We start from the raw sequence: 62967 nt of genomic DNA, 5'->3' as shown, positions 1-62967 counted from the left end.
CTCATCTTACGTTGTCCCAACCTTCACCAATCGTATGCTTGCATTCAAAAAATAGATAAAATTCTCCAACGGGCCTAAAAGGTCCAAGTTGCCAACACGCGGCATTTTTGATCAAATAAATGATTCAAAAATCCAAAAAAACTAATAAATTAAAATAGGTGAGATTTGGGATACCTACCCTTCATCTACCTTCCATCACTCCACCTCCAAACCCGCAAACACCCTAAGCCCATTCAAGCCCACAAACCTTTACCTCTTTCCTAAAGTAATTTCTCCCCTTCTCCTCAACCCAAAATCGATCCCATGTCACCTAAAGTCTAAAATAAACCCACCCTCAAAAATCAAAAAACAAACTCCATCAAAGTCAAAATAACTTACAACCCATCCTTAACACATGCCCAATACATTAAAAGACCAGACACCACTATCCATACCGCATTCATTATCCAACCCACAATCCTAACCCATCAACCACTACCCACATCAACCAATCACAATCTTCACACCAAAAGTTGGATTGCCAATAGTAGTTCTTTTATTTATAACAAGAACAAATATTAGTCAAAGAGTGTAAACTTTGGCGTCATGTTAGAAGGAAAATCATTTTCCTTCGGTGAATTTTATGATTTTTCATAAATTTTACTATTTTCATCGATTTGGATCTCATTAGTATGATATCACATTCTGAATGCAAAGGTGGTAGTAACGAGAAATTTTGGAGGTCTGAAATTCATGAGAGGCATTCGCGTTGTATTTTCCTGTAGTAGGGAGAATTCTAAGTTATCGAACTTGTAGCCAACTTAAATCGTACGTGTAATTTAAATTGAAAATTACTCAACGAAATAAAATTCAAAATCAAGTTGAAAACAAAAATCAATCTACCTATAAATTCAATTCAAATTCAAATCCATCGAATTATCTTTATTGTTGATTCAACAAATTCAAAACTCAAAATATTATTTAATCGACCAAACCAAATTGAAATGAAATCTTAAGTGGACAATTTAAATTTAAAATCAAATGCAAAATTCAAATTAAAAGTACAGAAGAACATCAAATTTCAGGTCGACAAAACCCAATCAAAATTTAATTCAAAATCAAAATTAAATTAAATTGACCAATCACAACTCATCGAAGGAAAAAGTATCGTGGTGCGAGTAACATGGAATCACCACCATCATTATCCTAAAAAGAAAGCATAAACGTGTAAGAAAAAAAAAAGAAAATTTATTTATTTTTTAATATAAAGTTAGTGGGCGTTTTGATAGGACTCATTGGCTACTTCTGACTCTTGCAGGGAGTTAGAAGTTTGTTTATATGAGCAACTCCTTCGATTATTACTCCGCGCAATAGCATTGGTGATTTTGTCTTTGTGAAGAAGTCACTATGCCTATTTGTCAAAACCCATCTTGCGGATAGTCAAAGGGTCTGTTTGGATTGACTTCTCTAAGTACTTTTCGCTCAGGCAGAGAGAATGAATGATTACTCCATCGCTTGGACATTCCATACTTTGAAAGATCAATTTCCCACTAGAGTCAAAATAGTACTTTATAAGAAGTACCAAAATTGGTACTTTTCAATTTTTATTTTTTGGAGAGTGTTTTTTTGTCAAATTTCCCGTACGATCCCAATTTTACCCTTACGTAAGGGTATGTTTGATTATCCCTAAAAAATTATAAGGAATTCAATTTCCAGGGAAAAAATTTTTACTCTTTTATTGCAGATTTTTCCGTGACAATCGATTGTCCATCACCAACATAAGTCCTCCATTTATTGGATTTTGAAATTCCCCCTGACCACAAGGAAAATGATTTTCAATTTAACATTTAAGAAAGGCAGTGTATTCTTATTTTTCATTAGTACTTTCTTATGTGTTTGGATTAAAAAATATTTATAAAATTAATTTTGATAAAAGTACGTCAACCATCACTTCTCATAATGTTCAGCACGCAATTCCCGCCAACTTTAAATATTATTTTCAAATATGAGAGGAGACGACTGATGGCGCTGACACTTTTTCCTTCCCTCCCTCTTTATTACTCTCAACAATTGCAGCGCAGCGCGTTCCCAACCTTCTCTTCTCCCCAACGTTTTCTTCGAATTAAGTCTGTTCGTTGTTGCAAACCTTATGTCATCTTCGTCTTCCCGATTTCCCTCTCTACCGATTGCAGCGGAAAAAACTCCCTACAATCATCTTCTCCCCCAGCCTCATCTAAGATTTGAAGGTCTCTCTCTAGCGATTGCAGCTGCAAATAGTTCTCCTTCAGCAATCGATTCCATCGACGAACATACCAAGATTAGTCTCTTTCCTTCTCTCCCTATCACTGATTTTTTTACTCTTTGATTAGGTTTTTGTTAAGGTCTCTGAGTCTATTTTCGCTATAAATTTGGTTTGTATTTCTTCAATTTCAACCAACCATTCGATTTAGACTTGGATGGATGTTTTTAAACCTAAAGTTTTCAGAATCGAAAGGGAATTAACACAAATTTCTTGATAAAACTGATGTGCGTGTGATGGGGTATTACATCTGTGAAATTGTTTAAAAATATGTTCTCTACTTGTTTGGAGCAGAAATTGTTTAAAAAAGGCAGATTTAAATCTGTCAATCTCTCCTCTATTACCTTTCTTTCTTTATCTTCTCTTTTTTTTATGTTTCAATATGTTTTTATTGGTGACTATGATGGTGTTTTGTGATTATTATGGTTAATATAATGAGTGTTTGTGATTTATTTACTACAATGGTGTTCTAAGTTATGTTAAAAATGTTGATCAAGCTGTAATGTAATAGATTAGTTACAGTGCTGCTATAGTTGACAGTAACACTTCTACTATATATTCAAATCGATAATCAAGCTCTAATAAGAGATCAGTGACATTACTGCTATAGTTGATAGTTACACTTCTATGCTATGTAAATTGATAATCAGACTCTAATGTACGATATTAGTGACTACTGACCCATGTTATAGGCTTTTTAGTTATCTTTATCAGTGTCGGTAAGGGATGGGAGACCACTACATATGTACTTTAGTATTTCTATTTAGTGCACTTCTATTCAATTCTATTGAGTTTAATATAGCTTCTATTATGCATTATATAGTGCTTTAATGTATGGGGCTTGAGAAACTTACTTTACTTCTTGAGCAACATTCCTACTGAACATTGAAAGATTTTATGCATTAAACGAATTGATTTTATTTATGCTCTATTTTGTCCTCAAAATGGTTAGAACCCGAGGAAGAAGATATTCAAACCCCGATGTACCTGGACCAAGTACCGAAGAACATGGGGAAGAATCAATTCCTGGAGGTCCAGTGGATGCTTCACTACTACGAACTTTTAGGACGCACAAAGCGTTCTTTATTTGGCAATCGCAAGTAAGTTCTTCATTAACTTTTCAATTAATTGATATAATTAGTTGTCAGGCAATTTGTTTTTCTTATGTTCGTCATGTAATCATTTGTAGGCAAGCGATGCCCTCACTATCTTTAATCATTCGAAGAAGTTGGATGATTGGGACTTCGAGATTGAGACACCGACTTTTCAACAAAAAGTTCAAGATTCGGGTCTTTTAAACCTTGCTAGGTTCAAATATCATTCTTTGAATAAGACGCTATTGACTGCCTTTATTGAGAGATGGCAGCCCGAAACCAATACCTTTCATCTCCCATTCGGTGAGATGACTGTTACTCTAGATGACGTAGACCAAATATTAGGTATTCCAATTACTGGTCAGTCAATCTTTTTGAGACCATTATTGGGTGAAGCGGCTAGACATTTAGTGGTTGAGACTTTGGATCTTCAACTAGAAGAGGTGGCGATTGAAATGCACCTTAATAGGGGCCACACGGTTTCTATGAATTGGTTGATTCAGAATTTTAAAGGGTACAGTTACACTGCAACCCAACAAGAATTAGATAGTGTGGTTAGAGGATATCTGTTATATGTTTTAGGATGCACAATCTTTGCTGATAAAACTGGGAAGACAGTATTTGCAAAATACCTTACATTATTACGGGACGTTCAAAAAGTCAAGGATTTCTCTTGGGGGACAGCTTTACTTGCAATTTTGTATAGACAACTAGGGTGCGCATCAAGAAAAGATGTGACACAGATAGCGGGATATCTTCCATTGCTGCAGGTATGCGTAGATTATATCTTGTTTTATTATTAATTTGATGTATTATTAATAACAAGTTTGTATTTTCATTTGCAGGCATGGATTTATGAGCATTTCCCACTATTCCAAGTGGGTTTGAATAATGATTGGAAGGTTGGTGACCCCCGTATAAAACGGTGGAAACCAACTTCTATAAATGTTGTTTCTACCGACGAACTTCAACGCCTACGTGAGACTATAGATGATATGATCAAGGAAGAGGTAAGCATTTTATAATTTTATCTATATAATAAGCTTGTAATTATGTTTAATCTAATTTATATGTTTGACAGGTGATCTGGGACCCATACAGGGAGGACAGACAATGCAATCCAATTAACCCAGTCACGTTCTACAATGGTTGTCTGAGGGCGGACAACGTCGTTGAACCTTACCACCCGGTGAGGTGTCTTCGACAGTTTGGCTATGTCCAAACTATCCCTCCCTACCCGATACGGCCGACCTACGAACAAAGGGGCCTCAATGTACTCGCGTATCGGGTAGAGTACAAATTTAGGGAGGAACACTGGAAGAATTGGCTCAAGCATGTCTTCAAATTCAAAACTTTGGGAGCAAATGTAATTTCTCCGTGGGATGCAGAATCGACTTACCAACAATGGTTCACAAACATTTCCCATACGATTGTCCAGAACCCGGACAATCGCATTGGACTTGTACATCGACAACATCAATCTTCCAGAACGTCGGTCCCCGAGGACGTGGCTAAAATGGTAATTTCATAGTCTATAGATATATATCTAATTTTACATATTTCAATCAAACTTGTGTCTTATTATTTACTCATTTTTGCAATATTAATTAGTACATATGTATGTGGGTTAGGTTGAGATGAGAAACAAAGCGTTGGGTTCTACTAAAGGAATCCATTTCCTTAGGGCCCAACCAAGAAGCGGAGACATTGTTGTTGCGCCAAAGGGAAGTGTACAAAATTCTACATCCACAACAACGGTCTCCATCTCCTCCAGTACCAGACGATGAAGTCCATTATGCAATGAACGAAAGAGCCCGAAAAGGAAAGGGGCCTGCCCAACCGAGTAGGAAAACTAAGAGGAGTTAGTTAGATTTGTTCTATTTTGCTTAATTTGTATTTTTATATGAATACAATGTCAGAAGGAATGACTCTTCTAACATTGTATAAAATACAATATGTTCTCATGTGACAATGATGCTTTTGGGGACATAGAATTTAGTACTTGTATTTCCAATGGATCCTCTATGAGACATAGGATGCACAATTTTATTGTAATAAGGTGTACATGCGAATCGTAGTGATATAATGCAGTTGTATTTGTTTTGTGTACCGAATGTGAAGATAAATGATGAGTTTCAATTATGATATGTATACATTGGTACTAAATTAAACCTTTTAATACTTACAGGTAATGTGGAAGAGGATGAGGGCGATCGTGACGTCAATATTAGTCAAAGAAAAATTGAAGGTGAGTCACTTTGATTGTTTAATAATCACAATATGATTTAAAAGTATTTTATAAATGTATAACTTTTCTTACGTGGTCCTTGTGATATGGAAAGTGAAACGAAAAATCCGAAAAGTTTGGGCATCACGACGACCCGGGAGTACCTCAGAGAACGACACATCAATACGAAGGAAAACATCCCAACGAAAAAAGGTGTCATTTCAAACTCAGGCTACAACGTTGGGCAGAGTTAAAAGAAATAGACGAAACACCAATAGATAAGTAATTGAGTCGTCGTCAGGTACACAAATATAAAATTCAATTTACTATGCCTTGTTGAATTATGAAAGATGGAGTCATTCAAATACTCATTGCTTCATATATTAAAGAAACATATAACTATCGTCTTTTAATTATAATATTCTTGCCATATTGTGTGTAGATTCAGATGTTTGAGATGTGTATAACTAGCAGACAAAACACAAAACTAAGGTATTGTTCTGACATTGCACCGTAACTCTATTGTTTTTATATAATCAATGTCAGTAGAGAAGATTAAAAGAATGATTTTTCTTAGACTCATATACTCAATCACTCATTGGGTGTAGCAACAATGACTTTGTTGGGAACTTAGATTTCTGATTTTTTTCCTGTGTGGGTTTGTGAGAATTTTGGGATTTTGGTTGTGTGTGTTGAGATCTGTATTTTGTTGTAATTTATTGAAGATTACTTTTAGATTTTTAGTAGAGGAGAAGAAAAATTGAAGAATACCCATTTCTTAATACTTGCTATCAATTAATTGTATCTTAACTATTACTTTCTTTTCTTACAACTGTGGTTGCTCTAATTTAGTCATTTGTTCATGTTTTAAAAACCATTGAAAATAAGATTTAGTCATTTGACAAATTCGAAATTCTCATGTGACATTAAGAGGCACTCCATTTAAATCAAATAAAGATAATTTGTTTCACTCATAGACATAGGTATTATTACTATACAAAGTGGATTTTGGATCCAATGTTGAAAATCATGCGTCTGACATTGAAGAATTTACTTCTGATCTAATGTCAGAAGGTGCCTTCTGACATTGAAGAATTTACTTCTGATCTAATGTCAGAAGGTGCCTTCTGAAATTGAAAATTTTACTTCTGATCTAATGTCAGAAGGTGCCTTCTGACATTGAAGAATTTACTTCTGATCTAATGTCAGAAGGTGTCTTTTGACATTGTCTATAGTACTTTTGATCTAATGTCAGAAGGTGCATTCTGACATTAAAGAATTTACTTTTGATATAATGTCAGAAGGTGTCTTTTGACATTGTCTATAGTACTTTTGATCTAATGTCAGAAGGTGCATTCTGACATTAAAGAATTTACTTTTGATATAATGTCAGAAGGCACCTTCTGACATTGTCTAAAATGCTTCTGATCTAATGTCAGAAGGAACCTTTTGACATTTTCTATAGTACTTCTGATCTAATGTCAGAAGGTGCCTTCTGACATTGTCTATAATACGTCTGATATAATGTCAGAAGGTGCCTTCTGACATTGAAGATTTACTTCTGATCTAATGTCAAGAGGCACCTTTTGACATTGTCTATAGTACTTCTGATCTAATGTCAAAAGGCGACTTATAAACTTTTTAAAATTAAAAAATTATATATATAATATATATATATAGGATCCCGTTCAGGCCAACAGTTTGGCAAACATTTGGCAAACACTTTTTCAAAACATGGGTTAGAGGTCTTGAAATGGGCTGATTTTTGGTGAGGATGATCTCTACGGTGAGGAGATCATCCTCACCAAAAATCAGCTCATTCCAAAACTTCTAGCCCCAGTTTACAAGTTGAAAAATCGTGAACCGTCCATTTTTTATAAATCATTTTTGATGGGGTTAGAAATTTTGGAATGGGCTGATTTTTGGTGATGATGATCTCCGCACCGTAGAGATCATCCTCACAAAAATCCCCATTCTAAGACCTCTAACTCATGTTTTGAAAAATGTGTTTGCCAAACTGTTGGCCATTGAACGCTACCCATATCTTATATATATACGTATGATCTAATATCTAATATCGAAAGGCTCTTTCATACATTGACTAAAATACATGACTTGATAATAACATAAAATAGTGTTATTTGCCAATTGTTAGAACTCACTCATCTTATTAATTAATAAAGTTATTTTTATAAGTGAACTGACTCATCTTCTTTAATTGTTTGATGCAGATTTGTACTATGTGGATGCTCAACTTTAATTTTTATATATAACTATTGTTTATACTTCTACGTGGGAAACAACATGAGTGGATTCATGCACGTATAGTTGTTTATATTTGCTACAATGTACTTATAATACATTTCTTTTGTATGCTTGACTATAATACTTCTGATTGGCTAAATATTTGTTATATAGATGTGTTATGTATATACCATTCTGGGTTTGATTATACAGATTAACATGAGTGGATTCATGCACATATACTTGTTTATATTTACTACAATGTGCTTATACTACATTTCTTTTGTATGCTTGACTATAATACTTCTGATCGGTTAAATGTTTGTTATACGGATGTGTTATGTACCATTCTGGGTTCGATTATACAGGTATTATGTTTATCAGGAAAATTTCATATGTCCATATTTAAGAGGAGATGCTGCTGAAATTTTTATAGAATCAAAAGTATTTTATAGGATTATAGATTATAAAATTCAAAAATTATAATTATAAATTTATTATATATATATATACATAACATATGATCTAATGTCGAAAGTCTCCTTCGTACATTGACAAAATACATGACTTGATAACTACATGAAATTGTGTTATTTGCCACTTGTTAGAACTCACTCATCTTATTAATTAATAAAGTTATTTTATAAGTGAACTGACTCATCTTCTTTTATTGTTTGATGCAGATTTGTACTATGTGGATGCTCAACTTCAATTTGCATATATAACTATTGTTTATACTTCTACGTGGGATCAAACATGAGTGGATTCATGCACACATACTTGTTTATATTGCTACAATATGCTTATACTACATTTCCTTTGTATTCTTGAGACCATGGGAAAGAGTTCTTTAGTGCTTTTGATAATATTTATTAATTGTACTTTATAATGATTACTGCCTTTAATGAAGAAAAAATATGTAACTTTTTTCATATATGACAATATTTTTGGGTATAATGGGAATGGAAAACATTCTTTGCATATACCTTTAGGGATTACAGGCATATATATATATATGGCGTTTAGTTTTACATGGTTAGAAGTTTCGGAATGCGCTGATTTTTGGTGAGGATGATCTCTATGGTGAGGAGATCATCCTCACCAAAAATCAACTCATTCAAAACTTCTAACCCCATCAAAATTGATTTACAAAAAATGGACGATACAATTTTTCAACGTGTAAACATGGGGCTAAACATTTCATGGGCTGATTTTTGGAGGATGATCTTCTAATCATAGAGATCATTCTCACCAAAAATCAGCTCATTCCAAAATTCTAACCCATGTAGGACAAAAAAGTTTGTTAAGTGTGTGGTAAAACTTATGCTGAACATTCCCATATATATATATATATATATATTCATGTGGCATATTCACTTACACAGTTTTAAATTGTACAAGGATTCAAACCTGGTTTGAAAGATTTATTTTTAAAGACTCTAAACTAATGTAACATTAGTTTTATGTTATGCATCATCTTTAAGTAACTTATCTTGAAGTTAATCCAAATAAAATAAAAAGAAAGGAACTCATGTCTCTTTTTCAAATTTGACAATAAAAGTTTGCAGTTGACAAAATTTTTCCCAAAAAATATTGAAAAACCTTCCAAATAAATTTGTAATTATTTTCTTCAATATTTATAGACTACTACAATGCATAGAAGGAGAGTTATGAGACTGAATGTTTAGAGTTATTCAATATTTAAATATAGATCAACTTTCCCTACTAACGAGTTGGACCCCAATTGTCCCACAAGTTCTTAGAAATTCTCAAATAGCCTATGGGCAACCCCACATAAGTTGATGGAAAACACAATTAATTTTTTGTAATATCTAATACCATCTTAAATAATTTTCCATGGAATGTCATACTTTTGCCACTGAAAATCAACAATTGATCTATCGGGTAGGCATTGAACAAAATGAAGATGAATAGTCTACCCCTCTTTACTATCCAATATATAATAAGACACGTGTACATTTTTCAAGATAAAATGCATAATAATATATTAATTGGTCTAACCAGTCCTTTAAATGGACTTACAAGGGACTATTTTGACCATCTATTACAAATCTTAAAACAAATATGTGTAGATTAATATACATATAAAAAATTGTTATAATGATAACTACAACAGTACCCCTCATTCCGCTTCACGTTGTATTGGTAACTTGGGTAATAGATTAGATGATCAAAGAATAACCTTTAAAATGCACCTATATATCCCTGGTCTCCTTGGCTCTTGCCTTAGAAAATAAAATAAATGGTCATATTTGCATGTTTTGGAATTTGCCATTACAATAAATAACGCGAGTCATATAAATTGCGTTAATGTTTGCATTTAAACTTGAAGATATACAAAGTATTTCACTAGAAGCTATAAAAGATTTGTATACCAAAGAGACTAAAAAATTTCTCGAAATGTACAAAGGGATCTTATATGAGAAATGATCATCTTTCTATTGTACCTGAGATGTTTATATAAATCACTTTTATATAAAAAATAATTTTTTTTAAATGTATTTTTAGAAAGATACTTGTTGCCTTTTTTCAGGCATGGAGCTACATGTTCCAATTTTATCAAAAAATTCACAAATTTCAATTACCTAAACCAATGTGTCATAGATGTCAACTCAAGTCATTCACTCAGATTTACACAGATCGTTGAAAATACTTTTTTCCTGAGAATTTATAAAATAATCAATGTGTCACTGATGTCAAGTCAAGTAATTCACTCACTTAGATTTACACATCTTTCCAAAATTTAATTTCTTGAAATTTTACAAAAGAATCAATGTGTCACAAATATCAAGTCAAGTCATTCAATCACTTAGATTTACACAAATCTTTTGTAAAAATAATTTTGCCAAACTAAACAAAATATTTAATGTGTCACGGATGTCAAGTCAAGTCATTATATCTTATTTTTTATATTATTCACGTATTGAATAAAATAAGGCTTTACAATAAACGAGCCTAAGATTCTATAAATAGGAAGGTGTTTTTACCTAAAAAATACAAACGCCTTCGGAGTTGTTTTTACAAAGGAATATGAGTTCTAACATGGCAAATATGCAATCGAATGAGGTTGATGAGCTCAAACTTGATTATTACGAGCCTTAGATGTACACAAAACTTATCGAATCAACCGATAAAAACGAGAAGGGTAGGAAAAATGCGTTCTGGCAAGATTTACTCGATGATGGTAAGAAACCAAGATGTATGATGAGAAGTTTGTGCATATTTATTCCGAAAAGGATAGGAGAGTATATGAGCAGGGACAACCCAGACAACTACAAAAGTGCCGTTAATAGGATGTATGATGAAAATAGACGGATGTTTATCCGAAAAAATAGACAACAAATTCTAGGATCTGATTATGCGGAATATCCAAATGTGAACTTTAATTTCATAGATGAGGTATTAGAGAGTAACAATATTCGCTCTCCATATTATATGGAGAACGACATTAATCAAGATAGTAGTCCCTAGTATGTTTGTAGGAGGATGTATGAGCGTGATATAAATGTGGATGTTTTGCTATTTATGTGTTAAAGAATAGAATCAGAATGTTTTTGTTTTAATAAAAATGGTTGAGTACTTTTCAATTATTTTTCACTAACACGACCCAACTATTGAAATGGGAGATGAAGTTTATTAATATAACCCACTTCAACTGTTGTAATTACGTATTATTTTTTCTTGTTAATAAAGTGATAGTGACAATGCAAACCTATAACTCAAATTTAAAATCATGTCAATTTCATTATGAAAGATACGTGACAATGTCATAGCAATGGAGAGAGGGACACAAATTACTCTTTAGATAATGTAATATGGTTTATAGAGATAAAGATTTATTCTAGTAACTCAAGAATTGTGTAAAACAGAATTGTGTAAAATAGAAGGTGGTCGTATCATCATTTAAAAAAAATTCTATAAATTACCTTCTATAGAGGCATCTCATTGAATATTATTTAACTTTTTGGGAGGGTAAAACATCTACTTATATCATTCACAACCATTTTAAACAAAAAGGAATTGTCATTGCTCAATTACAATTTTAAAGGTTTGTTCCTAATAACATCACATTACAAAAAAACCTAACAACATAACTGCTAGTAAAACCATACTAATACCAACCAAAACACAAGACATCCCACAAGCCTCCAACTTCTCATTTTTCTTTTGATTCAGACAAGCACCACGAACTTGATCATTAAGAAAGTGTTTCTCAGCATCTTCTAAGGTCTTAAATGACTTATAACATGCTCCGGGATAACGATCGACATACCTATGACACTCTTCCCAAGTAGAGTATATTCCAGGCTTACGTCCAATAAACACGACATAGTATTTAGCCATCCAAATATACCTGCACAATAATGTTCAAAATTTAAGTCATCAAAATATACGTAAACATAGTAATAAGCTCATGTTTGCAAAACGCGTGCAAGTGATTCTTCATACTATAACACAATGATGGACCATCATAATCCAATTGATTGTTTAAACATATTTATAATTTTATAAAATAAATCAAAATCATATGCCTAAGTGATTATTTAGACATGTTCATTGACCAAAAAACATATAAATTTGTTTAAACATGTTCATTGACCGAAAACAAATAGATGTTCAGCCATTTATAAATTCTTAAATATTTGATCCTATGGACAATTGAATACAATGAATAAATAAAATGTTAGAAAGATCTTGTTGAGATTGAATTCATAAAAAACAACTAATTTTATCATAATGATTCATATAGACACCTCAAGTAAAATAAAAAGATCATTATTTCTCAAAAATATCTCTTTCTACATTTCATCCTATGGACACTTGAATATAATTATTCTGATATAATGTCAAAAGGATCTTTTTAACATTATATCAGAATGTCTTCTATACAATGTTAGAAGGATCCTTTTGACATTATATTAGAATGTCTTTTATACAATGTCAGAAGGATCCTCTTTACACTATATCATAATGTAATATGATTGTACAAAAATATTCATAACTATTTTTCGAGTAGAAGCCAACCTCAATTATGAAGTAGGAGGGTACACACATCTCCTACGATTGTGGCCACGACGTCCACAATTTCCACATCGATAATATAAATGTTTCTCGGACTGACTTTTGAATCTATTTTTCTTTGGCCTACCGGGCTGCATTACAACATCTGGAGGGGATACGATCACATCATCACATCTAACAATCCATTGACTTTCATCAACTGTGGGATTGATGGAATCCTTGTATGTTTCTCGGTATCGATCAACTGTGAACCAATCCTCTGAGAAATCATACGGTGACATTTTACTATGCTTGATGGCAGAAATGGCATGAAGGCATGGGAGACCAAGCTGGTCATAACGACGACATGTGCAACTCAGCTTTCCAAGATCGACAACATGTCTATTTTTAAGTACACCAACCTCGTAAATATGCGTTCCAGTTTGACGAACATCCACATAATTTGATGGAATATCAAATCTCTTAATTTCACGCAGAGCAAAAGGAGTCAACTGATCTTTGAATAGTTTGCATTCTTCAGACCGCTCAAAGAAATAATTAGACAACTTAGTATGTGTTGCATGAACAAGAGCTGTAATCGGAAGTTCCCTTTCTAACTTTAGAACCTTGTTCATACATTCAGATATGTTCGTCGTCATCATGCGATATCGTTTGGCAGGAAAGTAAGCTCTAGTCCATTTTTTCTGATCGATGGCACTTAACCATTTGTAATATTTGGGTTGAGTGTCGCGCAACTCAAGCATCTCACGTTCAAATGCTGGAATGCTATATATCTTTCCCATCATCCAGATCTTCTGTTTGGCAACGTTGTCCTTGAACTCACGTACAAAGTTATCACATAGGTGTCTTAAACAAAACCCATGGATGACGTTGGGAAATACAAGAGGGACACTCTCCAGAATGCCTGGGTGACGATCAGATATCAATACGAATCGACTTTCAATTCCAATAACTTTATCTCCGAGGATTCGAAAAAACCATGACCAAGAATCGGTATTTTCACTCTCGACGACCGCAAAGGCTATTGGGAAGACCTTGTTATTACCATCTAAGCCAGTTGCAATTAAGAGTTGGCCACGGTATTTACCTTTTAGGTGGGCTGCATCAACTGATATAATACCTCTTATGTTATTTCTGTAACTCTTAATACAAGCACCAAAACTCCAAAAAAATCTCGCAAACCTATCTTCCTCTCTACATACAAGTACAGTGACAGCATCAGGATCAACACGCATTAACTCTGCACAATATGATGGTAATATACGATATGACTCGTCCCATGAACCAACCAATTCCGATATAGCAAACTCTTTTGCCCTCCACGCCTTACGATACGAAATTGTAGCACCAAAGTGTTTTTGAATATACGTGATAATTTGGCCAGGTGTCATATTAGGATGTTCCTTCAAAGTCGCCTTCACTCGAACTGCAATCCAACGACTACTGGCTTGCCTATGGTCACGACCACGTGTTGGTAATGCACACGTATGATTGGAGATTAACTTCTTTATTTCAAAAGTTGGAACCCCGCGGAGTTTAGTAGCATGAATGCGCCAAGGACAACTTTGGCTAGCACACTTGGCTGAGATTGCTGTGTGACAAGTCCTTATGGGTTCAATTTGGAAGTTTGACAACATGGCACATTCTTTCAAAGCTACTTGAAATAAATTTTTTGAACCATACGTATTTCCAATTTTTAATTCCATCCTTCCTCTAGAACGATTTTCAAGAGAAAACTCAATAAATTCCTCCTCAAAATATGGGCTATCGTATCCTTCATCATAAGCTTTTTCCCACATATTATCAGATTCAACACCATCAGATCCTTTATCAGAATCTAATCCCATGTCTACGTTGCAACAAAACGCCTCTCTTGCGTCGGAACTACTGCATGAACTATTTTCTGAGACTTTCTTTTCGGATGAATTACGCGACTCAAAGAATTTACTTTTTTCTCTACGAGAGCAAACACCCTCATCCATATCAACATCCCCACCATCAAACAGACAATTCATTGTAGAAGGAAAATTGTACCTAAACATAGATGTGCCAAATTTAGAAATATTTCTAAGAGGATTAATTGAAGAAAGTAATACGAGTAGACATACATAGGGGTTGAACATCCTGAAATATCGACGCATAGGTCTGGATTTGAGGGATCTGAATCTGGAACATTTCGATGCGCAGGTGGATAAATTGAACTCCCAACTTTACTGTAGACAAAACAATATGAATCAAAAATTCATGGAAAGTTTATATATGAATTTTTAAGGTTCGAATCGCCCTAGCGTATGCCTAGTTTCATATACTAACCTAATAGGTGATGAATCTGGAATTTGTCCACTATCATTGCATCCCTTGGTTGGATTTGTTGAAATATGATCATCTTCAACATTCCTTTGTAAATGGGATTGAAAAAATAATTAGAGATGAATCGCATCGATATAACTTAGACTGCAACAAGTTCTTAATTTAAAATAAAATTAAAGAAATAACAAACCTAGTTGCACATCTTTCTATTTTCAACAACTTCGAAGGGATCACAATCGGTTCTAACATTTTTTCCCTTCTGCATGTGTAAAATCGTAAATCATTCTTATCAACCACAAATAAAATACAACAAATAAATTTTTTCCTATAATAGATACGAGTTTATGATGTCTCATACCTATTTTCAAACATATTCTGTGTATGCATAAGGTTAGTATCATTTTCCATTTCAACAAACCGTCGAGATTTCGTGATGAAAATGTATATGGTTTGGGAATCTTCCGGTACTCCAAAGAACATCTCTTTAACGTCTGCATCATTTTCTATATCTATCTCGACGAATGGAGGGTTAATTCTATACAAATATTTTAACTTCAAATTTATCTCATCTCGACTACATGCGGTGACTTCATACATCATGTCGGTAAATATTTTAAATGAAATATCACGTCCAACATACTTATTCTTGCATTTACCACTATACTTAAACCCGCCAAATGGGTCTACAATCTCTCCATCATAAAAGCATATCAACGAAATCTTCCTTTTATCCATTTATTAGATTCTCCCTGCATATGATATTTTCATACTAAGAGTGAGATTATTTATGACCAAATGGGAAATCTAAAAAAATATATACAAAAAATGGTACATATTCTATCATACCTTTAAGACACAATACATCAAACACATTAAATGCAACACGATAATCAAGTTCTAAGACACTAACAATTGTTGTTCTAACTCATGAGAAAAATATCATCTTACAATCTAAATTTCTACTAAATTTCAATAAAACTAAATAATGAAAAAAATATCATTACATTTCTTTAAACATTAAAAATCTAATAGATCATAACTATTTTACTTAATGTCAAAAGGCTTCTTTTGACATTAGATCAGAACTATTTTAATCAATGTCAGAAGGAGCCTTCTGACATTAGATCAGAACTATTTTATCAATGTCAGAAGGAGCCTTCTGACATTGGATCAGAACTATTTTACTCAATGTCAAAAAACTCCTTTTGACATTAGATCAGAACTATTTTAATCAATGTCAGAAGGAGCCTTCTGACATTAGATCAGAACTACTTTAATAAATGTCAGAAGGAGCCTTCTGACATTAGATCAGAACTATTTTAGTCAATGTCAGAAGGATCCTTCTGACATTAGATCACAACTATTTTAATCAATGTCGTAAGGCTAGTATAAATGAAAAAATCGACATTTCATAAATAAATGCATTGAAGAAAAATTTAGCAACACCTTTTATTGGTTATATGCTGAAAATTTGAGGTAGACTTTACATGTTAAGTGTAAATTTGAGGTAGACTTTACATGTTAGGTGTACATTAGAAGACACCATTCAAGGGTTTTTCATTGTCTTCCTATGTCACCATTTTTTGTGCGTGATATACTTGTATGACAAAATACATGTATCTTAATAAATCAATGAAACATAAAACTGATTTATACATATTTCAGAAATCAGAAAATTACTATCTTACATGCATATAGGTATATTACACGAATTTGGTGGGTAGGATTTACCCTAGTAATGTGTAATCATACGTCCATATCATGGGATGTTATATAATAAAAAAGATCATGTACGGCCATACACAACTGGATCTCATATCTTGGTTGCAAATTTAACATATCATATATGGACACACAACTGAATCACATATTAAACAATGCAAGTGCTGCCCAAAACAATAATAAATTAACAAAATCTAGAGTTATAGAGAACAAAAACAGAGCAGTTACAATAATAAAGGCCGGAAGCCTTACCATGGAGCACCATCCACAAGACTATCACGAACACTACGGTAACTCTGTTGAGTATTTAAAGGTGCATTCTTATAGGCCCCAACGATGGTGATGAGATGGGCATAAATCCACACTATTGCCACTGAGCAATTTGTCCGCAAATCGATTAAATATATGACACTTTGAGTGTAAAACATGAGGAATGTACTGCAATTAAGCATTTTAAGGATGTTTGCACGGGTTTACAAGTAAGAAACCACTACTACTATTTCTGTCTGAGCATAAGACTTGGATAATACTCACTTCCAAATAGATTATGAATTTGTGCCAACACCCATACAACACTCAAGCATTGACCTCAAAAGTTTTATGCTCAAGCTCAGCTTAAGTCAGTCGTATTTCCTTCTACTCACAAGCTTGGTGGGGTTAATTTTGGAAGGTTGAAGCAATAAGTGAAGCTTCAAAGTTACATTACGAAGTGTCCAATTTATTGTGAATGTTTATTTCTTCCTGTCGAAAGGGGATTTTGAATTTGAAATCTTGAGCCCTGACGTACAAATTTTTATTAAAACTAATAATATCCTGACTTCAACTTGGACAGAGGTAAGAGAAACAGAGTAAATGTGTGGCAACAACAATGAATGCCAAATTTACATCAAAAAGGGGAATCATATCGACAAAAACCTAATAGCAATGTCCATCCCTAACAATATTAAGAACAAGATACCTAATCTCGCTAAAAATATCAGGATGGTGATCCAAACATAGATCAACAAACCTGATCTGCGACAGGAATTGTAAGAAATGGGAACCTAAGGAAACCCTCCCCTTTTTAGAAGAAGAACTACTTTCCCTAAAAAGGTATCTTAACTTAAAGCTAAAATTCATTTGTAATAATCAACCATCTTCACATATATTATGACCATTATATTTTCCTAGGCAAATATTTGAATTGGGATCGAACTCAAAATGAAAGACTAGGATACAATTCATAGTTCATACGCTTGGTATCATTTTTCATTTCAACAAGGCGTCGAGATTTCGTTATGAAAATGTATATGGTTTGGGAATCTTCCGGTACTCCAAAGAACATCTCTTTAACGTCTGCATCGTTTTCTATATCTATCTCAACGAATGGATGGCTAATAAAAGTATATTAACGAAATCTTCCTTTTATCCATTCATTAGATTCTCCTTGCATATGGTATTTTCATATTAAGAGTGAGATTAGTTGTGACAAAATGAAAAATCTATAAAAATACTAGGAAATAATGGTACACATTCTATCGAACATTTAAGAAGCAATACATCGAACACATTAAATGCAACACGATAATCAAGTTCTAAGACACTAATAATTGTAGTTCTAACTCGTGAGAAAAATATCATCTTATAATTTAAAATTCTATAAAAATTTTATAAAACTAAATAATGAAAAAATTATCATTGCATTTCTTTAAACATTAAAAATCTAATACAACTCTAGAAAATCAACATTAAACATGAAACTCTAACAAATCCAAATCAATCCAAAAAATTAGTCATTTAATGATAAAATTTACATTAATCCTAAATAGTCTAAAAATTCAAATACTAATTGTACCTAATCAAATTTATAATCTCGGGTTCGAATACCCCAAAACACATACACAAACAATTTCAATTCAAATTTCTCACGATCTTCACAACAGAGAGAGATAGATCGAAACTATTCTCATGATCTCCACAACAGTGAGAGATAGATCGAAACTATTCTCATGATTTCCACAACAATGAGAGACAAAGACGGAGAAACTTGCAAGTTTCTCACGTTCTAACAACGGAAAGAGATAGAGAGAGAGAGGGAAACTTGCTATATTTTCTAAATCTATCCAACGGAGAGAGAGAGAGAGAGAAAAAGAGGTCATACCTCTTCGTCTTCGATTTCTTGTTGCACTTGTTCGAAGGAAACCCTTTCAACTGTAATTTCAGAAATTTTTATCAAAAGAGACGAGGACAAAATGGTATTTTCAGTAAACATTAACAAAAGGGTATTTTCGGGAAAAAAAATTATTGGTTTACTGTTTTTACCATTTTGGTAAAATAAATTAATTTCGAAAACGGTAAATTTACCGTTTTCGGAATTAATTGCTACAGTGTACCGTTTTGGTAAATAATTGAAAAGTTGTGCATGTTTTGGTAAATCTGCCTAAATAATTTGTCCTATTTATTTAATTTTCAACTTGGCGTGCTGTTGACCAAAGAAAAATAATCGGATTCGATGCCAATTATAATCAAAATGCTCAAATCGAATGGATTGAAATTGTTAATAAGAATGAATCCATAAAAATTCCTTTGTCGATTGGAATAGTGATGATCCACGTGAAATTTTTGGGTTGTAGCACTGATGTAAAAATACTTGATAACCATCGCATCACTCTCAATTATCGTTTTACTTTAAGTATTATACAACCGGAGCAGCAGAACATTTCTCTGCCATATAATTTGAAAAATAAAAGTAAAAATAATTTATTTTGTTTTTATTTACCAGTTTTCCACGATTTTCCGTATATAAAGACACATATATCTGAGTTAGTAGGCGTTTGGAGTTTGGAGTTTGGAGAGAGAGTGGGGATAACAATGGCGGTTTTCCAATTCTGCTTCTTTCTGTTTCTAGTCTTTGGATTTACAATTTCGTCGGTTTTCTCCACAGAGGGATCGAAATCCGGTGAAGAATCTGACCTTGTGAGTAATTTGCCGGGACAACCTTCAGTAAAATTTCGACATTATGCCGGATATGTCAGACTCCGTCAAGAAGACGAGAAGGAGTTGTTCTACTGGTTCTTCGAAGCTCAAGACAGAGTTTCAGAAAGGCCTTTAGTACTTTGGCTCAATGGAGGTCTTTCTCTCTCTCTCTCTCTCACACACACACATTTTAGTGTTATTGTCTCCGTTATCTTTAACGGAGAAAATCAGTCCTCCGTGATTGATGCCTAATAAATGCCAGGTATTATAGTCATATATACATCTGTCTTTTCAACTTTAATGAGTGCTTTGCTTTGTCGTCTTCCTTTCCAGCCGTTATCTTTGACGGTTTTTTTTTTTTTTTTTAAGAACCAAAAAAAAAAAAAACATTTAAGACCTTCCTTCCCATTTGTTCTGTTCTTCAACGGTGAGAGTGCTAAATTATATGAAATTAGATAAAATGAACAAAGCTGTCGATCGAATCTGACATTTAACTAATAACAAGAAATTGATGAGCCCATCTCTTTTATTTGCTTTAATGTAAGGTAAGTTCGCACAGTCGCACTCACCGATTTTCAGCCATTGAATTAACCAGCCAGGCGAGGCCCTACACAGAATTGATGGTTAGGATCAATCGATGTCATATTATGGGCCCCACACGCCTGGTTGCGTTGTGGACGATAGGGTTGTCTAATTTTGTTTTCTTCTGTCAGTGGAATTAGATAGCCTTTTAACCCTACCTACACTACTTACCCTACATCCCCCACTTCTCCACTAAAGAGAGAGAAAAATAAAATCACAATTTTTAACAAAATGGAATATTGAGAATTTCCATATTAGAATCAACTGATTCGAGCTCTACAAGATTCACATACTCTATGAATTACAGATTCCGAGTTAACTCTTTAACTCAGCAGTGTCAACACGTAACAGCCTCAGTCGGACCTTAGTATATTCATATTCCACTAATTTCGATTTTAGGGCCACTTAAATTTTGAGTCCATTTTATGTCCCCTGTGTTATGCAGTTAAAATTAATATTTTCTTGAAAACAACAAATAAATATTTATTCGTTATATTATGTATTATTGAATATTTGATAGATTCATTAATCTTGTAGTTGATTTGACTCAGTGGAGATTCATTTTAGTCTGAGTTGAGTTTCACAATATGGTTGGTTATCATGGTTTTTAAACTCGGTATTTGGTCTCGTCTCGTTCAGTTCTTATACCAAGTTGACTCGGATGATACGTCTCGTCTAGTTCGAGTCGTCTCGTTCGACATTGAGACAATGGTTTTTAACCATTTAAAAAATCAGGAAAAATTCAAAAATGATTCCTATTAAAAAATAAACCAAAAAAAATATATAAAATTAAAAAACAATCATAATATACCTATCAAAATAAATTGAGTTCCATGTTTTTTTCTAAAAAAAGTGTTTATTGTGTTGATGGATGAACAATCACAGCTGTAGTGTTGTTTGTCATGTTTCTTTAAATGGCATTTCTGGCCTTGTGGAATATATTACATGTTTACATTCTAGAAACAAAGCATGCAATCCATAAATGTTTGTACATTGATGTTGCTTGTAAGAATGTTTTTTAAATATTTGAAGGTATGGCATTAAGCGCTTTAAAAAAATATAAAATATAAAAAAAAATATAAAATTAAAAAAAACTCGGTTGTTTACTTGGTGGAGAAGATGAAGAAATAATGGAGGAAAATCGATTTGGGAGTGAAATAATTGAGGATTGAGGTAAAACTCGGTTATCTCGGTTAACTCAGATGAGATTTTGAAAATCTCGTCCGATACAAGTTGTTTATCTCGCAAGTTAAAATAAAATCTGCGCTGTCTAGTTTATCTCGTTCGTATCGTCCGAATTTTTCGAAAATATCGTCCAAGACGACTCACTTATCTCACGATACACGGTCGTCTCATGACACATTGTGAGTTGGTCTCGTTAGGCTCAGATACCGAGTTAACTCAGGTGATACGTCTTGATTTCGGACAAGTTTAGAAACCACTTTGGTGATAGATAATATATTTAATAAAATCAAATGAATAAAACAAGAGAACAATTTTTAAGTCAGTCTGTGGGATACTTAATTTCCCAAAATATCTGATTAATTTGATTTTTGTTTTTATATAATAATTAATTTGCCATGATAAGGGTGGGTTTGATTGGAACCTTCTTTTAATTATTATTATTGACTGAAAAAGTGGTTTAGACCTTAAGATTTTTATTAGAGAAGTCCTTATCCTTAATAACCTAGTGATTTCACCTTTATAATCTATATACAACATTAGGGCTTTTATTAGGTCAGTAGTCAATGATATAATGACATGAGTGAAGAGAATACATATCACCTGGGGAATCAGTTATCAATGTAATTTGTATTTATCTTCTCACATGTCACACTCTCATTTGTTGGTAGGGTCATATGCTTCAAAATATTGAATCATCTCAAAATAAATATCATTGTCTTTACTTTTCAACATTTCAAAAATCTATATGATAAAACACAAAGGCCGACCTCACTCCTTTTCTCAATATTTATATCTCACAAAAGATGTATCTCAAGGATACCTCCAATTTTATTCCTTTTCATCTTTTACCCATTTTCTCTTGATATTCTTGAGTTTAAATATGAGTCATGATAAAATGACTTGCAAGGTGGCATGTTCAATCGACTCATTGACGTGACAAATTTGAAATCGTAGTTCTTTTCGCCTCGGGATACATGATTACACTTTCCCATAAAAAGTGTATCCTGAGGTGTAAAGATCTACGATTTTCAAACTTGTCCACATCAGTGAGTCGATTGAGTATGCCATCTGGCAAGTCATTTTATTAGGGCTCTTTAAATCTCTCTCCAATTTATTATCTATTCTTTTTTACATCTTAACCCTAAAGATGATGGTTGTGCAGTAGTAGGCACAAACAAACTCTAGTACAAAGTATCTGATCAAATTATTCATTGTTTTGATTTCAATTTTAATTTCGTTTATGAGAAAGATCCCCCGAAGTTGTGTCTTAGTTCGAGGTTCTTCTTCTTTTCTTCACTTCGTTTCTCCTCACAACTTTACTCTTGCATTTCTTCTTCTTCTTCTTTTCTCTCTCTCTCTCTCTCTCTCTCTCTCTCTCTCTCTCTCTCTCTTTACTTCTTTCAAGGATATAAGAGGTACCCATGTTTTTTAACTAACGACATTTCTTGACCTCAATCTTCTCTTGGAGATTGAGTGAAGTTTTCAAAAAATGGATGAAATGGGAAGAGAAATACATATTTTCTAGGTATCTTTTCTATCTATAATCAGTAGAGAAATATAGATTTATTTAACATTGGTCTCAAGAGATTTTCACACTACAAAGGCATTTGAGAAATTTCTGACTTGGAGCCTAGATTAAAGAATTCGATTTTTGGGCTTGAGACTGACTTAATTTAAAATAGTTGAGTCAGTTCCTCTTAAATTGGTTTAAATGGATCCAACATGTGGTACAACTGATTTAAATTGTAGAAATAACTAGTTTTATATGTTTTGTCCATTGATTAACAGTAGGTTGTGAGTTTGATACCCAGTATGAGCAGTATTTCCTTGGGGCCACTCGCGAGGGCGCACCCTCACTTACCTGGTGTGTGTGACGTGCGGACGTTGCACGTGCCCGGGGGAGGGACCTATGTGCCTTGGCTCTTCCGATCCCATTAGTCCGGTGTAAGTTCGAACACTCATGTCGTAAATAAAAAAATCAATCGTACATAAGTTGAGTTTTGGAAATTTTGATCTAGTTTATGGGGATCAATTGAATTATGGGGTTTGTAGATGCAATTTCTTGTACTACCTTGAGATCTGTAACTCTTGCTTTGACCATGCAAATCTAGAATTCTTAGGTGTGCCTACAATACAATCTCTCTAACGCTTTAGTCAGATTAAAGATAAAAATTTGCAAAGTTTCTTCTATGTTAGAGTAAAGCATACTTTTTGCGTCATTTCTCTCTCTTATTTATTTATAAAGATTGTGCCCTAATCTTTTTTTATTCTTTGCTGATGTCATATTCGTCTAAATTCAAAGTTTTAGTTGGAATGTACTTCCTTTTTAATCACGTCTGGATTCATAGAATCATATTTAATAACAAATTCGTTGTATCTAAGATAATCCTTGATTTTCCACTCGTTAGATCCCTTATATTTCGGAGTTCGAATATTTGTTCTATTTCTCTGTTCCCGAGGTCCAACTCCAAGTTTAGCATTGGGATTGTTTCCCGTCGTTATATATCGATCAGACTCGAATGGTCGCAATGATTCTTTATGTTCTTAGGACTCGATTTCTATTCTTGCCATGTGTTATGGTCTGATGTCATCACTAAAATAATCATCCACAGGTTCAATCTAAATTGACCCAAGACATGAAATTAAAGATTGGAATGGTAACTATTAATAAATGACCTCGATCTATAGTGGGTACATGTGTAGCCTTGAATGGGAGAAGAAAGTCACATCTCCATATATATATATATATATATATGGAAATGTTCAGCACCCTAAGTTTTACCACACACTTTAACAAACGTTTTTTGTCCTACATGGGTTAGAAGTTTTGGAATGAGCTTATTTTTGGTGAGGATGATCTCTATGATTAGAAGATCATCCTCCCCAAAAATCAGCCCATTCCGAAATGTTTAGCCCCATGTTTACACGTTGAAAAATCGTGGACCGTCCATTTTTTGTAAATCAATTTTGATGGGGTTAGAAGTTTTGGAATGAGCTGATTTTTGGTGAGGATGATCTCCTCACCATAGAGATCATCCTCACCAAAAATCAGCTCATTCCGAAACTTCTAACCCATGTAAGACAAAATGCGTTTGTTAAAGTGTGTGGTAAAACTAAGGGTGGCGAACGGGACCCTATATATATATATATATATATATATATTGCTGGAAAAGAAAAAATTAGATGGGTATTAATGATTTTGAGATGGAAAATGCAGGGCCAGGATGCTCATCGATCGCTTATGGTGCTGCTCAAGAACTAGGTCCATTTCTGGTTCGGAATAATTCTCAACTTATTCTCAATAAATTCTCTTGGAACAAGGGTAAGCTTTTTCACTCTTTCTATATTACATTATTATTATTTTGGAAAAATGAGTTGAAATAACTTTCAAACTAGTACTAGAGTGTGTGCAGAAAACTATGGGTGTTTTGTCTTGGAGTAATGATTTCCAAACTAGAAAGTCCTTCACTTGGTCAATACTCGGCTGACGTGTTATGAACACAGAACATAGATCTTTTTTCTCGGGATACTCTCTGACCAAGTAAAAGACTTTCTAAGTGCTTGAGATACAACTGTTGCACACTAGAGGACAATTGATGATTCTCTGCGCACTTGAGTGCTAGTTGGACGGTAGGAAGGCTCGTTATTTTAGGAGTTATGATAATATGAATCGTCAGGTGGCATATTCAATCGACTCCCTAACGTGACTAAGTTTGAAAACCGTGGATCTATACATAACTGCATTTCCTCATAAAATAATGTACAAAATCTACGGTTCTCGAACTCGATTGAGTATGCCACCTGGCTATTCATATTATCAATGCTCTTATTTTAATAATAATTCATAAGGTTAATTTAGTCATATCCTCTTACTTTTGGAAATATTTGATAGGTATCCTCATTTTTTTCAAGCTCATGACATATCCCTTGACCTTGTTCTTTTAAGATAGACTAATATAAAATGACATTAATACCCATTAACATTTTTCAAAATTGGTCATCTTCAACAAAATACAATTTTTTTTTTCTTCTTCTTTTGACTCTTTATCTTTATCCTCATGATTCTCTCATTCAATCTTGCAAATCTCAAGAATAAGATAGGATTTTTGGGAAAATTGAAAAATAGATTTTTGAACAGAAAAATCAATGATTAAGAGGTTGAAGATGAGGGTATTTAAGTCCATTTTCCATTAGTCTCCTCCCGGATGGATTTGTCATGAGTTTGAACACGATACATCTTAATTATTCACCAAGAATCTTGGGGTAGGGTATTTCTAATTTCCCTATTTAAAATTGGGCAAATTTTATATTAACCCCTTATATTTTATATATATAATTCAAGTGTTGTTCTCTGTCATTCACACTCACACACATACGTAATAACATTTGTAACAGTTGCGAATCTTCTTTTCCTGGAGTCACCCGTGGGAGTGGGGTTTTCCTACACGAACAGATCAGAGGATATAGCAGTACTAGGGGACCAAATTACAGCTGAGGATTCTCACGCATTCTTAATTGGATGGTTTAAAAAGTTCCCCAACTTCAAATCCCGTGATTTCTACATTGCTGGAGAGAGCTATGCTGGTAACTATTTAATTTTAATCTTCAAAAAAAGTATGTCCTTTTACACTAAAATAACCTCAATAATAATCCCCCTTAACCCTTGTTTTTTTAATATCAACTAGAAGGTGGCATGTGCAAATCCACATTTTATCTAGAGGGCTTATTTGTAATTTAAAATTTATATATTTTTGTAATTTTGAAAACTAACCAATGTTTTTTCACGGATGTGTGATTGCAATTTTCTAGCTTTTTTATTAAAATGATTAGGATTATATTAACTTTAAATGTTAAAGTATGAGCATTTTTTAAAAACTAACCAATGTGATTATCTAGGTTCATTCAATTTTACATTTTTTATTTATTTATACCAAAATGACTTGATTGTATTAAATATAAATTTAAAAGTAAGGGCATTTATGATCACTCAAATTTTGGTGTCGAACCACTTCTACTACTCCTCTCGTTCTAATAGTAAATAGTAAAGGAGACATTTAAGATATTTATAAATTCTAAGTCCATACACTTTTGATCATTTAAGAAAATTACTTATTTATAAAATTAAAAAAAAAAAAATTCTTCTTTATTACCCAATTTGTAAATGATTTGAATGTGTTAAATAAGTTGGTTTCATTGCATGATTTGGTAACTCACCCAACTTAGAGGAATTTACCTTACTTCATATGGAATGACTGTTTGTGATTGCTTCCTTTTTTAATTTTTTTCACTCTGATCAGGTCATTACATTCCTCAACTTTCCAACCTTATCTACGACAGAAATAAGGGAGCTAGAACGGACTCTTTCATAAATTTCAAGGGGTTCATGGTAAGTAAATGTGATAAAACCAAAGATAAATACCCAGTGGTGGAATCAAGATTTTTGGTCAGTGAGGGCTAAGTGCTAACGATGGTCAAAAATGTCAATTTGAAAACATAGGGGTATCCCTAATATCAATCAAGGGTAGGGGACTAAATCACATTTTTTTTTCTTTAAAGTTGAATAGAGATTAAAGATGAAGGCCCTTAGGCAATTTTACATTAAGTTGAGTCTTAGAAGGTCAATTCAAGGAATGATATTGATCAAAGTTTGGAGGGCTAAATCACCAGAAAAAAATTTGAATCCGACAGCCCGCTTCAAAATTTTGAAGGAACCTCTCTATTATATTACATGTGACATTTTCAAAGATATATTTCCAATTTTGGCAGAAATATAAGAGCGTAAAATAAATTCTAAATGCCATGTGTCATGTAAGTTCCTTCACATTTTGAAGCAAGCTGCCAGCTTCGAAGTCAGATTCTAAATCACCGTTTTATTTTTAAATTCATTAGGGACATGCATGTCATCAATTTAAAAACATAGGAGATGAGGCATCTCTAATATCAATCAAAATATGGGGGGCTGAATTTTAATTTTCAAAAAGTCTATTGAGTGCTATATACCGAATGCTGTAATGAACGATGAAACGGATCTAACTGGTTTGATTGAATTTGCTTGGAGCCATGCTATAATCTCGGACCAGCTCTACCAAAGATTACTCAAAGAATGTGATTTCAAACAATCTAATCTAACAAGGCTCTGTACCAATGCAATCAAGGGCTTCATGGAAGCTTATAACGATATTGATATCTATAACATTTATACACCAGTTTGTCTCAACTCGTTGGACAATAGAAGAATGTCTCAGAAGCTGGTTGTCGCTCCTAGATCCTTCACCCAGCATGTAAGTACATCTTTCCAAACACTATTATCTGTTTATTTTAAAGTTTAATCATATATGGTCGACCTCTTGTTAGAAACCCATGATCACCCCCACCCTTCCCCTATGAATTAATAAAATTAAAATGCAATATTTTCAAGCTAAACAGTTTTAGTGATAACTAATCTTTTCATGTATTTGGTAATCCTTGATATTATCACCAAGGCCCAAGATTAATGGTAAAAAATTTTATTTTATTTTTTTTCCAAGATCACTGTCACCAATTTGAAAATAGCCACACCAACCTTACTAGGGGTAGTTGGACCCACATGAATTATCACATTAGCAATCCAACACTATAACCTTCTAGATTTCATCGAATAACTCAGGTTGATTTAAATAAAAAAAATTAAATTTTTTTGAGCTTGATCCAAGATCTTGAAATTGGACTGTTACTGAATTCCAAATTTTAAAATTAAAATTCAACTATAAAAATTAACTCTTTTTTTTTTTTTTTTTTTTGAATTTTTATTTTACGAAGTTCTTAAAATTTTGACCTATGCAACCTTGTGACAAAAGATGGAAGAACTCAAATATTCATCAAATAGAGAGCTATTGTCCACATTATCCAATAAAGAATAATAATAAGCTTTGGATTAAAGATGGCATTTTATATTTGGGGAATAAATAATAGGAGGGGGAGGAGTGGGTGAGTGTGTCATTAATAATTATGTGTGTATGGTTGTCTTGATTTCAGGACCTTTGGCATAAACTACCATCAGGTTATGACCCTTGTACAGAGAATTATGTCGAGAAATATTTCAACAGAAAGGATGTTCAGAGGGCCCTACACGCCAATGTCACGCAACTGTCCTATCCATACACTACATGCAGGTACCTTTTCCCAATTTTAATATTCAGATTCAAATAATTAGTTACCGTTGCAACTTTTTCATTTAATATTTATTATTGTGCAGTAATATTATTAGACTTAAATTAAGAAAAAATTAAAACAAAAATTGCTTTGGAATTTAATATGGATTTTGTTAACTTGTGCTCTAAAAGCATACGTTAAAATGCACAAAGTAAACCTTGGAAATAAGCATCTGAGAGTATGTTTGATAGGGAAAAAACTTTAAAGCCGGTAGGCCGCTTCAAAAATTTTGAAGGAACCCTCTCCATTGGATTACACGTGTAATTTTCAAGAAGGTATTCTAAATTTTAGTGAAAATGAAGGGGCATGAAATAAATTCAAAATGCCACATGTTTTGTAGCAAGGAGGGTTCCTTTAAAATTTTCAAGTGGCCTGCCTGCTTCAAAGACTGACTCATTTGAAAGAACATCTTTGGTAGGAAAATAAAGTTTGGAGGTGTATTTAATGTATCTTAACATGTGATCTTGGTGCACAAGTTAACAAAGAACCCATTTAATATATCATCCAAGTGACATACAACAGAGGGAATGTAAAGTTATTATTTCAAGGAGACTTGTGTATTACATTAAAAAAGAATCAACTCTACAGATATAGAGAAAATCTTCATTTGAACGTAAATATTATTTTTATTGAAAGATATTGCTAAGTACTTTCAAAGGGTTTCATGTTAATTTTACATAATTTTAATTGAATGTTGTGGAAAAATTGTAAATAATTTTTTTTTTTTTTTGAATATATTTTTATTGAAATTTATTTTCATCTCAAACATTCATATTTGGGGTAGCTTAGGTGAGTAAACTAGGAAAGGAACCAAATCAGTTGGTTTGTATAAATATTTAATGTTTTTTCTATAAAAAAAATACGAATATTAGGGAAAATTATAAATAAAAAAGAAGAAAAATCATGAAATTCCAATTTTAGTGTATAATTCATTTTAATTTTGAAAATGATAAATTATCATTTTCAAAATTAATTTTTTAACTAAATAAGAAGAATAACTTGGTAATGCATTGTAAGTTCCATAATAGGTTTTCCCATTCGTCTACCCTTTTCCGAGACTTGATGAGTATTCATGACTAGTACCTTGACACCAAAGAAGAGTTTGACCCAATGCTTTATCTTTGTCCTAGTTGATCCTGATTTGACATTATAAGTATATTGATTATTCCCAATTATTAAATACTTTTGTTTAATTAATAATTACACAACACTTCAAGCTCAATATGAGCAAATTCGAGTAGGTTGAGATAAAAGTATTTCCGATTTTATCTTATCCATCAGGTCCAGATGAGAAGTCACAAACTTTTTGGTTTTCATACTTTAAAAGAGTACTAAAATGAAAAAAAAGAAATTAAATTAAATTAAATTACTAAAATGCCCTTAAATGAATATTGTTATACATGGCATATTTTGAGAAGGGTATTTTTGTAATTTAATTTTCTCCTATTTTGTAAAATATTTTTAATTTCAAAAATAATAATTTAACAGTTTTAAGAAGTAAAATGAATGTGGGACTTGAACGCAACATTCAAAATTTTCAACAATTCTTTTGGTAATACCATCAAAATAATATTCTTTATTTTAAATATACATACTTTTTTTTAAGTTCAATATTTTGACTGATGAATTTTCGAGTTGACTCAACTGAGCAGACATTGAATGGGGTTGAGTTTTAAAAACTATGGTCATATGCAATTATGCATTGAAGATGCCAACTTAGCAAAGTTGGTAAGACGCGTGGACAGTGTTGCCATGTCTTAGGTTTGACTCACAATTACCTTGAAAAAAGAAAAAAAATAAAAATGGTCATATTTATTATGTGTATTGGGTCACGTGTGTACATGGGGATGGGACCAACCTTACCTGGATATGTCTGGAACTTTCTTGTATTTTTATCTCTGCCAATAAATAACGAAACAGGGGATTCCTATCACCTTTCTTACCCTAACTACAATACATACAAATACCAATAATACATAAATTCGGAGTAAATCAATCATACATGACATCATCATCAATCATCAACTTAGTAAATAGTAAAATTCAATGCCAATGGTATTGGTAGGTAGAAAGCTTATTGGGAGTCTCTAGAGCCCAGACTTCTAGGAACCTCTACTTCACTGAATTCCTTTTCTTTAAACAGCAATAACTAATTAAGTATGTATGCGCATTTAAAGCCCAATGCTTTAATATATATATATATATTTATTGTGTAGAAAATACTAAAGTTTCATGTGGCTGGCTGCCTGCCTGCCTCATATATATATGATTCATGAACCTTCCAAGAGACACATGTATAACTTCCATTGAGGGAGTTTTGATTATTTTTTATTCAATTTAATACTTATTTTTCTTACATGCAAATATTGTTTTTTGAAAAAAAAAAAAAAAAAAGAGTTGCTTTTTTTATTTTTACTTGAAGAATGACTCATGAGAAAACACAAGATCCAACGGTAATTGAGATTTATCCTTGGGATAAGTATCTTTGAGATATGTGTTATGGAGATATGTATAAATCTCAACTGTTGGATTTGTGTTTACACGGTAGAGATCATGTGTTTTCTCATGAGTAAACGGATCCCAACCCTTTTTAAAATGATGAAGCATTGTCAATTCTCATCCGTGGGCACATGCATTGCTGTCAACATAAATCTTATGAGTTCTTGATATATTAATTTTTTATTTTTTTTTTATTTTATCACGCACATCGCTAGATCAAGTATCCACTCTCACGAGTCTAGATGATGAATTTTTCTCACCGATTGTTAATTGATTTAAAACCTTGGTGCATTTTTTTCAGATTTATTTTCAAATTCATACACATTGAGACTCATGTTGTAAATCGGTATTATTTTGATTTTCTATAGCTTGAACTTGTAGTTGATTTGTAAGATTTTCTTATCCCTTTCTATATCTGGTAGGTGATTTATCAATTAAAACCATCCAAAGCAAGCATGAATGGTTTTTAAATAACTATCACAATTAACTTCTATTACAATTCTGTGTAAACCTTCATCTTGTCATTCGTCTTGAGATATCATATAGAAGTTAACTATGTATTATCATTGTCACACTCAAAGTCTTCTGTGAAAGATTAATCAATTGGGATTGACTACTAGTTATCCTAAAAGCCAGATCCCACAGTAGTAGGATTGATTCTTATTTATATCCAAGTGACACATGGATGATAGAGGATAAATTCATATCATGTCTTGCAAACGTTTAATTTGTTGTATTCTTTTAGATTATCTAAGCGATTGGGTTGGGTTGGGTTTGGGCTTCTAAAAACTGATTGTTTAATAATAATTAATTAATTTGATGGATCCCAATCAATTTACCATTGTTTTTATGCTTGATCAAGTAATTTGTTTGCATAATTTCATTTGTTTCTATTAATTCCTTTGCAACAATTCAATAGAAGTTTGTAAACTATAATCATGTATAGTCCTATTTGTCATTGACTATAATATAATGTTTTGGTTATTTCTCCCATATTTAATATATTATTTTGAGCTGGGCCAGATGCAAATTGTTAAGCTCTAGCCTGGCTTATATTTAATGGACTTGGAGATATGAACTCTATCCTTATTTGCCATTTAAAATCAAGTCTCTATTGCATATTTTAGGTGGGGCTCGGCTAGTGAATTGAGATCCTGTGTTTCTCTTTTCATTTAATTTTATTATTGAAAAACATATTATTTAGATTTTAAAATTTTAATTATTTAAAGAAATTAAATTAATTGTTGCCATTTTCTTAATCCATGTGATGCAAATAATTTGTTAATCTGGCTATCCATTTTTTTCTATTAATTAAGACCTCGTTTTGATACACTTAAAAAGGTAATTTTTCTAACATTTAAAGTTGAAAAACTAATTTGGATTAACATTAAAAAAATATTTTTTTAAGTAAGAAAATTTAAAACTTTTAAAAAGTACAAAAACAATTATTAAAAAAAATACTTTATCTCAAAGTTATTATTATTTTGTATCCATAAAACAAGGCGTAGAGTGAAACACTAATAAGAAAGAGGGCTTGTGTTCTGTGTCTTGTATGCAGCACCGTTATTAGAAAATGGAATGATTCTCCTGAAACCGTACTTCCTATAATCCAAAAGCTTTTAAACGCAGGCTTGCGTGTTTGGATCTACAGGTATGCCCTCCTCACACTCCTTTAAAGTTTTCCAACCAATATTATTCATAGGGACCTATTTCTGGGTGCATTTTTTTTTTTTATTAGAGAGACAATCCAAATGCCACTACTGAAGTGGTGGGGTTGTAGGAAGTCTGAATAGGCATAAATAATGGACGCATGCTGTACAAGAAGAAAAGAACAGTCCTTATCTTCAAAAAGAAAATCTTAAAATACATTTCCTTTTTTTTTCTTCTTCTGAAATAAATAAATATCTTTATTATTAGAACAATGCTGAAGTGACCTCAAGATTAGACCTCACATCATTGCCCACCGTGACGTGAAAGCGTATGAGAATCATAAATATTTTTCTTGAGATACAAGTAAAAATCATTTATGATTCCTATCCTCTCTCACACTAAGAAATGTGATTTGAGGTACAATCTTGAGACGACTCTTATTCTTATTATTATTATTATAAAGAGAAGATGTGGAGTTTGGTTGAACACTAAAACTTGGAAGACCAAAAATACCCTCACATCACCGAACTTAATATTCAAATAATAAAAAATGCCCTTACAATATGGGCTAGTAATAAAATATTTGAAATAAAGTAATCATAAAAACCTTTTAACTATGCTTATGTGTGTGTGTGTGTGACAGTGGGGACACGGATGGGCGAGTGCCAGTGACATCGACAAGGTACAGCGTAAATGAGTTGAGGTTAAAGATAAAGGAAGGGTGGAGAGCATGGTTCCATAGGCATCAAGTAGCAGGTTGGGTGACAACGTACGAAGGTGGGCTTACGTTAGCAACTGTGAGAGGAGCTGGTCATCAGGTCCCTGTCTTCGCTCCTGACCAATCCCTTTCTCTCTTCTCTCATTTCCTCTCTGCCACTACCTTACCTCCCTCTCGTCTCTAGATTCTACACTCCCATCACTAGATTCCATTCCATTCCACTCCACTCCACACCTCTCTCTCTCTCTCTCTCTCTAAGTAGGATTTTCCGAAAACTTTTAATGGAAAAAATAGAAAATAACCCCCCCCCCCCCTCTGTTTTTTTTCTTTTTTTCTTTTTCACCTATGTAATTCTTTTTTAATGTAAACTGCTAGGTCACTTGATTAATCTTCCTTGACTTATCTGGAAAACATGCAATGGTGCTAAGTGATAATATCTAAGGTGGGTATCTCAGGAATAATTGTTGTAATCTGCTCGCTCTAAGCCTACATATGTAGTCTGATTCGTGGGTTTGCTCGGTTTGAATTTGGGTTTGTCACTTGAGAATGAACTTAATTCGTAGGACTAGATAGAGATGAGTGCATAAAAAAATTGTGGGGTTCAATTCATTCGTTGCATTTCATGAACCTAGAGCGATTTGTACCATAAATTGGTTCAGAATGATTAGGTTTGTGGTTCGGTACCTTAATAATAAATTGGGTAACCTTGGTCTAACCCATAGTAAACAAGTTTGGATTGGACAGTTATTTGATGCGAGTTCAGTTCAATTAATGGGGATAAATCTAAGGAAATTTGATTAAAAAAAATCAAGAAATATTGAGTACTAAATTTATCAGCTTCAACCTCCTTTCCCTATCTTTTCTTTAGATTTGATGGGTTGAAGAAGATAAAATTTTGAGGTTGAAGAATAGAAATGACACATTGTTCGATGAATAATCAATAAAGCATCTATTAATTCTTCGATTTGTTGATTTAATTGGTTATTCCCTTGTTCAAACCGTTTTAACTTTAGAAAAAATTTGTAGAATTTGTGACCAAGGTCTGAGCAAGGGCATGTCTAAACATGGCTTATTAAGGATATTAGGGGGCCCTTCCCTTCTTTGGTCCTTTATGAATGAGGTTCAATAATTTAAAATCATTAATCAATGAAGCATTTATTAATTCTTCAATTTGTTGATTTAATTGGTCGTTCCTTGCTCAAACTTTTGTAAAAAAACCATAGAACTTGTGATTGGTCTGAGCAAGGGCATGTCTAATACGGCCCATTGAAAAGTTTTAGGTTTGAGAGAGAGAGAGAAGGGGAGGGGGGAAAGAGGGTTCCTTTCTTCAGTCCATTATGAATCAGGTTTAATAATTTAAAATCATTAATTGATAAAGCATTTATTAATTCTTACACTAGTTGATTTAATTGGTTGTTCCCTTGTTCAAATTTTTTTAACTTCTAAAAAAATTCATAGAATTTGGTTTGAGCTCGGGCATGTCTAATATGGCCTATATATATATATGGATATATGGAAAATGTTCAACATCCTACACTTTATCAAACGCGTTTTGTACTACATGAGTTAGAAGTTTTTAAATGGGCTGATTTTTGGTGAGGATGATCTCTACAATTAGAAGATCCTCCTCACCAAAAATCAGCCCATTTCGAAATTTCTAGCCCCATGTTTATAAGTTGAAAAATCGTGGACCGTCCATTTTTTGTAAACCATTTTTTATGGGGTTAGAAATTTTGGAATGGCTGATTTTTGGTGAGGATGATCTCTTCACCATAGAGATCATCCTCACAAAAAATCAGCATATTCTAAAACTTCTAACCCATGTAAGACAAAACACGTTTGGTAAAACGTAAGGTAAAGCTTAGGGTGGTGAACGGGACCATATATATATATATAGGAAGTGGTTCAGTAGTCCTAAAGTTTGTCAAACATTTTTCAAAACATGGGTTAGAAGTTTTGGAATGAGTTGATTTTTTGTGAGGATGATCTTTATGATGGGGAGATCATCCACACCAAAAATCTGCCTATTCCAAAACTTCTAACCCCATCAAAAGTGATTTACAAAAATTGGACAGTCCACGATTCTTCAATTTGTAAATTAGGGTTAAAATTTTCAAAATGAGCTGATTTTTGGAGAGGATGATCTCTTCATCGTAGAGATCATCCTCACAAAAAATTAGCTCATTCCAAAGCTTCTAACCCATGTTTTGAAAAATGTTTGGTACAATGTTTGGCAAACTGTAGGGCTGCTGAACCGTTCCCATATATATATATATATATATATATATATGGAAATGTTCAACAACAAACATTTTGACAAACATTTTGGCAAAACATTTCTCAAAACATGGGTTAGAGGTTTTGGAATGGGCTGATTTTTGGTGAGGATGATCTCTACGGTGAGAAGATCATCATCACCAAAAATCAGCCCATTCCAAAACTTCTAGCCCGAGTTTACAAGTTGAAAAATTGTGGACCGTCCATTTTTTGTAAACCATTTTTGATGGGGTTAGAAGTTTTGGAATAGGTTGATTTTTGGTGATGATGATCTCCTCACCGTAGAGATCATCTCACCAAAAATCAGCCCATTTCAAAATCTCTAACCCATGTTTTGAAAAATGTTTTGCCAAAATGTTTGTCAAAATGTTTGTTGCTGAACATTTCCATATATATATATATATATATATATATGGGAGGCGTTCGGAGCCATCTGTTTTAACAGTCATTTTAACAAAAGAAGCTCCATCGTTGGATTTAGAGGCGTTGAACGGTCGAGATTGAATTAATCGGTATATACGTTAACTTATAGATTTATGCTATTTTTACAGCGCCATCCCTCATTTTTTGGATTATTAGTGCCACCTCCCTGGCACAATTATAACCTGAGAGTGAAAAAGAACAGACGAGAACTCTCTGTTCTCTCTAACAGTTGAAGCCTCTCTCTCTCTCTCTCTCTCTCTCTCTTTCTACAACTCTCTCATTCTCTCTTTTTATGAATTCACGGCATGTTCCTACAACTCTCTCATTCTCTCTTTCCATGTTAGTTATATCTTCACTTTCCACTTCCTTCATCTTGGCATATCGATACATCTTCTCATTGAAGACTACTTGTGGGTCCTTCTCCATCAAAACCCCATCAAAACCCCATCATCACCATAAGCATCCCTCAAGAACACAACCCCATCATCAATGGATGACGTTCGATAGATCGAGAAACCTTTCGATAAACAGAGAGAGAGAGAGAGAGAGAGAGAGAGAGAGAGAGAGAGAGAGAGAGAGAGAGAGAGAGAGAGAGAGTTGGAACGTAAGAGAGAGACAAAGTTGTCTGTTTGTAGAGAGAGAGAGAGAGAGAGAGAGAGAGAGAGAGGAGGGTTTCAGCGAAGGTAGAGCGAGAACGAGAGAGAGAACTCCATCGAGCGTTTAGTGAGAACAGACGAGAGAGAACAGAGTTCTCTTTGCTGTTTTTCACGCAGGGAGGTGACACTAATAATTGAAAAGATGAGGGATGGCGCTGTAAAAACCTATAAGAGAGAGAACAGAGTTCTCTTTGCTGTTTTTGACGCAGGGAGGTGACACTAATAATTGAAAAGATGAGGGATGGCGCTGTAAAAACCTATAAATTATAATTTAAACGTAATAAGCAATCTCGACCGTCCGATTTAATAATATCCAACGGTCGGGTTACTTTTGTTAAATTGACTGTTAAAACTAATGCATCCGAACGCCTCCCTATATATATATATGGAAATGTTGAGCACCCTAAGTTTTACCACACACTTTAACAAACGTTTTTTGTCCTACATGGGTTAGAAGTTTTGGAATGGGCTGATTTTTCGTGAGGATGATCTCTATGATTAGAAGATCATCCTCCCCAAAAATCAGCCCATTCTGAAATGCTTAGCCCCATGTTTACTAGTTGAAAAATCGTGGACCGTCCATTTTTTGTAAATCATTTTTGATGGGGTTAGAAGTTTTGGAATGAGCTGATTTTTGGTGAGGATGATCTCCTCACCATAGAGATCATCCTCACCAAAAATCAGCCCATTCCGAAACTTCTAACCCATGTAAGACAAAACGCGTTTGTTAAAGTGTGTGGTAAAACTTAGGGTGCTGAACGGGACCATATATATATATATATACTTTTCTCATACTAGGGCCTTCCCTTCTTCAGTCCATTATGAATTAAGTTCAATAATTTAAAAGCATTGATTGAGCGAGTTGAAACAACACTAATTTTGAGGCACAATTAACTGTCTAAGAGTTGGTGAGGTCAAGGCAATGCCTTAGGTAGTTGAGGTTTTGAGTTCAAATCCTCTTAGGGGTGTTCACGGATTTATCTAAAAAATTACATGGTATGCGTGGGGGAAGGGAATGTACATGCCTCGAGGATTAGTCATATGCTTTTTAGAGTCCAGATACCTTGGTTAAAAAAAAAAATCAAAAAAAAAAAAAAAAAAAAACCTTGAAATAAAATTCTATAATTTAATCTCTGTTTCAAATGAAGGTTGTAGTGTAGATCTTATGCAAAATAAGAAATTTATAGAGATTAGTTGTTCCTTAGTTGTTTTTTTTTTCTTCTGTTAATCATGAATTCAAACCAAATTTCACAAGGGACATTTTTGAAAAGAAATGAGAGAAAATGGAAGAAAGTTGAAATTGTTCTTATTCGAGACAAACATTAGGGAAAGAGCCATTGTATTTTATTATATAAAATTAAAAGGAGCACATGTAAGAACTTATTTGTAATTTAAAATATTGATAAAACAGGTTTTGAAGATTACATAATAAAAATAATATTTTTGTAATTTTGAAAATACACAAATGACCATTTTCTTAAAATTTCTCTGAAATGATTTTAATTATATTATTAAATTTAAAAATTAAAGTGGGGGGGGGGGGGGGGGGGGGGGGGGGGGCATCGAACCACTACTACTACCCCTCATGATAGGAAAGATAAATGGTAAATTACATTTATGTCCTTAAATCATGTTGTTTATTATTAAGTCCAACACGGCATGGCATGGCGTGGCGTGGGTGCTGCACAGTCCTACTGCTGGTTGCAATAGTTTAGAGTATGCCTGTCAGTAATCAGTATGAAATCGTTGGCTGGCGTGCTTCAAAAATTGAAATTAAAGGAAAATGACTTTTTGGGTCTTGAAGCAATAATTACGTAGACAGAGGACCACAACAACAATAGGTTTTTGTTGAAATAGAGAGGACAGCAGCTTTCTTCTAGACTGCGGCGCAGACCCAGACAACACAAAACAGAAAATAAAAGAAAGGCACTCTTCTTTTCTACACATTCAAACTTCTAACTTTATTGCTTCTCCTCTGCAACAATCATGGGTTAGAAATTTTACATTTTTACCTATGGATGGCTCATAAATTCATGGCCAATTCTTTTTATCTATGGGCCTGTCGAGTCCACGATGAATTGTTCTTTTTACTCTTCTGATAACGGGGTATCCCTGTAAACAGTGGACTGGGCCTGTATCTGGGCTTCGCCCAGTTCATAGACCATGGTCTTGTCCAAAGACTAGTACTGAGGCACACACAACGCCCCACACATCACATGCACCAGGTAAGTGAGGGGTGGCCCTTGAGGAATTACTTTGATGAATGGTTGTCGAATCAAATGATAGGACATTAGGCGATTTTGTGTAAATTATCACGGGGTGGAGGATGAATTCATGGGCCAATGTGGTTTATGATATGAAAAATTCTCCCATCAAATGGTTGATGATACCAATAAGGGTGTTATCTGTGTATGTCTATTAAGGGATGGCTTATAAACTCGGCCATTGGGCCCAAGAGAGAGTGTCATGTGGCTTTTTCTGAACTCTTATTTTTATTAAAAACTGATCCCATTAATACACAAATGCACTTAGAAAAGTAGCTTATCTAATCCTTGGATTAGCTTTGATAAAAGGAACTAGATAAAATAGGCTGAATGTTCATCAATCAAATTTGTAGTACAAAGTTCATCTGACGTTGAAGCTAGGGCTCACTATAAGATGGTCCCTAATTAAAATTTAGTATCCATTGCTGTTCATAATTTGTCTTTCATAGATATCTATGAGGTGCCTTTTTCTTTTCTTTTTTTGATGATATCTTAGGGTCACCCCCACCCCCCTGTTTTGGGATGGGACCAGTCCTTCTTAAGGTTGCACACCCTGATGTGTATTCCAACGTGCCACAAGGTAAGTCAAGAGGCCACCCATTTATTTGAACACACGACCAGAGAAAACAAACTCATATCACTAGTTTTATTGTTGAGCCTTGGGATTATGTACGTTACTACATTATTGCTGGCAAAAGTGTTAATGAAATGATCTAATACCCTATTTTTTCAGTTTCAATACTGAAACATGTGCTCTCAAAATAGATAAATACCATATATCAAATATTGAGTGCGTATACAACATGTTTATAATAAAATGACTTATTGTATATGGATTTATTATAACAGTGTGGTAGTATCATATTTTTACTCACTTAACATTTTTTTTGTTTTTGAATAATGATAAATTGACTTTAAAAAAAAAAAAACACACTCAAAATCCACTCAACTGCACAACATAGATCATTTTCCTTATATATCTCGAGGAAAAAATCTATGGTTCTCTACACATGCCACATCAGTTGAGTGAATTATGAGTCTTATTTTGAGTCAATTTATCACGACTCTTTTTTCTTAGGGTGAGCTTGACTTGAACCTACGACTTCAAAGTTGTTTTGCAATGTGTCAAACCAACCAAGCTATGTGCCTAAGCCCATTTTAACAATATCTCGTTATTAAGGGATTGGTGCATCTCTAAACATGATTTTAAAGGTCGTCCAAGACAGAGATGACGAGTCATCTCGGTATCATCCATGAACGAGACAGATAGACATGGTGTCTCGCATATGCAGAATCTCGCGAGAGAGATAAACAAGTTGACTTGGACGATATTTTGAAAATCTCGTTCAATTCAGTAAAACTCGTCCTCGTCAATTGGAATTATGTATATTTTAACAAAAATATTTAATTTTTTTTAGATTTTAATTATTTGTTATCTAAATAAAATATGATTTTATAATAAAACATCTTCTAACCTACCTTAAGGTATAATTTTTTTTTTTCATATATTTATATGGGTAAATTATCAAATAATCACTAGTATCTTCATTTATTTCAATTGTAGGTTACTTGTATTGTAGACATTTCCATTTGAGGGTGTGGACACGAGAATTTCATCATTTCAAAATATCCCTCCCACTTTGGGGGGTTTTGAAGTCGCCACCATTCATACTTGAAATGGGTGTGAATGGTCACCCGGATTGTATTTTTTGAAAAATCATCTTTTGACGTTAGTAACTCTCGTATGGATAGGACTTATGGTCCAACCTTGAATCTAGGTAAGGGGGTTTATTTTATGCAATAGGAAAGGTGTTAGGCACCCTACTCCATCCACCGTTGGTGGTAACCTCAGATTCTATCAATTTTTGAAAGTAAAATAAAAGAAAATAAAATAAATCGATAAATCCGATATGTGCCCTCAAATTAATATGGGTTCAAACTATTGAGGGCACCCTTATTGAAAAAGGGGTCCTTCGATGACTCAAACCATTGTGGTGGGTACAAAAGTGTAAAGAAATGGATTAGTAAAAAAGGGAAGTTGGAGGGGGTGTTCTTTTGTCCAAACCCACCTTGTTCTTTCTTTAACCTCCCTTGACTTGTTTGAAAGGAAATTGAAAGTTGAAAGTTGAAGGTAGTGGAATGAGTTGAGAGTAGAGGGTTGAGAGAATGATTTTTTTTTTTAAAATATTTTTTTAGGGTTAAATCTTAGGTTTTTCATTAGGGATTTTGAGTGGAGAATGAGGGGGGGTATTATAGGATTTTAAGAGTTATTTTAGGGGTAAGATGGGGTGAAATGAAGAGAAATAGTAGAATGGTGTGGGGTTTAAGAGAAAGGTAGGAGAAATTATAGGGGATTTAAGGGTATTTGTGTAAAAATGTTAGATAAGTGTTAGGTGAAAGATAATAAATGATAAGGATGGGGGTGTAAGTGAGTGATAGATGAGTTGAGTGTTTGATGAGGTGAAAGGGGAATGGTGTTGGATTTGAGAGAATGGGGGGTATAAGAGGGTGGTTGATGATATTTTGGGAGGGTAAGAGAGATGATGCCATGTGTTAAAATGGGTGGAAATGAAGGGTTGAGATGAGTCAATGGGAGAGGATGAGTGTTTGATTTGAGATGAAGGGTGTGGGTTTAGATTGTAGATATGGATTTTGTAGGGAATGATAATGGTAGATTAATGGAAGGTATGGGTTAAGGGTGTGGGTAGATTGGATTTTTAGAGAAAAGGTGATGGGTTGATGTGGGTAGATGATGCTTAGAGAAAATGTGATAGGATAGGTTGGGGATGAGGGAGGTGAATTGGGGTGGTGACATGTGTCCCACCTTGATGATCATGGTGATTTGTATGATGTTGGGTTGGCTTAAATTGGATTTGGGTAATGAGTTGGGCTTTGGTAGTGGATTGGATTAAATAATGGTTGAATTTTTAGGTTGTAGGTTGGGCTTGGGTGTATTGATGGATAAGATTAATTTGAATGGGCTTAAGTGATGGGTTTAGGTTGGGTTTGGGAGTGTAGAAGGATGGTGGGTCCATGGGCCATGTAAGTATGCTTGGGTTATTTATTGAAAGATAGATAGGACTTTTGGAGGTATAGGCTTTGAGGGCTCGATACGATTTTTATTATCTTTTAAGGCATTTTGCGCCCGGTCAAATTTGGGTGTCTACAGCTGTCCATCTTTGCAGGAATTACGTGCAAAGAATAGACGAAATCCTGATTTGTGTGGATCCGAGGATTTTGCTAAGACAAGTTTGAAAACACCGATTTGGTTTGACAAATTTGATGATAAGAAGTAACTACCCAAGCACGGGGTTTGAGAGGGTGCCTTTTGATTTCCTTGACCTCGTAACGCGGAGCTCGTGTGAGGTCTTGGATTTGTGATGGTTTGATGAAAACTTTGAAATGGGTATTTTCAAACGAGTCTTGGACAAATGAATTGAGCTTTCGCAAAAATGATATTTGGATTTTTCAATTTTTTTATTTTGTTTTGTTTTTTTTTATGGTCCATCCTTGGAACACGGACTGTTTAGACTTTATTCGGTCCATGCATGCAACACATACTCTATTTTGAAATCCTTTGGTCCGTGCATGAAGCACAGACTGTGCAAAATTAACTCAATCCGTGCATCATGTACGGACCAGAATCGTTTTAAATTCAAATAATGCTCCAAAGTTGTTTCACTTGGCCATTTCGTTTTCTCCTCTAGTTCTTCATCTTCCTTTCTTTTTGCTCTCTTGTGTTCTTGGGTGGTTGGTGAGGCTTTTGCGTGGACGTTTGCACGTGGAGATTCATATTTCGAGCATTTCTTTGGATGTCTTTGTTGGATTGAGGTTGGTCCTTCTTCCCTTCCCTTTAATTATCCTTTTTTTATTATTTGTGAAACCTATATCGCATGCCCACTTGTTTCGAACAACTTATGGCAAACACACAAATCTTGTTGTATGCTTGTTATGATAGAATTTTTTTTATGCCTTTTCCATGGTCGTTCTCTTTGAAACTTCTATCGCATGAAAACCTTGTTGTGTGTTCATGTTGAATGCTTATTGTGCTTCGCATGCTCTTTTGAGAAGTCTTTATCACATGTGATCCTGAAATCTTGTTATGTGCATATTGTGATTTGTTTGTATTGCCTTGCTTGTTTTCATTTATTTATGTACTCTCTTAGAAATCATAAGGTTATTTTGAACGTTGGGTGGGTCCCGTAGGTATGGGTGTGATTAAATTGGTATGGACTTTGGAAAATGAGTAGGGGAAATGGTTAGGTCGTTGAATGGTTTTAGGGCAAGTTGGGCATAGGTTTGGGTTGGTTTTTTAGGGGTTCGAAGTAATGATGATGTAGTTTTGGGGAGGAATAGGTGGCGCTTTGATTTGTGGGAATGTCTTGAAAGGGTTATTTTGGCTAGGTCAAGGTTTTGGATTATGGGGTTGGTTTGGTCTAGGTCGGGGTTTTGGTTAGGTTAGTGGGTTTGATCGAGGTTAGAGCTTTGGTGGGTTTTGTCTGGGCTAGATCTGGTTTCTGTGGGTTGCCTTTATCAAGTAGTTGGGTTTTCTTATAGATGGTGCGTACTTGAGGGAGCAGGGCTACTTTGATCGGTGAGTCTGGGGATAGGTCGACTTCGAGGACTCGGTATGAGAAGGAGACTGTCAGGGAGTCCCTAGTGGAGTTGCCAAACTGTGGATTCTATTCATACTGTGGTGCTGGTTGTGCTTGCGGAAGAATTGTCCGGAAGGGATTCTGCGGTGCTAGAGCCCAAACAATTCGAGGTACTAGTGTCCAAGGAACTTGTGCCGCTGGTGGCTTCTGAACTTGTGTCTGAATAAAAAGAGATTGGCTAGGTTGTACATTATTGACTTGGATTTCCTCTTTCTTTTTGACAAACGACACTGATTTCTTTTGTGTCGATGTCCCTATTGTTGCACTCAAGGCTGTGAAGTCAAATATTAGATCGGTTCGGATCCCATCCTCAATCCAGTCTGCTACTTGAACTAAATTGGAAAAAGTGTTTGTGGTGTGCCCCACCAGATGAGTATAGAATGCATGCCCCAATGTCGAGATAAACGTGGTGTTCATCTCTTGCTCGGTCATTGCAGGCCTTATTTGTAAGGCTGACTCTTGCCACCTTTGTGCATACTCTTTCATCGTTTTTCTCTGTTTTATTGTCATCTTAGCCATGTCGTTCCGATCTAGACCAACATCCGTGTTGAATCAGTAATTGTGTCAGAACATTTTTGCCAGGTCTTGCCAATTCTTAATGAGAGTGTGGTCCAACCTAGAGAACCATTTGAGTGCCAGCTCTATAAAGCTTCTTTGGAACAACTGCACCAATAGCCTGTCGTCCTCGCCATATTAGCACATAGATTCGTAGTATAATTTCAAGTGTGACAGTGGGCACGCCACTCCATTATACTTTTTGAATTTTGGACACTTGAACTTGACCGGTAACTGAGCATTGGGGTAGAAACAGAGGTCCTTGAACCGAGTTCCACTCATAATAATGAAGCCTTTCATCTTCTTCATTTCTTCTTATAGATATTCGATTTGCTGAGCCAATTTTTCATCTGTTGCACTTTTGGCCTCTGTGGCCCTGTACTCGCATTCATCATCAGAAATGATCACAGGGGATGGTCGATGTTGTGGAATATAGAGTGGGGCCCTTGGTATTCCGGCACTGCGGGATGCATATGGTCTGTGGTCCCTGCGGAGGTTGCTCGGGGATCTTGATTTGACCCTGACACATGGTGTTGCATTGTCTAGGCTTGTATAATGCTGGCGTTGGCTAACACGGTACTCAGCATCTTTTCTTGCCTCTCAATCATTTTCAATAGTGTTGCTATTCTGGGATCAACATCTGATGTTTCGGCTGTTGTGGGTTGTGCTGGTTCAGAAGAACTCATGGTAGCATTGGAAGATTTGAGAAAATACGGAGGTACCTCTGGTTGTTTATATTTCTTTCGTCTTACCACCTGTGGGTATAGAAGACCAAATGTTACTATATTGTTTACAAAATAAAGATGCATGATGTTTTTATTAGGTCGAGTAAAGTTATTAATTATAAGGTAAACGAGTTTTAAAACAAAGGGTTTTTCGGCGTGGAGCCGGCATCAACACGGAGTTGGCATCAACGCGGAACTAGATTGTGTATTTTTGAAAAATAATTACATCAACACAGAGCTGGCATCAACATGGAATTGGCATAAACATAGAGCTGGCATCAACATGGGGTCAAAAATATTTTGAAAAAGTAATTTCATCAGCATGGAATTGGCATCGATACAAAGTCGGTAATATATTTTGAAAAAAGTAATTACATCTACACGGAGTTGGCATCGACACGGAGTCAGTATAATTTAAAAAGTGATTACATCATCCTGGAGCTAGCATCAACACGGAGTTGGAAAAATATTTTGAAAAATAATTACATCAGTTGGAGCTGACATCGACATGGAGTTGGTAAAATATTTAAGAAAGGGAATTACATTAACAGGAGCTAACATCGATACGGAGTCGATAATATATTTTGAAAAGTAATTACATCAGCACGGAACTGGCATCGACACGGAGTCGATAAAGTATTTTGAAAAAAAAATTACATCAGCACGGAGCTGGCATCGACAAGGAGTCGATAAAGCATTTTGAAAATAGATTACATCAACATGAGGCTGATATCGACATGGAGTCGGTAAAATATTTTGAAAAGAAATTACATCAACACGAAGCTAGCATCAATTCGGAGTCGGTAAAATATTTTTAAAAAGTAGATCATTGAAACAAGCCGAGTTAAAAAAATATCTTTTTTGTTAACCCCCCAATCCAATTCTCTGAAATCAAGATCAGTTAGTCAGATTTCTAGGGAAGAGGCGGCACACAATGGCACTTTTAAATCATCTTATTTCCTTGAATAGATGTAGTCTATCCCCCTCGTATCAACAAGACAAGATCATTCTTAGGCACCGACTTTGATCAAGAATTGTAATTGGTGAATTTTCTTTTTTAAATCTGATTTGTTGAAAAAATAAATGGATTCGTTTGAATTGATCACCCGACTGTTTAATCTTGATGGATGGCATACGGGTCATGGTTTGGATCGAAATCAGAGTATGGGTCGTGGACACATTTGATGTGGATATGGGTCGTTGACCCATTTTGAATGGATATGAGTCGTGGATTCATTTTGAACGGATATGGGTCGTGGACCCATTTTTAAAGTGGATATGGGTCGTGGACACATTTTTGAAGTGGATATGGGTCGTGGATCCATTTGGAAGCGGATATGGGTCGTAAACCCATTTTAAAAGTAGATATGGGTTGTGGACCCATTTTTGAAGTGGATATGGGACGTGGACCCATTTGGAGTAAATATAGGTCGTGAACTCATTTTTGAAGTGGATATGGGTCATTGACCCATTCGGAACGGATATGGGTTGTGGACTCATTTTTGAAGTTGATATAGGTCGTGGACCCATTTAGAGTCGATTTAGATCGTAGACCCATTTTTTAAGTAGATATGGGTCATGGACCCATTTGAAGTGGATATGGGACGTTGACCCATTTGGAGGTGGATATGGGTTGTGGACCCATTTGAGATGGATATTCGATGGTGGATAATAATGGGTTTAATTGTGAGTGAGACTGATGGTGTGCCACGTTGGACGAGATCAATTTCGAGTGGGATCAATTCTGAGACGTAGGCCTTGAGTTTAATGGTAAAAGTGAATCATTTAATCATTTTCAAGTCTCAAAACTTAAAATAAAAATAAAGTCCAGAAAAAAAGTTGTCAAGACTGATGTAAAGTATGAAATGAGCAAATTTTTTTTATGGCCTATTTTTCATGTACGGACCTAACATTTTTATGTTAGTCTATGTTTCAAATACAGACCAGAACCTTAAAATTTTTTTCCACACTGATCCGTGCTGCATTCACAGACCTAAGAAAGTTTGTCAAGTTCGTGTTTTAAGCATGGACTTAACCATTTTTCTTGAGTTCGTGCTTCAAACATAGACCAGAAGCTTTTTTGGCATTCTGGAATTACTCTGTTTTTGGTCCCCATCCTGTTTTGGCCCAAATTTTATGGATTTTGAGGCACATAGCCTCTGTTTTTTGGCTTGGGCCACATAAAGTTTTTTTTTATAATAATGATGCAAATCACAAAGAAAGAACATTTTCCTTATTTATCAAAAGGAACAAGCAACAACAACAAACGGAAAACGACTTAAATCTATACAACTTGCCTTCATGGGCGAAAAAGAAATAAAATAAAATTACAACATACACACGTGGGATGGATACTCAATTAATTTTTTGAAACCTTAGTGTCATTTGTCTATTAATTACGTTTCGATGAATGCAGGTTTTAGGGTAGTTTTTCGGATACCCATTTTTCAAATCTCGATGAACACCAGAGTGTCCACGTCTTAAGTTGGTGAATGTGGTGGATGTTCTCCTCCCCGTCACCCAAAATAACAATCTCGGGAGTTTGAAAGTACCGGCATTCGGGGATAGAAATTTAACACAGGAGGGGGTGGCTTGTGCATTGGGTTATGAATCGCATATGCATATGCGTGTGCATTTTTTGAAAAATGTATCCATCCTTACATCCCTTGTCCAACAAAAAATAAAATAAACATACAAAACATGAAATAAATAAATATTACAAGCATTCTCCAATGATTAAAAAAAATAAAAAATAGAAGAGACATGAAAGATGTTAGAAGGTAAGAACAAATGCAAAAATGAAAATATTTTTTTTAAACAATGATTGAATCGAAAAGAGGGTCAAACCTACTAGTATAGTTTCCCTAGTGGAGTCGCCAAACTGTGGACATGGGAATTTCATCATTTCGAAATCTCCCTCCTACTTTGGGGGGTTTTGGAGTCTCTACCATTCATACTTGAAATGGGTGTGAATGGTCACCCAGATTGCATGTTTTGAAAAATCATCTTTTGATGTTAGTGACTCTCGTACGGATAGGACTTATGGTCCAACCTTGAATCTAGGTAAGGGGTCTATTTTATGGAGTAAGAAAGGTGTTAGGCTCCCTACTCTATCCACCGTTGGTGGTAACCTCGGATTCGATCAATTTTTGAAAGTAAAATAAAATAAAATAAAATGAATCGAAAAATCCGATATGTGCCCTCAAATATGATGGGCTTTAATATGGGTTCAAACCATTGAGGGCACCCTTATTGAAAAGAAGCCCTTCGATGACTCAAACCATTGTGGTGGGTGCAAAAGTGTAAAGAAAGGGATGAGTAGAAAAGAAAAGTTGGAGGTGGTGTTCTTTTGTCCAAACCCACCTTGTTCCTTTTTTAACCTCCCTTGACTTGCTTGAGAGGAAATTGAGAGTTGAAAGTTAGTGGAATGAGTTGAGAGTAGAAGGTTGAGAAAATGATTTCTTTTAAAAAAAAAAAATCTTTTTTGAGGGTTAAATCTTAGGTTTTTCATTAAGGATTGTGAGTGGAGAATGAAAGGGGTTTTATAGGATTTAGAGAGTTATTTTAGGGGTAAGATAGGGTGAAAAGAAGATAAATAGATAATGGTATGAAATTTAAGAGAAAGGTAGGGATAAATTAGAGGGGATTGAAGGGTATTTGTGTAAAAAAGTTAAATGGATTGTTTTACATTCTAAATGGATCTTTCAAACTATTTGGGTTGAGTGTTAGGTGAAGGATAATAAATGGTAAGGATGGGGGGTGTAAGAGAGTGATAGATGGGTTGAGTGTTTGGTGAGGTGAAAGGGGAGTTGTGTTGGATTTAAGATAATAGGGGGTGTAAAAGGGTGATTAATGATATTTTGGGAGGGTAAGGGAGATGATGCCATGTGTTAAAATGGGTGAAAATGGAGGGTTGAGATGAGTTGATGGGAGATGATGAGTGTTTGATTTGAGAGGAAGGGTATGGGTTTAGATTGTAGATGTGAGTTTTGTAGGGAATATGAGGGTAGATTAGGGGTGTGGGTAGATTGGATTTTTACAGAAAAGGTGTGGGTTGATGATGTTTGGAGAAAAGGTGATGGGATAGGTTGGGGATGAGGGAGGTGAATTGGGGTGGTGACATGTGTCCCACCTTGATGATCATGGTGATTAGTGTGATGTTGGGTTGGGTTGAATTGGGTTTAGGTAATGAGTTGAACTTTGAGCTTTGAGCTTTGGTAGTGGATTGGATTAAAAAATGGTTGGATTTTTAGAATGTAGGTTGGGCTTAGGTGTATTGATGGATAGAGTTAATTTGAATGGGCTTCGTGATGGGTTTAGGTTGGGTTGGGAAGTGTAGAAGGATGGTGGGTCCATGGGCCATGTAAGTATGCTTGGGCTATTTATTGAAAGATAGATAGGATTTTTAGAGGTATGGGCTTTGAGGGCCCGATACGATTTTTATTATCTTTTAGGGCATTTTGCATCGAGAGTCAGGTTAAATTTGGGTGTCTACAGAGGGTATGTGTTTTAGGCACTTCTTTGTGTAGAATTATGCCATACCCAAGCAACGATCATAAATTATATTTTAAAAAGTTATTTAGGTAATATATTATTTTATAATTGGGGACAAAGATAACAAACTCTAGTTAATTGATGTTGCTTTGATCCTTGATTTCTCAATTTATGACATTCCCGATTCTTTCCATATAAGAAAAGATGTACATATATTAAAGTTTAGAAGTACTTTGAAAATAATAGAGTTATAGAAGAGTTTGTGAAGAATGCAAAAAATACCGCGAAGAGAAATAGAGACACCGACTCAAAAAATTTATCCGTTTAAATCTATTGTATATTTTGTCGGTGTTCCTTACTCTTAACTATGCTAGAAACATCGACACAAGGTATGTCAATTTGGACTATTTCAATTCATTTCGGTGACGTATGGCTGCATACAATTTGCTTTCAAAACTATAAGCAATGCGACAAATATTGTAGAATCTTTTGAGGCAGATCAATCGTATGTGATCCACGGCTATATATCAACCATGACAATTTGGTTGTACATTTTAATTCCCTCCCTCGAAACAAGTCGAATTAATGATGAAGAATTTCTAAGGTTGCTAGGTTGGGAGTTTCTTGGGAAATTAAGATTGAAAAATTTAGAAAAAAAAATTCAACTTTTTTTCTATATTCTTTTTAAATTTAATTTAATCTAACGGATGATGAGAGAGAAGATCTTCGAATGACTTAGTATGAGGGAAGTTGATGAAGAAAACTCAAGAACCATGTCAAATACCAAAATAATGAAATTGTTGCAACAAGTAAGTAATTCTTAAATGTGTTGCCAATTGCTTTACTATTCGTTGATAAATAACTTACAATTTGTTGCCATAACTATGTTTTTATGTTGATAATAACTTTTCAATACTAGTTACATGTTACATTTCATTTGCTTTCATTGATTCCTTGTATTTTTTTAATATATTACTTTGCAAAAACTAGTAGGTGTGTATGTAAGTAATTTAATGGTCAATAAGATGTTAAACCTACTTCTCTATTTTGCTTAGCTTTCAACTTTCGATGCTATTGCATGCCCTCCTTGAATAAGCACCCAGCTCAATTTGAGGCATCGATATGTATGGCGAGAAGAATATTATAACTGAAGTATTGATTTCCTCATCACTGTACTCTGTATCACACACCAATTAGGTTTGGGGTTCAATAACCAGAGAAGAGAAAGGGGCCAAATAAAAAAGAAGACTAGTTGAAAGTTTCTTTTTTTGATTCGTAATCTGATGGAAGAGATTGCATTATTGCTTAAACATTGTTGTACCCGACTAATAAAGGCCAACGAAGGATTGGGTGCTCGTCTTGATAGTTTCTAATTTTTATTGACAAATATTTTGCAATATATTGACATATCTTGCTCGTTATGTTGACAATACACTGATATTATGAGTGTCTATCAATAAAAATATGGTCACAGTACTGTTGACAATCCTTATTTATGTAGTTGACAAACATTGCAACTTACATTGATAAATTTTTTCGTCATGTTGATAAATAGTTTAATAAATGACTACATATTTTTTTTACTCACTCTTTTCAGATTTATTACAAGTAAAAGGTGCCTGACAATGAAATAATTGAGTTGAAGGGTGATCTACTTTTGGAAGACTCAATTTTCGAAGTCAAATTGTCAGAGTAGAGTCATAAAAAAAAAATCCTATTACATCAAGGAGGAAGTAACTAACACCCAAGAAAATTGTTGTGAAACCTTGGGCAGAAATGCCAAAGAATATTGATATGGGTTTTAAAATAAGAAGTCAACTTAAGGACTTTAGTGCCAACAAAAGTAAAATCGAGTTAGAGAAAAAGGAGAAAATTTCAACAAAAAAAATTGTTTCAATTCCAAAGAAGTTGCAACCGCTAAGGACATCAATAGAGGAAACTCTTAATAGGAGTTGGAACATTGCAAGAAAGACGAAGATAATATATAATTTTTATCAACATTATAGGCTAAGAAGTACTTTTATTTATTTTTTTTCTCTAAGGATAGAGATTTGACTCAAAGAAGGGGAAGAGATGAGAAAAATTAGAAAGAGAAAAAATTGGGAAAAGTAAGAAAGTTGAGAAAAAGAGAAAACTCAATAAATTTAAGAAAAATATGTTGGTAGATATGAGGGTGAAATAGGGGAAGAAACAAAGGTGGTTGAGGAAATGGTAGAAGATATGGGGGGAAAATGTGGCTAAGGGGGTGATGGGAGAGTTGGGGGGGGGGGGGGGAGAAACGAGAGCAGATGAGGTTTGGAACAATCTAGTAAAATCCAAAAGCAAGAGCAAAAACGTTTGGGAAAGCTCAGGCCTTAAGGTGTGGGAGGAAGAAAAAAAGAGAATGAATTATTAAAAAAATTGATAGCAATGTGTTAGAAGTCTTTGATAAGTCATTCCTTTACAAGATCACTTTTGAAAAGTAAAAAGTACTTGTTAAGATGTATTGGATAGGTTTAGGCGTAAAAGCTCAAACAATGAGCGTATTGTTTGGTAGTTCAAGAATAAAGAGAACATCACAATTCACAATTTCCATAATTTGTCTCCCACATAATGGTTGGAGACTGAGGTTAATATTTCCTTTTTGCTTTGGACACTTTAAACTTAATATGTTTGTAGTTTGTAATATATATTTCACTTTAATTTCCATATTACATATGAACAACATTACATTGTAAACATAATTCAAAACAATTTACAACATTTTACACCATATATGTTAACACTTTACATCAATACTATCAACACATTACATACTTTAATGAAGTAGCATTAGTTTTGTCAATGCACTTCTCACTATTTTCAAATGTTCTGTCAGTACATTGCATACCTTATATGAAATAGCATTTCAATATTTTACGATAGAATGTTCACACATTCCATGATGTATAGTTAAAATTTCATTCTTGTCAATATCATTCACACTGTTTGACAATATTTTTCTCTATATATGTCAGAGTTTTACACTAATACTATCAATACGATACTTACCTTATTTGAAATAGCATTTCACTGTCAATGTATTTCTCACTTTTTCAAAATGTTCTAATTTTTAAATTTCAACACTTTACAATAGCATATCACTATCAAAGTACTTTCACTATTTGAAAATGTTATGTTTTATAAATTTCAACATTTTACACTAAGGGTGTGTTTGATTACAGGGAAAATCAAAATTCATAGTAAAATGGTAATATAACTATAACTATGATGAAAAACGTATATCCATTATTTGATGTTATTTTGAAAAAATAAGAGAAAAAAGAAGAAAAAGATGAAGAGGAAGAAAAAGAATATGAAAAAAAAAGAGGAAGGAAGGGAAGACGTGGTGGTGGTGGCAACAACGACATCGGAGGTGACAGAGAAAGATTAGGAAAAAGAGGAAAGGACATGATGGCGATGTCGATGTTGGAAGTGAGGAAAAAAGAAAAAGAAAGAAAGAAAGAGAGAGAGAGAGAGGGAAGGTGGTGGATGATGACAACGGTGAGGTTGAGTGTGATGGTGGCCATGGAGATGGTCTCAAAGAAGAAAAGATGAGTTAGGGTTTGATTTGGGTATGAAAAATAAAGATGAATTTTTGGATGTGGGTGAAAAATGACTTTCCATGGAAAAATGCAATCAAACAAATGAAAAATGTCATTTTCCATGAAAATTAATTTTCTACCATGTCTCCCATGTGCAATCAAACATACCTTAAGCTTACACAATAATCCTGAACACACTTAATGTATTCTACAGATTATTAAAGCCTACGCAATACATTGATCAAGTAAAACAAACAACAACGGGAGAAACAGTTCATTAAAGTAATCAAGAACACATATTTCGAAGCTATTATGTTAATATTTTTGGATTGTTTGATAAGAGATGAAGTTCTCTCTTTTCCTGTCCTTGTAAATGACAACGACTTTTGCCATCGTATTATGATGAACATACTTTAATGTGAAAAAAAGATGACTATATGAACCCTGATACATTTGTATTTTATTTTGTAATTGAAGATGATACATTAGTTTATATTTTGTTATGTTATATATATGTTTGTGTGTGTGATTTTTTATATATGGTTAGTAAGAAGTTTACAAGTAAAGTCTTTTTATTAACATGATAGTAGGTATTATGTTCAGTCAACAATGTAAGATATATATATATATCAACATAATCAGATAGGTTTTTCAAAATAATAAAAATATTTTGCCAATAAAATAAAATGTGGTTGTTAATATTATGTTACATGTATGAACTTTGAATTGATTCATTTCTCTAAATAAATATTATGAATTGTTCGTTTAAGGCTTGTGTAAATGTATGTGTAAGATTAGTATTATAAGATCTAGTTGTCAATTTAATCAGAGAATTTTATCAATATAATGAGCCCCAATAGGTATTTGTCAATGGTACATTTTCTATTGTAACTGAACAACATATTCTGTAACACAACATATAGATTATCTCACATTTTTTTTTAATCAAATATACAACTTATTTCATTGTAGCCTGCAAATTCTCTGAGCTCTTTGTGTTCATTGCTATTGTGTATAGTTTGAAGAAAATTTGCTAAAAGAAATGTTACAGATCTATCAACGTCTTTATTTACCTTTGAAAGATGAACAGATACCCAAAACCCAGCACACTATTTCCAAAATTCTTCAAAAATTAGTTCTAACTCTCATTGCTTTTGGTTTCCAGAATTGAAAATATTAAAAGAAAAATATAATTATCCCTATCCATACCTATAGTAGAAAAGAGTATTCCACCATATTTACCTTTTTAAAAAGTCTCACCAATTATCACCATGGGGAGAAGATTAATAAAATCTTTAAAAATGATCTTTCCTTTGAAAGCGCTTCGATCCATAAGTACGAATTCAGTTTTAGGAGTCACCACCTAATTTTATGATTTAAGAATAAAAAATGACTCTAAATAGATTAAGAATACGAATTTATGTAAATATTACGAGAATGAAAATTAGATGATGGGATTAGAAGATGTCAGACACCAATGTTGTTCGACGAAAGCCAATCTCTACTATTCTCAAAGATTTACATTGTAAAAAAATTGTATAAATCTAGAATAAAGATAAAATATTACATGTTTTACCTAAGTGATTGTGATGATTAGTTCTCTCAGAGACCTTCAGTGTGTGTTACTTGTGCGAATATCTTCGGTCTATATCTACTTCTAAGTCTATTTTCTAATTCCAAGATGATAAATTTTTTTGTTAAATCTAAATGTTTTCTAACTTTTCAAGGTATTTTTTTTAATGATTTTCGAATATTTTCGGAATGAAAATCATGGTCTGAGGGTTGGGTATTAAATCGAGACTTCAGATTTATGGTTTTAAGGATATTTTGACATTTTTTTCTAATACTTTGAAGACTTCTGAGATTTGGTGGTAGAGTTGGCTTTTTAAAGAAGTTTTAATAAGGTTTTGAGTTAGATTAAGTCTATTTTAGATAGAGATCATATCTAATTTATCTTCAGGTGATTTTAGATAATATTTTAAGTGATTTTTTTTATTTGATTTACGTAGAATTAAATCTTTTAATTTTTGGAGATCCCCCTCATAGATGGTCTATTTAATTCTTTTAGACCCCCGGTAAAGGGTTATTTAATTAAATGGCAGGTAGGCCCCACTTGAATAAATGAGCCATCACTTGAAATTGGGTTCATAGGTTTTATTAATTGAATTTATTTATTCAAAATTTTTAATTTAATTTATTAAGATTTCACTTAATATGTGGCGCCTCGCCGAACGCTAACACAAATCCCCATGTCAGATTTCGAGGTATTATGTAGCACCTCGAAATTTCGGCATGGTCTCCTCTGTTTATGTTAGCATTCCAAGGCGTTCAACCTGCACCTGATAAACGACATACAATCTTGCATATAACAAACAAAATATAATACTAGCGGAAGCCTATATACGTCTAATAACGTACGAAAGATCAGAGCGTGGAAGAAGAAATTATAATACAAGATTATACGAAAATTTCTCATTCTAACATAAGTCCTATCGCTCAAAACAAAATCTATAATACTTTTTGGAGAAATCGACACCACTAGGGGTAATAACCCCAATACTCACCAAGTGACGAACTCTGGCTGTCTATCTGACCCACCAGATGATTCTCACTCGTGCTCTATACCTGCCTCGCCAAGCTTCGGATCTGAAACAAAAAAATGAAGAAGGAAAGGGTGAGTAACAATGGTTACCTAGTAAGGAATAACACAATTTCTGCCAATAACCTCTTCTAACATGAATGGATAAGCATACTAAATTATTTTAAAATATACAAAATTTTACAGAAAAAACTACGATTAACTGGTACATATAGCCAGGGATGAACAACTAAACATTTTAAAACTCGCATTACATCGATCAACAGTACTCACTATAACATTCTCTTTTTATACAAATCTAATTGATCAAATGAAAACAATAAACATGGATTTCATTTTATATATCAAAATAAGCAATAGATACATAATACACAATGGTGGAGTATTGGAATTAGAGTGTTGGGATTCACGACTGGATCGCTCCCAATCGGGACATGATGTTACAATTTCTCTCTGACTTTTAGTTCCTGATTTTATGGCCGGTTGCTGTACTTACCACGCTTGGTTGACCATTTATCCGGCTCAGGCTGGCTGTTTGACGTAACCGTAAGCAATGGGTCTCTTTTCGATGTGTCAGAATGTTCGACTACTATAGATTGTTAGTGATCACTGACTAATCATCTTCGTCTATGCCTATCAGGCGTGCATGTGATTCCCAAATATACAAACCATTCGTATACGACCACCTTTACATTACAAGTTCACTGGCTCAGATAGAGAGGAATATCCTGGATTCCAGTTGTGACTCCACTCTCATACGCGTCCCATACCACGTATGAGCTTCGTGGTCCCTACCGTAAATCCTAGGTTAGTACACCACTACGGATGATATGATGCATTATCCCTTTAGGCATTCACAAACTCTTTAACAGTTCACAAAATAGTTATATATATATATATATTATTTTTATTTGAAAACAAAAGAGAAATTAACAATACAAGGTTGAGAATAGATATCTAGTTTCCTACCATGCAAGTGTGGCCACCCGGCCTAAAATAACAAAATAAAAACGTAAACAGCGCCTCGCGCTAGCAAAAATTTAAATAAACATGCAACCAACAATATTATCCCTGGATATCTGTTCAGCAACCTGCACACAACACAACAACGTAAAATGCAGACATCACCCCTCGGGTGTGACTCTGACATTTTACCGTTTCATATCCTTTTTCCCTTTTTCCAATTTTTCCAATTTTCAATTTCTTCAATAAAATATCCATTTTCTGATATTCATCAACTCAATATGAGTTCATTGAATATTAAATCACATTTTTCAACTATAAAATTTATTTCTATCAATAATATTGAAAAAGAATACAAATTTCATATCAAAGGGGTCCGAGCAGTGCACAAGACCTAATTTATGGCAATAACCCGTTAAAATATCCTACCCATTTATAATTTGTTAAAAAAATACAATTAAACGTATCAAACATGCAATTTCTGGCGTGAATTTTGAAATAACAAAAGAATTATATATTTTGAAAATACATCAAAATTTTTTAGATAAAATCGTAAATGCAATTTTCACAATCTACGATTACTAATAGAAATTGAGAGTTCCTTACAATTTCTATGCGAAATGATCAAAGCGTGTGCGCGGAAATCGAGGCGATCGACACGAAAATCGAGATGGACCGAACTTCGAAGCGACTGATTTTCAAAATCGGCCTGGTGATTTCGAAGATCTTGATGTGCTCGTCTCTTCATCCTTTTACGACGAAAGACGATTTGACCCCGAAACCGATGAAAATCGATATCGAAGTTACGAAATCTCCGTACAAAAATACGGCTGATTTTTGACTATACGGGGTGAAAAAGATGAGAAAACGGAAGGAATTTGGGTGGGTTATGTAGAGAATGAGGCTGCGGACGTTTCTCCCTTTTGCGTCGGAAGACGGTTTGACCTAGAAACGGACGAAATCTGAGGTCAAAGTTTCGAAATTTTCGTATCCAAATACGGCTGATTTTTGACGATATTAGATGAAAAAGAAATTGAAATGGAAAAAGGTTGGATGGGTTTTTTAGAGAATGCAGCTGCGGACAATTCTCCTTTCTATGTCGGTCGTCAATGGCGAACTGTTTGCGAGAGATCTGAGGTTGAAGTATTAAGAAAAAAAATAATTTTTTTTAAACGTCGGTTGTTGGACGGTTGGAGGAGACGAAGTAATAAGATTTTTTTTTTTTATCTCTATAAAATTTGGGACAAAATCGGTATTTTGTCAATTGTTTCGATCGACGATAACTTGACCGTCCGGACTCCAAAACTGACAAATGAATACTCTATTTCGCCTAATTTTTCGTTCTGGATCTAATGGTGTAGTTAATTTCTACAAATTATGTCTCCATAAAAAATTTACATTTTGGCCTGAGGTGACCCCTAAACTTGATTTCATTTTCGTTTTTGATGATAATTTGACTTTCTGGTCTCCAAAAATGACAAATAAATAGTCTACGTTCAATAATTTTTCGTTAAGAATTCAATGGTATAATCGAATCTTAAAAATTCTTGCTCTAGCAAAAGGTCACTATTTTAGCTTGATCCGACTCGGTAATCGAGGATTTGCAACTTTTCTATTCGGACTCGCACTTGAGCGTGCTTATAGCTAAACTATGTTTTTCGATCATTTTAAATCCAATGGTGAAGTCAGATTCCATTAAAAATGATCAGAAATATCCTAAAATTTTATCCCTAAGTCCCACTTTCAAGATTTTCTTAAAATTCCACTATTTATTTTTTTTCTCGAGATACGAATTGAAAATTCGGGGTTTTACATTCTCCCCCCCTTAATAAAAATTTCGTCCTCGAAATTAAAATCATACCTTATCGAGCTTTGTCGTGATTCCACTAACATGACATGTATAATAAACAATATCTATTTTCGATTACCATCTATTCTTGGTCCCAAGGCAATCTCATTTATAATTTATAACCTTATGTCTCCTATATTCCGTCAACCCAATACATTCATTAATTAATCATTCTAATTCAAATCATACTCCAACTAATCCATTATTTGTATAACCCTAAGATAACAATCAATTTACCTTGTATCACTTCCCCACCAATGTCTATCAACAACAATTTTTTCACATCTTCTCTATTCTTTATCTTACTTCTCTCACCAATTACACTGTCTATTATATTTTACTAATAATTACTATGAATATTACTCCTCAATGCATAGTCTTACCGCAAATACACCATTACCTTTATATTCAATTCAATATTACATTTTCTACTTATCATGATATTTCTTCAAAACCTCTGTCATAACTTTTATAATTTAAAATCTTACTCGAGGGGATAAATCCTACATCTATTTTCTCACAATTCCATTAAGTCATCATTAATGCAACATTGTCACAAGATTATTCTTTCTCATATTTTACATCGACCCACCTCCTGACTTATACTCTATTAAATCTCTTTAGGATGGATGTGGGCACAGGTAGGTGGTAGCCGCTGCTTCTACGGAATCATAATCTTTACTTATAGCGCTTTCATTTCGAGGAGTGAAAATAAGTCACGATCGAAGTCTCGAAGTGAGCTTTTGTCTATAGAAAGCATTGATCACGTAACGAGAACGATAATAATGAATTCCTATACTAAAAGGCGATCGTGAAATGAGAAGGCAAAAGAAGACTTAGAACCGACACCGAGGATAGAAAGATAAAAGGAAAAAGATGATTTATCTTTTTAAAGGAGGATAATCAATTCAAGAAGTCGTAAAGCAAGAGCTGCTTCATCTAACAGTTCAATCGTTAGGCCTCCCAAAGTAAAGCCATCTTCAATCGAAAGGAAAGATACGCGACTTCCTGCGTTGATATTCGAAGAAGTAGCTCTCGACATTAAGGATATACAAGAAACACCTGTTTATCTACTAGCGTAATATACGAGTAATTGACTAGACTATTGATATAAAGACTAGCATACCAATTTAGCATCACTTGTCTTTGCACACTTTACAATTATTCTAATACCTATTTTGCAAGTTCTTAAATGATCTTCCAAAAATCTTATTCTTTCTTCGCAAGACCTCTCAATGGTACAAATAATTTGATTACTTGACCTGTGTCAATGGTTTCTACCTCTAGCAAGTGTGCAAACTCTTCACAGAATTATATAATCTAGAGGAACCAATATTGAGTAAAACTCCACGTTCTAACATTAGAATTAGAAATTGTATCTTCCAAAACTTCGTTGGAGACAGGTACTTTCTCCTGGGTCACAATCCTTGCTCGCGACTGTGATAGAGGGCATTATTTCCTAATATGTTCCACCTGACCACACGCGTAACAATGTTAATGATTTTGTCTTCGTAGATCTCTGTGGAGTAGGCAATTGGTAGACTGGGGTTTGTAGGTTCTGAACCTACCTTGTTGATTCCTTTGGTTTTGTTGGCATCATTGGAGCTCCAACTGCTCTATAATTCGGCGATTAGAGAACTCTACAACTTGATAGTGCAGGAGTTCTATATTGTGGATACACTGATCTGGAGAAGATTAGCCTCGAATACATCGGCCTCTTGGCCGAATCTGATATGGGAAGAAAAGAAATCTAAGGTCAACTCATTTGCCCCTTGGAGGTCTGAAACTCTATCTCCCCTCGTTTTATCCTTTAAGCTCGATTTACCGTATCTCTATAATTGGGAGTCTCAATCATCGATCCCTTGGCCCTTAGGTAGGGTTATAGTCTTCTAAAGAATCTACGGGCCTTCTGTAAATCTGTCCGGATAAGCTTGGGCGCATATCGTGACAACCTAGTGAACATCATATCATGGTCTATAATCGATAGATTACCCTGCACTAATCTCAAAAACTTCTGGTGTTTGATTTCTCGAGCAATCTTGGATATAAATCTATTGAGAAACATCATCTCGAAGTCTACCCACTCGAACGATCCATCTCCCAATACATTCATCTCAAAACGTTACTAATGATTGGCATCCTCGTCCAACTGGAATGTAATCACTGTCACCCACTGATCTCTTGGGCACTACATGGTACTCAAAATTTTTCAGGTTTCGAAAACCCACTTATTGACCTCAATCAGATCGAAAAAGTCCCCAAATCTTGATAAATGTAATCGTTGAAAATTCTACAACCACATCCTTGGATTTACCTGTCCTTTGGGCTGGGGAATTCTCTTATTCTTCAAAGGCACGACCTTGTGGTAATGGTTTCTAAGGTGGAATAGTATTTCCCTTTTGCGAAGAACTCCAGCGCTTCCTCATTTCTTAGATATAGTGGTGTGCCTTACAATCGTGGCAAGTCTTGTACCATCTCTCACTTCCGATCGCTAGTCTTGTCTGTTCGGGATGGCACGAATACGTTATCAACTTTATTTAAATCTGGTGGCCTTATTGTTCCTTCAATTGGTTTGTCTAGCATCTTTTTGAGGCATGTATCCTTAATCGATTGATATCGATCCGAACATTGTTCTCCTTTATATCTCAATTTACCACATTCGTAATATATCACAACTCTTCTTTTCAACTGATTTAGTAGTATATGTTGTTTCTTATAAAATTCTTCCATCCATTGAGTTGGTATGTCTATAATATCACACCTCACGTATGGCTATTTTTCCTATGAATTTACTAGATTTGTAATTGTTTGTTTTTTATTAGATACTAAATGCCTTCCTTCCATTTGGCTTCGAGGTGGTGGTGGTTGTATTATTCATATTTCTTCTCTGGACTCGACATGAGACTCATCCACCTATCTCATGAATGACATTAGTTGTGTTATTAAGTCAATGGTCTAATCAAGAATCTGTTTCTTTTCTGTTGTGTTTCGGCATCTGCCTCGTCCACTCTTCTCGCTTGTGTTTATCCGTAATAAGGCACTTATGAAAATAAGGCCAAAACCGCTCTAACGTAACTATGAATTACTACCGCAGTTTAGAATTTAGTAATGGACTCCATTTCCATTACTAAAAGAACAAATCGAGAATCCTATCCTAGACTTACTAGGCTCTATAGACTTCTAGACACGGAAGAACTCATAATTCCAATACGGAACTACTAATGAGCTTAGACACTGAATTCCTAATGACACTCTATGATCATCACTCTAATATATGTGGTATCAACCAATTCATCTAAACATAGCAGATCTATATCCCATACGGACGTAATGCTATGCTCTGATACCATCTGTGGCGCCCCGCCAAACGCTAACACAAATCCCCATGTCAGATCTCGAGGTATTATGTAGCACCTCAAAATTTCGGCATGGTCTCCTCTGTTTATGTTAGCATTCCAAGGCGTTCAACCTGCACCTGATAAACGACATACAATCTTGCATATAACAAACAAAATATAATACTAGCGGAAGCCTATATACGTCTAATAACGTAAGAAAGATCAGAGCGTGGAAGAAGAAATTATAATACAAGATTATACGAAAATTTCTCACTCTAACATAAGTCCTATTGCTCAGAACAAAATCTATAATACTTTTTGGACAAATCGACACAACTAGGGGTAATAACCCCAATACTCACCAAGTGACAAACTCTGACTGTCTATCTGACCCACCAGATGATTCTCACTCGTGTTTTATACCTACCTCGCCAAGCTTCGGATCTAAAACAAAAAAAATGGAAAAGGAAAGGGTGAGTAACAATGGTTACCCAGTAAGGACTAACACAATTTCTGCCAATAACCTCTTCTAACATGAACGGATAAGCATACTAATCATTTTAAAATATACAAAATTTTACAGAAAAAACTACAATTAATTGGTACATATAGCCAGGGATGAACAACTAAACATTTTAAAACTCGTATTACATCGATCAACAGTACTCACTATAACATTCTCTTTTTATACAAATCTAATTAATCAAATGAAAACAATAAACATGGATTTCATTTTATATATCAAAATAAGCAACAGATACATAATACACAATGGTGTAGTATTGGAATTAGAGTGTTGGGATTCACGACTGGATCGCTCCCAGTTGGGACATGATGTTACAATTTATCTCTGGCTTTTAGTTCCTGATTTTATGATCGGTTGCTGCACTTACCACACTTGGTTGACC

The 62967-nt window shown here is 34.2% G+C and overlaps 2 protein-coding genes across 4 annotated transcripts; one reads left to right on the top strand and one right to left on the bottom strand.

Moving 5' to 3' along the window:
- Positions 1 to 11759: 11759 nt before the first annotated feature.
- On the bottom strand, positions 11760 to 19214 carry LOC147401649 (uncharacterized). 3 transcript variants are annotated; one of them, XM_086443001.1, is made up of 5 exons: positions 19059 to 19214; positions 15387 to 15945; positions 15200 to 15283; positions 14995 to 15099; positions 11760 to 12218 (listed from the first exon to the last, which is right to left on the bottom strand). In XM_086443001.1, the coding sequence occupies exons 2-5, from the start codon at positions 15443 to 15445 to the stop codon at positions 11930 to 11932; spliced, it is 537 nt and encodes a 178-aa protein (XP_086299127.1). In that variant the 5' UTR covers positions 15446 to 15945; positions 19059 to 19214; the 3' UTR covers positions 11760 to 11929. The 3 variants fall into 3 exon arrangements, 2 of the variants coding, with proteins under 2 accessions (XP_086299127.1, XP_086299126.1); XM_086443000.1 differs by lacking the exon at positions 19059 to 19214 and having other exon boundaries at positions 15387 to 16146; XR_015178627.1 differs by lacking the exons at positions 14995 to 15099; positions 15200 to 15283; positions 15387 to 15945.
- Positions 19215 to 19716: 502 nt separating this feature from the next.
- Positions 19717 to 34211, top strand: SCPL35 (serine carboxypeptidase-like 35). Its single transcript, XM_086442999.1, has 8 exons — positions 19717 to 20027; positions 24858 to 24962; positions 26036 to 26224; positions 26938 to 27026; positions 27631 to 27921; positions 28655 to 28791; positions 32889 to 32981; positions 33624 to 34211. Exons 1-8 carry the CDS (start codon positions 19769 to 19771, stop codon positions 33880 to 33882), a joined length of 1422 nt encoding a protein of 473 aa, XP_086299125.1. The 5' UTR covers positions 19717 to 19768; the 3' UTR covers positions 33883 to 34211.
- Positions 34212 to 62967: the final 28756 nt, after the last annotated feature.

The sequence above is a fragment of the Akebia trifoliata genome, chromosome 5 (assembly GCF_017979445.1).
Source record: "Akebia trifoliata isolate Shusen 1 chromosome 5, ASM1797944v1, whole genome shotgun sequence".
NCBI classification, from domain to species: domain Eukaryota; kingdom Viridiplantae; phylum Streptophyta; class Magnoliopsida; order Ranunculales; family Lardizabalaceae; genus Akebia; species Akebia trifoliata.
This window is presented reverse-complemented; position numbering and strand designations above follow the sequence as displayed.

Excerpts from the sequence above, each read along its gene's own strand:
- LOC147401649 (XM_086443001.1), bottom strand. The coding sequence starts at position 15,445 with ATGTTAGAACCGATTGTGATCCCTTCGAAGTTGTTGAAAATAGAAAGA. Across the intron at positions 15,284-15,386 it reads ATAGAAAGATGTGCAACTAG|GAATGTTGAAGATGATCATA; the intron begins GTTTGTTATTTC and ends CCATTTACAAAG. Across the intron at positions 12,219-14,994 it reads TCAGGATGTTCAACCCCTAT|GTATATTTGGATGGCTAAAT; the intron begins GTATGTCTACTC and ends ATTATTGTGCAG.
- SCPL35 (XM_086442999.1), top strand. The coding sequence starts at position 19,769 with ATGGCGGTTTTCCAATTCTGCTTCTTTCTGTTTCTAGTCTTTGGATTT. Across the intron at positions 24,963-26,035 it reads TAAATTCTCTTGGAACAAGG|TTGCGAATCTTCTTTTCCTG; the intron begins GTAAGCTTTTTC and ends CATTTGTAACAG. Across the intron at positions 27,027-27,630 it reads TAAATTTCAAGGGGTTCATG|TGCTATATACCGAATGCTGT; the intron begins GTAAGTAAATGT and ends AAGTCTATTGAG.